Raw genomic sequence first — 71,610 nt, 5'->3', positions numbered from 1 at the left:
CTTAATGGCTCTGGCATGTGCTTTTACGAAAGCGTCTGCAAGCATGTCGAATGAGTCTATGGAATTATGAGCCAAGTTTTGATACCACATCATGGCCCCCTTCGAGAGTGTTTCCCCGAATTGTTTCAGCAATACAGACTCGATCTCATCATTCTTTATATCATTGCCTTTTACCGCGCATGTGTAGGCAGTAATGTGTTCATTAGGTTCGGTGGTCTCATTGTACTTAGGGAGTTCCGACATTCTGAACTTCTTCGGAATAGGCTTCGGGGCCGCTTCCTCGGGGAAGCCTTTGTATGAAATTCTTCGAATCTACGCCCTTGAGGACCGGGGGCGCACCCAGGATCTGGTCACCCTAGAGTTGTAGGTCTCGACCTTCTTATCGTTGGCTGCTACCATTTTCTCACTCGATTCAATCCTTTTGGTGAGGTCCTCAAGCATCTTTACTATGGCAGGGTCGGCTACCGATCTGTTATTGCTTGATCTCTCGGGTACTTGTTCGGGGGGGAGCTGTTTCCGGTGTTGTTGTGCTGGAGCCTTCGGATGGCTTGGTAATTGAGCAATGGCCAACTCTTGTGCCTACAACATTTCAAAAATAACATGAAGACTAACTTCATGTTCTTCCCGGACTGGAGTTCTTTGGGATTCCTATCGGTCATTATGTTGTATGCTCATATTGGTGTGTGAGGTTTCGTCGACCTGTTGTGCGTCCCGTGAATCCACGTCTACTAGAATCAGTTCGGGCGCGTTATCGGGATTCTGTGGTGGCGCGCCGACAACCGGAATAGCCATGCCATTTTCTCCGTGGTTTTCGAGGTTGTCACTCTCGACTCTGTTTACCGAGCCAAACATTTTGACCTAAAATCAAAGATCTTTAACAAGAAAAGACGTGAAAGATAACTTGTGTTTGTGTAATAAAACTAGCAAGAAAATAATCACTATTATTTTTAGCCCCACGGTAGGCGCCAAAAGGTTTACCGTGAAAATGGTAACAACAGATAAATTTGTAAATAGGATTCTAAAAATACGTGATCTATTTTTATGCTAGTTGTTAGAGCAGTTGATGCTAAGAGTGTGAAGTTTAACAAAGAGATACAAGCTAAAACGTGGTAGTAATCAAACTGAGGGGCTTGTTACCCGGGCTTCGGTCTGGTCGATGAAGGGCCTCAGGGTTGACATCCAACTCGAGCTCGAGCTATCGAGGAAAGTCAGGAATGGAATAATAGTTTGAATATAATTAAAGAGAGCTCTTTATGACCAATACCAAGCAATAAATGAAGAACACGTATGAAGGCGATAAATGCTAAGAGGGGCCTCGAGCAAGTAAGAGCGTGTAAGTTAGAGAGAGGAAAGAGAGAGATATTATTGATCTTGTGTAGAATAGTTGGAGCCCCCCTTTACAGAGTGTTAACGACTCCCCTTTTATAAGAGGGGGGAGTCCAAACTTAATACAAGATATGTTGAGTAATAAAGGAAATGGGATGGGACAGATAACTAGCTTCATGACGTATGCGTAGGCCAATGTTAGGCTGCCCAAGTAGACTTAATCAACTCCAGATGCATTCTTCGGAGGCTTCCCCTATCGTCGGGGTTTCGGCTGATGTTATCCTTGGCTGGGTATCGACAAATCTTGAGGGAAATAACCGGCTTGAGGTCCCTATCCTCCGAGGCGACCTACTGAAGCAACTTGTCAACGAGAAATTGGTCCTCCGATTTCACCGTGCACAAGATTCTTCAGATAGGGGTGGCATACAAGCTCTCATTGCCACCTAGTTTATCAGCAATCCATCCGGTGTTCCATATGTCCATGCTCTGGAAGTATCACGGTGATCCATCTCATGTGTTAGATTTCAGCTCAATCCAATTGGACAAGGATTTGACTTATGAGGACGAGCCAGTGGCTATTCTTGCTCGGCAAGTCCGACAGTTGAGGTCAAATAGTTATCTTTCAGTTTGAGTGCAGTGGAGAGATCAACTAATCGAGGTAGCTACTTGGAAGTCCGAGTCGGACATGCAAAGTAGATATCCACACCTTTTTACCAGTCTAGGTACTTTTCTATATCAGTTCGAGGACGAACGTTTGTTTTAAAGGTGGAGAACGTGATGACCTGATAGGTCATCTAGAGTTTTAACCCTTAATTCTGTGTTTTGAAACCTCAAATAGCTCCTTTTAGCCTTTCGCAATTTGTGTGCGCATTCCGTGTCTTTTTGCGGAAGGTTTTTGTCACACCCCGAGCTTGGGGGCGAGACCGGCACCCAGTGCCTCTTTTGTCATGCCCCGAGCATGGGGGCGAGACTGGTACCCGGTGCCATACCTATCCTTGTGTACCACTTGCGACTAAGAGACCCTGAACATGTAATGTCATGCCTTGGCCATGGGACACATTAAAAGATAACATGCAAAGCAAAATATAAAATTGAATAGAGACTAACGCTGACTAAATGTCAACATACAGCTGGGCCGGCAAGGCCGTCATAACTACTACAACTGACAAGCCAACAAAATACATATACAGGGCCTACAAGCCCAACATACTGCACTAACTAACATGATATATCTACAAGCCTCTACTAATGGATGTACTATAACCGGAACAGGGCCTTGACATACCCATAACCTATCTACATATATGCACAAGATGTACACAAAACTTCTAGACCCGGTAACTCCGAAGGATGGGGAGCTTACCTATAACGCTAAACTCGAGCAACACTTACTGAGGAGGTCTACCTGTCTATCTTTCTGAACCTGCACGCATAAAATACAGCGCCCCCAGAAAGGGACGTCAGTACGAAATAATGTATCGAGTATGTAAGGTAATATACTAAAAGCTGAAACTGAATCGATAATATAATAATTGAAAGCAACTTGGGGTCAAAGACAATCTGAAGATATGCTCATCTACTGATACTGACTTTGTTCTATCAATATAGTAAGTAAAATAGATGTCCGGCCTTATAAGGCTCGGTATATATATATATATATATATATATATATATATATATATATATATATATATATATATATATAGAATTGCTCTGCCGTAGTAGGCTCTCTCATAGGTGTTTGGCCATACTAGGCTCAGTATCTCGACCAAATGGGCTCGCTTATAGGTGCTCAGCCACAGTAGGCTCGGTATATAACTTACCATCTGACCAGAGGTTGACCAATAGGGGCCTGATCATCGATTATAGCTCGGTGGTAATGAAAATACTGTGATATTGTATATATATAGACTCTCTGCTCTCTTGACTGGAAGAAGAAAATATTCAAATGAATATGAAGTCCCGATAAAGAAAATATTGTAACTTGCGAGACTAGCAAAATATACGTAAATTTCGGCATATGAATTTTCTTTATGCCTCATTATCAAACTTGTGTAATGATGAGATCATGCCAAAATGAAGGAAAGTTTTAGCCTTAACATACCTGGAGTAGGATATTGGGCGTATACAATCTGATTTGGAGTGTTTTGAGAATGGAAGGTTGAAAACTTACAAAGATGACCAACGTTCCCCACTTCTATTTGAAATATTTTTGATATGGGAAGTCTTGGAAATGTAATGAATGTGTAACTATATGCCACCTAATAAGAAATGACTCTTAGTCATTTATTTAGGGTGTGGCTTCCTGCCACGTGGGGATGGGGGCGGAATGTAATCTTTATCCACTTATTGGGTAATTAGGTTATGTCTCATTACCCGGTAATTAACCAATTATTCGCATAATTAAGAATTATCTTAAATTACTTAAGATTCTACTTATTTGTGATACACTTTATACATCATACTAACATGGTCATATGGTACCTTGTATGGTACTGTCCATAAATATCGGGTATTATCGCTCGGCCAGTATTTTATCCCAAATTAACAACCTTCAACGAAACTCATTTTCTTTAATTCGTGTACCCTTTTATCCTTCATGGCACTTACTTATTGCTTGTTATAAATAGCATAAATATGCTAACCTTAAGATAATCTCATCCCCGAGTCTACATTAATTAACTAAAGACGAAACTTTAACATACGAAAAACGCGAGATGTAACATCCTTTCCCCCTTTGAAACATTCGTCCTCGAATGTCTACTCTTAGATACTTTGGGAAAATTTTTGCAGGAGTTTCTTCCGTACACTAGACTAAAACAAAATTTTACGCAGCCAGAAAACATACTATACATGCCACACATGGCCACTGTCTATAAATAGCAACACTTGGCTTCACACAACTGTCCATAATAAATTCTGAGAGTCAAAATGAGAGCTTACTTGATGACTTACTGGCCTGAATAACGGAGGCTACCTCCTTATTCCGTAGCTTGCGGATTTGTTGGTCTAGGATGGAAATCGAAATTTCCTCGTATGACAAGTCCTCTGTGATCTGTACATCATACGTGGGCACCATTCGGGTAGGATTGTCAATGCACTTCCGTAACATAGATGCGTGAAAAAATGGATGGAGAGACTCCAATTTCGAGGGCAATTCTAACTCATAAGCTATTTGGCCCATTCTACGAATGATCCTATAAGGCCCAATATACCGTGGGCTAAGTTTGTCTTTCTTGCCAAACCTCATAACACCTTTCATAGGTGACACTTTAAGAATACCCAGTCACTAACCCCGAACTCTAAAGCTCGTCGCCGCACGTCAGAATATGACTTATGACGACTCTTAACTGTCAGTAGACGCTCCTAGATAAGCTTTAATTTTTCTATGTCTTGTTGAACCAGGTCCGGCCCATGGAACCGAGATTCTCCAACATCAAACCACTCTATAGGAGATGTGTACTTACGCCCATACAAAGCCTCGTACGTGGCCATCTGAATATTGGAGTGGTAACTGTTATTATATGCAAACTCGATAAGAGGTAGATATTCATCACAACTTCTTTTAAAATCTAATAAACATGCTCGTAACATATCCTCGAGCATCTGAATTGTGCGCTCGGCTTTTCCATCAGTTTGTGGATGAAAAGTTGTGCTGAGATTCACCTGAGTCCCTAGACCTTTCTGAAATAACCTCCAAAAATGTGTTGTAAACTGGGCCCCACGGTCAGATATAATAGATATTAGCACTCCGTGTAATCGCACTATCTCATTAATATATAACTTTGCATAATCTTCTGTTGTATATGTAGATTTGACCGGTAGGAAATGAGCTGATTTCGTGAGCCTATCGACTGTTACCCATATAGAATCGAGCTTATGATGAGAACGAGGTAAACCCATGATAAAGTACATGTTTATCGCCTCCCATTTCCATGTCGGGATCTCTATACTCTATATTAGCCCTCCGGGCTTCTGGTGTTCTATCTTCACCTACTGGCAACTAGGACACTGAGCGACAAACTCAACAATGTTCTTCTTCATATCGTTCCACCAGTACACATCCTTAATGTCATGATACATCTTCGTTGATCCAGGGTGAATGGAGTACCACGAATAATGTGTGTCTGACATAATCCTGTCTCTAGCCTTGCTACATCTGGAACACACAAACGACCCCTGTATCTGAGAACCCCATCTCCCTTGAGTTCTAACAATGACTTCTTCTACTGCGAAACTCACTCTCTCAACTTGACCAACTTTGGGTCCTCATACTGCCTCTCCTTTACTTTAGCTATGAGAGATGATTTTGCAGTATTTTGGAGTACAACTCCACCATTGCTAGAGTCTACTAACCGACCACCCCAAACAAGCCAATTGATGAATCTCTCTAGTTAATTGTCTTTTTTCGGCCTCTACATGTGCTAAAATACCCATAAATTGGCGACTTAAGGCATCTGCTACAACATTAGCTTTCCCTGGATGGTAGAGAATGTTAACATCGTAATCTTTCAATAACTCAAGCCATCGCCTCTGTCGCAAATTCAACTCTTTTTGCTTGAAATATACTGCAAGCTTTTATGATATGTGAATACATCAACATGAACACCATATAAATAATGTCGTTATATCTTAAGTGCATGGACAACCGCAACTAACTCGAGGTTGTGGGTTGGATAATTCTGTTCGTGCTTACTTAACTACCTTGAAGCATACGCAATTACCTTCCCATGTTGCATTAGGACACATCCAAACCCGACACTTGAGGCATCACAATACATGGCATAACCATCTGTACCCTCTAGAAGTGCTAGAACTGGCGCTGAGGTCAACCTGTTCTTAAGCTCTTGGAAACACTGCTCACAGGCCTTTGTACACTGAAACTTAGTTGCTTTCTGCGTCAACTTCGTTAATGGTGCTGAAAAAGAAGAAAAACCCTCTACGAACCTCCGGTAGCATCCTGCTAAGCCTAGAAAGCTACGAACCTCTGTCGGGGTGGTAGATCTAGGCCAGGATTTCACAACCTCAATCTTCTGATTGTCTACCTTTATACCTCTATCGGATACAATGTGCCCCAAGAACGCTACAGACCTCAACCAGAACTCACATTTAGAAAACTTAGCATATAATTTACTATCACAGAAGGTTTGGAGTACCGCTCGCAGGTGGTCCGCATGCTCATCCTCTGAACGTGAATAAACTAGAATATCATCAATAAATACTATCATGAACAGATCTAAATATGGTCAGAATAGGCTATTCATCAAGTCCATAAATATGGCAGGTGCATTCGTCAACCCGAAGGACATGACAAGGAACTCGAAGTGGCCTTATCAGGTCTTGAAGGCTGTCTTGAGAATATTTTTCTCCTGAACTCTGACCTGGTGGTACCTCGACCTCAAATCTATTTTTGAAAAAGCATCTAGCTCCCTACAAATGATCAAACAAGTCATTTATCCTTGGAAGTGGATACTTATTCTTAATAGTTACCTTGTTTAGTTGCCTATAATCGATACACATCCTCAACGAGCCGTCTTTCTTCCGTACAAATAGTATTGGTGCACTCCAAGGTAAGGTATTGGGTCTGATGAAACCTTTCTCCAACAAATATTTTAACTGCTCCTTCAACTCCTTCAATTCGGTAGGTGCCATTCTATACGAAAGGATGGCTATTGGTTGCGTTCCCAGAAGCAAATCGATGCCAAAATTGATCTCTCGCTCTGGAGGAATACCTGGAAGTTCATCTGGAAATAAATCTGTGTACTCATTTACTACTGGAATAGACTGGAGTGTAGGTATCTCAGCATCTACATCTCTAACTCACACAATATGATAGATGCACCCTTTTGTGATCATTTTCCTCACCTTCAGATAGAAAATAAACCTACCTCTGGGTGTCGCTGTATTACCTACCCATTCAAGGACTGGCTCACCCGGAAAATGAAATCTGGTTGTCTTTGCTCGACAATCAACTATGGCATAACAAGCTGTCAACTAGTCCATGCCCATGATAGCATCAAAATCCAACATCTCTAGCTCAACTAGGTCGGCTGAGGTCTGACGACCACAAACGGTCATCATACAACCTCGGTAAACCCATCTAGCGATAATTGATTCTTTGACTGGTGTAGATATTGCAAAAGTATCACTTAGTATTTCAGGCACTATACCAAATTTCCTCGCGACAAATGGGGTAATACATGATAAAGTAGATCTTGGGTCAATCAAGGCATAAACATCATGAGAACAAATGGTCAACATACCTGTCACAACGTTTGGTGAGGACTCTTGGTCCTGTCGACCCGCTAGCGCATAGCTATGATTCTGGTTACCACCTGAACTGGAACCTCTACCAGCTGAAGACTGAGACTCGCACCCTGAAGGATGCACGAACATAGATGATCCTGCTGCTGAATTCGCTGGTTGCGCCATACCCCCATAATCTCTATTTGGGCAATCTCGCATCATATGCCCCGGATGTCCACATATATAACAAGCATCGAAACTGGCTCGACATTAGCCCAAGTATCATCTACCGTAGATGACACACCGCGATAGAAATGGCTATGTCTGCCCTGAACCTCCGATGCATGGGAGCTCTCACCTAGTCCTAACTAAGTGTAGCGGTCATACCTGTAACCCTGTAGATGAGGTGGAGGGTCTGTAACTACCCTGAGACTACTCTTGAGACCTGGAAAATTTCATCCTCTTACGTTGCCCTGAGTCAGTCCTCTCCATACCCTGCTATCGACGCCTACCCCTTTCTATATTCTGGGAAAATGCCTGAATTCGGGAGATATCCATACTATCCTGTAATGTAGCGGTGGCACATGCCTCGGTCAACTCTGGGGCCAACCCTGCTATAAACCTGTGGATACTATCCCGCATAGTAGCAACTACGGATGGTGCATATCTGGCCAATGAGTCAGAACAGATACTATACTCTCGAACACTCATGTTGTCCTTCTTAAGGGCTAGAAACTAATCGACTCGGGCCTATAGGATCTCCCGCGGTAAGTACTGGTGAAGAAAGGCATCTGAAAAATTCTCCCAAATAGCTGGAGGTGCATCACGTCTCCTGGACCTTTCCCATCCCTCGTACCAAAGGATGGCTATATCTCGAAGTCGAAAAGATGCTAGCTCAACTACCTCTTTCTCCACGGCATGCATAACCCGAAAGATCCTGTGAAGCTGATCTATGAAATCCTGCGGGTCCTCCCTATGATTTGTCCCCGTGAACTCTGGGGGACTCAAAGCAATAAACTCTCGGACCCTTGAATTCCCAGACCCCTCAGAAGGTCCTACACTAGCGGATGCCCAAGTCTGTTGCTGGGTAGCTACCAACTGTGCCAACAAATACATCGCACTTCTCAAGGCCTGATCTGATAGAAGCAGAGGGGAACTCGATATATAGTCTCCCTAGGAATCTCCTCAGGTGGTGGAGGAGCCGGTAATGGCTGAGTAGGGGTCTCTCCTTAGGCCTCAGATTGGGCCCCATCTACTAAGGGTACCCTGCTAGTCCCCTCACATGTTTCTCTCCTCTGGCTAGCCGTAGTCTTCCTAGTTACCATCATCTGCGCATGCAAATGCCAACACGTAAGTTTAACTCAAATTTCCTATAACTCAGTGCTACAACACAATTTAGATTTGAAAGAAGGGTAATCAACTCCTAAATGCCATGTAGTCCCCTACTTATATAATATGGTGCACCACACATCTATAAACAAGACCCTACTAGACACAGCTTGTAGACTCCCTAGGACAAAACTGCTCTGATACCACTTATGTCACACCCCGAGCCTGGGGGCGTGACAGGGCGAGACCGACATCCAATGCCTTTTTTGTCATGCCCCGAGCATGGGGGCGAGACCGACACCCGGTGCCTTACCTATCCTTGCATACCACTTGCGACTAAGAGACCCTAAACATGTAATATCATACTTTGGCCATGGGCCACATTACAAGATAATGTGCGAAGCAAAATATAAAACTGAATAGAGACTAACGCTGACTAAATGTCAACATACAGCTGGGCCGACAAGGCCGTCATAACTACTACAACTGACAAGCCAACAAAACATACATACAGGGCCTACAAGCCCAACATACTGCACTAACTGACAGGATATGTCTACAATCCTCTACTGATGAATGTACTGTGATCGGAATAGGCCCCGACCTACCCATAACCTATCTACATATATACATAAGATGTACACAAAACTTCTAGACCCGACAACTCCGAAGGATGGGGAGCTTACCGATAATGCTGAACTCGAGCAACACATACTGAGGAGGTCTACCTGTCTGTCTATTTAAACCTGCACGCATGAAATGCAGCGCTCCCAGAAAGGGACGTCAGTACGAAATAATGTACCGAGTATGTAAGGCAATATACTGAAAGCTGAAATTGAACTGATAATATAATAACTGAAAGTAACTAGGGGTCAAAGATAATCTGAAGATATGTTCATCTGCTGATACTGACTCTGTTCTCTCAATATAGTAAGTAAAATAGATGTTTGGCCTTAAAAGGCTCGTATATATATAACTGTTCTATCGTATTAGGTTCGCTCATAGGTGCTCGGCCATACTAGACTCTGTATCTCGACCAACTGGGCTCGCTCATAGGCGCTCGGCCACAGTAGGCTCGGTATATAACTTACTATCTGATCAGAGGTTGCCCAATAGAAGTTGCCCAATAGGGGTCTGCCCATCGATTATAGATCGATGGTAATGAAAATACTGTGATACTGTATATATATATAGACTCTCTGCTCTTTTTACTAGAAGAAGAAAATACTCAAATGAATATGAAGTCCCGATAAAGAAAATATTGTAACTTGCGAGACTAGCAAAATATACGTAAATTTCAATATATGAATTTTTCTTTATGCCTCGTTATCAAACTTGTGTAATGATGAGATCATGCCAAAATAAAGGAAAGACTTAGCCTTAACATACCTGGAGTAGGAAAAATCTGTATGATATTCTTGAAAAAAGTTGCACCGTACTTCTTTAGAATCGCAAAATTTCTCCGTTGCTAAGACTCTAAAAATTTCTAGCTGGAATTGTTGAAACTTGTAAAAAAATCACATTGCTTAAGGTATACAATCTAATTTGGAGTGTTTTTGAGAATGGAAGGTTGAAAACTTACAAAGATGACCAACGTTCCCCACTTCTATTTGAAATATTTTTGATATGGAAAATCTTGGAAATGTAATGAATGTGTAACTATATGCCACCTAATAAGAAATGACTCTTAGTCATTTCTTTAGGTGTGGCTTGCTGCCATATGGGAAAGGGGGGGATATAATCTTTATCCATTTATTAGGTAATTAGGTAATGTCCCGTTATCCGGTAATTAACCAATTACTAGCATAATTAAGAATTGTCTTAAATTACATAAGATTCTACTTATTTGTTATATACTTTATACATCATACTAACATTGTCATATGGTACCTTGTATGGTACTAGTCCATAAATATCGGGTATTGTTGCTCGGCCCGTAGTTTATCCCAAATTGACAACCTTCAACGAAACTCATTTTCTTTAATTCGTGTACCCTTTTATTCTTCATGACACTTATTTATTGCTTGTTATAAATAGTATAAATATGCTAACCTCAAGAGAATCTCATCCCTGAGTCTACGTCAATTAACTAAAGACGAAACTTTAACGTACGAAAAACGCGAGATGTAACAGTTTTTATGTGAAAAATTGGTCAAAATGTGAAATCGAGCCTTAAAACTTATTTGAATTGATTTCGATCAACATTTTAAGCAAATGAATCTGGATCCGTATTTTGATAGTCCTGATGGATCCGTATCATTATTTGGGACTTGGGCGTATGCCCAAAATCTAATTCGGAGGTCCCTAGCTTGATTTTTCACAATTTGTTGAAAATTAGAAGTTTAAAGGTTTAAAGAAATTTCAAGTTTGACCAAAGTTTGACTTTGTTTCTACCGGGTCCAGATTTTGCTTCCGAAACTTAGTATACGTTCATTACTGTATTTATTACTTGTCTGCAAAATTTGGTGCAAAATGGAGATGATTTGACGTGATTCGGATGTCTGGTTGTTAAAATGAAAGTTCCTAAGTTTTATTGAAAATATCATTCATTTTTGATGTCCGATTCGTAGTTCTAGGTGTTATTTTGGTATTTTGATCATGCGAGCGAGTTTGTATAATACTTTTGAACTTGTGTGCATGTCTGGTTTGGAGCCCCGAGGGCTCGGGTGAGTTTTGGATAGACTATGGACCATTTCGGACTTAGAATTTCTGGTTTTTGAACTTCAGTTGTCACCTGGTGCATTGTGCTTTGTGATCGCGAAGGGGAAGCTGGGCTGGGGATGGATTTACTCTTCGCAAACGCGAAGGGCTGGATATGAACGCGAAGTGTAAGCGGGCGTTTCCCTTCACGAACGCGGACAACACCTCGTGAACGCGTAGTGATGAGGACCTGGGTCTGTGTTACTCTACGTGAACGCGAGCATTAGCTCACGAACGCGAAGGCCTAGGAGGAGCAGCCTTCGTGAACACGTGAGTAAACTCGCGAACATGTAGGCCTTATGGGTTGTTGTGCTTCGCGAATGCGGCAGGCCCTTCGTGAACGCAAAGAAGGCTTGATGCCCAGACCTTAAATATTTCCAAATACGGGATTTCATCCATTTTTCACCATATTTTCATTAGAGCTTGGCCTAGAGGCGATTTTGTAAGAGAAAATTCATCATCCTTTCATAAGTTAGCATACTTTCACTCATTTTCTTCCATTTCTAACATCATCCATTAATTTTTAGCCTTAATCTTTGTTCTTCCATGGTAGATAACTAGGGATTTGGGAAGAATTGAGAGGTTTTTTGCAAATTTGGGATTTAGAACTTAATTTGGGGTCGGATTTCGAAATTAATTACATATCGGGCTCGGGGGTGAATAAGTATATGAGTTTTGGTCCGAATCTCGAGTTATGACCAAGCGAGCCCGGGGTTGACTTTTTTTGTCTTTTTTGAAAAAAGTGTAAAAATCCTAACTTTATGTGTTATAATTAATTTTCCTAGCATTATTTGATGTTATAGAGTCAATTTTTGTTAGATACAATTGGTTTGGAGGCGGATTCTAGAGGAAAGGCCCCGGTAGAGCTCTAAGTTAATTGCGGAGTGAGGTAAGTGTTGGGTTTAACCTTGATTTGAGGGAATTAGGAACCCTTGAATGATGTGCTATATGAAATTCATGTGTTACGGTGTATATGCAAGGCGACGAGTGTATATATGCCGCCAAAATACTTATTTTCCCTGTTTTCCGTATTTCATTAATTATTTCATTACATGCCTTAACTGTTACATGTTTTAAATGCTTCCCATGCCTTTAATTGCTACTTGTCACTTGTTATTATTATGTTAAAAATGTTAGATTCTCCCATGCTTCCATGATTTACTGATACTTGCCTTAAGTGATTTACTTGTACCCTTAGTTGTCATTTATTTGAATTGTCTTGTTGTTTAGTATTCATTATAGTGGATTATTAATCTGAGACGATATTTCCTTTTTGCTTCTGCTTCATATCCATTAATCGTATAGGACTTTTGTGATTCAAGTTGTTAAATTAATTGCACTTATTGATTTATTCATGTTGTATGGTGGGATCTGGTTGCATGCCGTAACAGGTGAAATAAGGGTGGATTGATATGGCGAAATAAGAATGAATTTATATTGATATAGTAGGATTGGGTTGTGCGCCGCAATAAGTAAAATAAGGGTGAATTATGATATTGATTCTAATTATATGGTGGGATCGGGTTGCGCACCGCAACATATATTTATTTATTATTGTTGATATGATTATAGTGGAATAAGGGAGAATTGTGTTATACGATGGGATCGGGTTGCGTGTCGGAATAGTATTTTCTATTCCTTATTGCGTTGTGTTGGTTTTCGGTATTCTCATACGAGACTCTAAGGATTGGTATTTCTGGCAGTTACTGGTTTTCCTTTGGAGATTGAATTACTTTCATGTGTTAATTGTTTTAATTCGTTTCCGTATCTTTCTTTCATGTCTTTATTTTATACTACGTACATGTTATTGTAAGTGACTGCCTTAGCCTCTTCACTACTTCATCGAGCTTAGGCTCGGCACTAACATAGTACATAGGGTCGGTTGTACTCATACTACACTCTGCACTTCTTGTGAAGATTTTGGTGCTGATCCCAGCTGTAAGTGAGGTGCATCAGCTCGGATTATCACATTTGGAGACTCGAGGTAGATCTGTTGGCATATGCAGACCTTGAAGTCCCCTTCCTTCTTCCTCATTTATTGTTCATTTCATTCGAAACAGTTGTATTTATTTCATATCTATTTGTAGAACTTCTAGTAGCTCGTGCACTTGTGACTCCAGATCCGTTGTTGTACTTAGATATTTTGGTTATTATATCTTTTCGCACATTATTCCAGATTTATTTCAGTTTAATTAAGTTTAATTATTTGAATTGTTTAAAATGGCATACAATTTACTCTAACGTTGGCTTGCCTAGTGAGTGAAATGTTAGGCGCCATCATGGTCCCGAAGGTAGAAATTTCGGATCATGACACCACCTCGGCATCTGTCTGCTGAGGAACTGACTTGGAGGTTTTTGCCATTGTAATATGGGAAATATAAAGGTTTGAAGAAAAATATGAAGGTTTGAAGAAAAATATGAAGATTTGAAGATGATATGAAGGTATGAAGGTCTGGGTTGAAGATCCAAAAAGAATGTATGAGGGTTAAAGATAGAGATATGAAGGTCTAAGGAGCAATGAATGAAGATTTGGAGGAGTTAAAAGCAATTAGAGAGTTCAAGAGTAAATTCTGAAATCAGAAAGTGGAAGAAGTGAAAAGGGTCGGAGCCTTTTATAGAGGAAGAACAATCAATGCGCGACGTTTCGCATTCGAGGGTAGTCAACCGGCGGCTGACACATGTATGAGGTCAGAATGACATGACTAATGGGACTTTTTCGGTTGACCCATCATCTCGGTTGTAACGTATGAAGGAAGGAATAGGGGTTCATCTATCGCTTCCCATCATTTCGGTAAACCTACTCTCCGGAAAACGAGGGGACTATCTGTGTACGGGTAAAATCGGGGGCAACGTCTATCCCGATTTCCTGTCGAGAAAACGGAGGAAAGGCACGGACGCACGAGATTGTAATCGAGGTTAAAGACCTTTCGTATCGAGATCCACAGAGCATGAATGATGTGATTGACATCGGGTATGGTAAAACGACACACCCGAGCCAGGAATGAGTTCTAAAACTTCGAAAAATACGGTGAACGGTTACACATGACGGATAGAGGACCGTGATATTCGCACTCAATCGGATATCACGATACGGATATCGCTCGATGTCGGTTATGGACCAGTAGTTACTGGGAAGAGAAGATTTTTACCTTTTTTAGACTTATACTAGGAATGAAACTCTCATACTATACAAAAGGAGAGTTTTTCTTTTGCAAGACATATTGTAATATATGAATCAAAACAATACAAGTTTAGTTTCTGCCTTTTAGATATTATTAAAGTTTTGCTTATTTGTTCTGTTCTTCATTCACGACCGGGCTTGAACCGAGGGTCTAACCGAGGACGAGGTCATAAATCAGCCTAAGTTCAGGCTTAATCATAGTGTTGCAACTGGTTTGAACATTTATTTCACTCCTGACTCATTTATTTGATATTCTTAATTGTTCGAGTTAGATTAAATTATATATCCTTAAAACCACATACAAATTCAATTGTTACCAAATTTTAGGGTAAACATACATCAAATTAATAAATAAATGACATGTGTTTAGACTTCTTTTACTAAGCCATAGTTAATGATATCGCTTAATCGTAATACATTGATGTGGTTTAATATAAACACTTGATGCGAATTAATTTTTCATTTGGGTGTGGTTAGGAGCTACGAGTAACATTAGAGTTATTATAACCAGAGGCAAATCCGGGATCTTGACCATTATAGGTTCGAGGTTGGATTATACTATAATGATTTATTTACTAGCATGTTTGAAATGTATTATACTTGTATGCATTTAGAAATTTTTACTACATATAAAATATTTTAGTCAAAGTTACTGAATTTGGATGAATCCTAAATTATAACAAGGAGTAAATTTCACTGGTTCTATTCTTATTTTGGTTTTGTCATATAAAAATTACTTTTCTATTTTTTTGTCACATAAAGTCATCCAGTTTAAAATTTATCATACAAAAGTCACTTTTTTTTGTCACATAAAAATTATCCATTATAACTAGGGGTATTGGTCGATCAGTACGGTATGGTATTTAGATATTTTGGTTCGGTATTTTCAGTATTCGATTTCTTAAAATGCTATATCAATACCGTACCTAACTAAATTCGGTATGGTTCGACTTTTCTCCTTTCGATTTTGGTTTTTTTCGGTACGATAACTTTGGTTTGTTCGGCTTCAATATTAACTAGTGCATAGAGCCATAGACTATAATATTTTTAATTAAAATACTCACAAATACAAAAATAAAAATGTTCTAAGCTAATATGATAAAATTTGTCCAGAACCAGTAAGTATCAACCTATAGAGAGAAAAGGTACGTAAAGGAATAAATTTAATCATTGAAAATGTCTTGTTACTTGCTTAGAGCTAATTGCTAAACTTATATAATACAATAAGGACTAATCCAACAGATGCAATTCAATACACGAGAAAAAATATCCTAAAACTGTAAAAGTATTATGTTAAACAATTTGGGATCTGATCACGCCCAACTCTAGTCCTAAAAAGGATACGCGATCGCTGCAAATATAATCCGGTCTAAAAGTTCGGAGTCGAATCCCACAAATAACTAAGGCTTAGCTATATCTATTTGATATCACTAAAAAGACAAGTTTGAACAATTTTCTAAATTATAAAAATTGAGATTTATATTTCTAACTAATTAACTAGCAAATACTAGAAAACGGTAAAATTATCAACTAACGAGACAAAGGATTGAAGACTAAATTAAGGAGGTATAGAGTTATGATTTTCCCAATTGTCGGAATCCTTCTAGTTATGTTCCCTACAATTTTTGTCAATGTATTCTCTACTGATCGTGAGAACTTTAGGTGCCGTAATTCTCTATCGAGCAATTACAACAATTTACTAGACATACTCTCTCGAACTATGCTAGTTGGCTTTACCTAACCGCTTATTATGACAACGTCAAGGCTTTGTTATTTCTAAACCTGCCTTTAAACCCGTTGTATTGATTTCTCACATACGTTAGGAGTGACGTTGTTCAACCACTACCTAAATATGTATCCTTTCTCAAGCAACACATAATAAATAAGCACAATCAATCGATGACCATTCAATCAACAACAATAAACACATAGTTGAACAAGTAGAGATACCCAACGGTCAATTATATAAAAATATAACAAGAATTTATCCTACAAAAGGTTCTATCAAAACCATAGATAACAAATTAGCTATTCATAATAGTATGTAAAACTACAATACTAAAAGTCATAACCAACAATGAAAAATAGGAAGAGGAAGAAAAAACTTGTAGAAGAATTCCCCGCCTTGCTCCTATTGTGTCTCTGCCTCCTTAGATAGAATCTGTGTCAAAAATTGGTCTCCTCCTCTCAAAATACCATTTTTCCATGTATATATACCAAGTAGGGTCGGGCCCAAACTGTTATACCTTCTCCTACACGAAAAAGGATAAATTTCCAGGCCTGGACGTCCGTTGCCGCGGCCCGGGCGCGATACTTTCCTAGTGTACTGCCTCAGGTCCGCAGTCGCAGTTTCGACCACGTTTTTCACCTTGTTCCGTTTGGAATTTGAAAAAACATAAAACATGAAAGTTGTAGCCCTTTGAGTTAGCTTTCCAACCATATATTGTGGACCCAAATAGAGTTCTTAGCAAAAAGTTATATGTATTTTACTAGACAGCGCGCAATATGCCTACTCGATTATTCGTTTTGTTGCTCTATCATCCGTTGATCCCCGAATACGATCCCGGCTTAATTCCTTGGGCTTTTACTCTGACTTCAAAGCTCCAAAACACTTGAATTCATTCCATAACATCTACATAGCTCGGAATCACTCCTACAAGGCATAAAACACACAATTAGTGCAAGACACTAGCGATTAAAGCTCAAACTCAATTAAAGTGCAGTAAATTTGAGCGTAATAAGCGACTAAAATACGTAATTATAGCCTATCATCAGCATCCTAGAGAATAAGAGTCAAAATTTGCAGCCTACCTTATTTCTCTATTTTCCTAAAGAAGTACACGAGCTTTATTGCCGGCCTTAACATGCATACCAAAGAAAACTATTATGTAAATTAGTATGTTATAACTAATAATATGTGTATTGTGTAACTTATTATATATTTTGATACTGTATCGGTATTTTGGTATTATTTTTATAAATATCAAATACCATACTTAATACTAAATTTTAAAAAACTTAAATCAAATACTATTCCAAATACCAAAATACCAAAATTTTTAATTTCGATATTTACCAAATTATGCACGACCCTAATTATAACTCTCATCCTGCCCCTCACTGATCACATTCCCTGAATTGAAAGGAGAAGCCCACTACTTTATCAGCTTTTCAAGCAAGAAACGTTTTATGCTCTTTATGCTAATTTTAGTCGGTTTTCACTTTACAACTCCAAATTTAGGAGATTACAACAGGACAAAGCATAAAAAGGAAAAGAATAGTCGACATATTTAGAGCTATCTCCTATTATCGTCTATTTAATTTCCAGTATTTCGGCTGAGGATATCCATGATGCTCTTAACTTTTCATGTGTGGCAATAACACAATGGAAAATGATAGTCAAACCAACGTGGTGGACCTTACACATTGTTTAGAATAAATAAAAATGGAACATGACATTGGAACAAATATATATTGTTCCCATTTTTTTTTTTACTATATTATAAATTTGCTAAACTTTGATCATGTTTTGGCCTGCACCTCATTTTATTGGTAGGTAGATTCTCTTTAATGGATCTTGCGCAAACCCGATTAATCAGGTTTTATAGTGTCGTATGGAATATTGGATGAAGAATTAAAAAAAAAAAATTACTTATAAGGTGGTAGTGAGATGATGTGTTATAAGAAAAATATAAAATATAATAATTTAAGTATTACAATTACTTAGTGGGCGTTTGGACATAAGAATTGTAAAATTTCAAATTAAGGGAGAATTTTTTTTCAAGTGAAAATGGTGTTTGAAATTTAGAGTTGTGTTTGGACATAAATATAATTTGGGTTATTTTTGAAGTTTTGTGAGTGATTTGAGTGAAAATTTGAAAAACAGCTTTTTGGAGTTTTTCAAATTTCCGAAAATTTGAAAAATGCATCTTCAAGTGAAAAATGAAAATTTTATGAACAAACGTTGGTTTCAGAAAAAAGTGAAAACTTTTTGGAAGAAAGGGAATTTTTTATGTCCAAACGGACTCTTAATCGTTGATAAAAAATGATGAATTCACAATGGACGGTGCATTCAAGTTTGAATGTTTATTTGAATTGATGCTTTTCGTTCCAAACACGTAGGGGCATTCAAGAAAACAGAAAAATCAAATCAAATTGATGAAAAAATTGATATATCTTTTGATTTGATGTTCATTTTAAAAAAATTAATAATGCTAGGATACCTCAAACACATCCCCTCAAATTCGGCTTTGTAACACTAATTTTTCTCGTGGTTTTCAATATACACTCATCTCTGTTGTTTTTATTTTACTATAGTAATTTTCTTAATCTATTTATTATTAATGTAAGAAGATGGTGATTTGAAAAAGTTGTCCTTTTTGAAAAAGATGATTTCAAAATTAATTAAACAAAAAAAATATTAGAAAGGGAAAATTTAACAAATTACAATTTATTTATATTAATAATAAATAGTATATGAAAAGAATTATTTTATAAAATAAATACAAGGAAAATAATTTTAATATCATAAACCACAAGGGATATTAATGTGAGGAGACCAAAGCTGAGGAGAGTCTTTAAAATTAAAATACTAACTAAATAATTATATGATGTATGAAAGTGCCTACTAGGTGTATTTTAAGTTGCCAGGTCACTAACGATTTGTTTGGATGTCGGTACAATATTCCATTTTTCCCAATCGGCGCGAAAACTCAAAAGTCCCCGCAAGTTTTTCCCACCAATAGGCGGGAAATAAAATACATCTCAATTTTTCACACAATTTTAAATTCTACAAAAACAAAAAACTCAACACGCGGCACTCTTGTCTATCCCCCCAACACAAAGCGCACTCTCTTCTCATTTTTCATTTCCCTCCCACTATTCCTTGTCTCCTCAATTCTCATTCTTAGGGTTTCGATTGAATCTTCCTCTAGAATCTTCGCGTTTTTCACTTGAATCGGAGCAATGTCGGAGCCGATGGTAATGGACGGTGTGGATGAAGTAAAAATGAACGGTTCAGATCATAGCAATGGACTCGTGAAGAAGAATCTGAAGAGAAAGAGGTCTAGTTTGGTAATGAACAGTCCTGAAGAGAAAGTCGCTAAAATCGAGGCATTAAAAGAGGAAATGAAAGGTTTGTTAAAGTATTATAATGAAGTACTGGAGAAGAAAGTAGTGGAAGTTGAAAATGTTACGAAAGGATTAACGTTGAACTCTATGATTGCTTGCATGTTAGAGGAAAGTAAACTCTCGCTATCGAAATTAGTGGATTTGATTTTTGAGAAAATTAGGGATGTTGAGGGTAATAGCAGTAGTAAGGTTACTGTGAAAAGTGCTGTGATTTTGATTGGGCAGAGGATGTTTTACGGAATGCCGAATGCGGATACTGATGTTTTGGAGGATGAATCTGAGTCTGCACTTTGGTGTTGGGAGGTGAGCATTTTCAAAATTATTGTTTTCAATGTTATCTACAATTGATTTTAGGTCTTTATGAGTATCCTTTTTGGAGTTTAAGTTTTGTGCATTTACAGTGTAAAATGTATTTACACAATCAAGTGCCTTACTGTAGATAATTTTGTTTCACAGTTATTGATTGGTAATTCATAATAAATGGTAAGTAACTTGTTATAGCAAGTTAAATTAGGCTGATTGTGCAAAAGATTCATTAGATTGTTAGTGCGTATAACTTAAATCCATATTGAAATTGGCAATTGATTCTTCTGCCAATATTATAATTTCACTTAAATTACTTCTTTTACCAGAGAAGCTTCATTTTCCTAGTTTATTGCTTTTAAAAGAATGTGATGCTATATTTTTTTGGGCATGTGAGCGTTTGATCGTCGTAATTATTAGGATTATTAAATAAATGGTGCAAATGATTGTTTTACATTATTATTTTGTGGATTATTAATGTTGATCGGTGTATCTAAAATGTTTGATTTACATTATTAAATTGCGGATTATTAATGTTGATATCATTATTAAATTGCGGATTATTAATGTTGATCGGGGTATCTAATGTTTAGATTGCATCCGAATTGTTCTTGATGTGTTAAATTGAGTGACTTGTTTCAATAGTATATCTGCTCGGCTCTTATGAGCTATTCCTCGATTTGATTTAATGTTGATTTGGAATTTTTTTAGTAATCTTGCATAGTTATGCTGGTTACTCAATATTTTACATGCTTCAACTTTTCAATTGGGTGGTTGACTTTTTGCATGCAACTTTAAAGAATGCATTTGATTCCAGAAAGCGGAAACCCATATACAACAACTCTGCCCATAATTTGTTTCTTTTTACGTGTTCATGATACAGTTTGTTTTCTTTTGTCCATTTCAATCTACAAGGTAGTCTAAATATCATGCTAACGCCAACGCAATTCTTCCTTTATTTTATAGACAAGAGACCTTAAATTGTTGCCAAAATCAATACGGGCTACTTTGAAGATTCGCCGGACTTGTCGGAAAAAAATCCATGAGAGGATTACTGCTGTCTCAGGTGAGTTAAATGCTAATAACTGTGCATGTCAATTTGTCTTTGGTGAAGAAGGCATTCTATTGAAGAACATTAGTATCTGGAAAAATCTAAAAAGATGGTACTCTTCATCGCTGGAAGTTGAGCACTCTGAAAAACTTGCATTTTCTTGGTGGTTCAAGAGTTTCGTGTTAAGAGTTTTCTTGTTACAAGAAAACAATATATCTAAAAATGACTGCTTTTGCCCACAATGTCCTCATAATTCTATCAGCCCCTAAACCTAAGAGAGGGAGGGAGTTTCAGTACTAATGTGATGCTTTGGTTTGGGTTAATCTGCTACCTGCAGTCTCAAAATATTCATTTATGGCATAATTTGTGGTACTGCGTTGATTTGCTTGTATTCTGGATATACTCTGTCAGGTTTTCACTGAGGCTGACTGTTTCCATTTGTGTAGCCACAAAATACATATACCGAATGTGGATGATTTAGAAACCTGATCAGATATTTGGTTTTCTATTGGGAGACTCCATGATTCTTACCCTTGATATCACGTGAATCAGAACACATATCGTTAATCCTTTAATTCATTCAAGGAAATTCCTTTAAGATCTTTTTGTCTAATGATTTCCGTTCATTTTGCTTCCTCTATGGAAAAATTTGGTGGTTGGTTTGCTTTGTAATTCTTGAAAAAGCATGAACAAGTTGACAATCTGTTCGGTTCATCTCTCAATGAGCTGAGAGTCTTGATATGCTGAAGTATTTGTGTTTGTCATTTATTACAGCATTGTTGACTGCACTAGAAAAGTTGGAAGCTGATCAAAACTGCACCCAAGAACAGATAAAGGCTTCTGAAAAACTTGGCAAATTACTAAATGAAGCAGATATCCGCTTGTTAGTGGCAAGCATGGAACAGAAAAATGGTGCTGAAACGTATGTGATATCTGTCTCTTCTCTAGTATCATTTTTCTATCTCTCCTCTTTCCAATTGTTTACTCAATTCTCTTGATTGATAAAGGGCTGAGAAGTCGGTGAAACGTGAGGAGAAGCTTTTGATCAAGCAGTTAGAGAGAAACAAACGAGAAACTGAAAAAGAGAAGAAAAGGACGGAGCGCGAAGCTCAGAAGGAAAAGTTGAAGAGTGTGAGTCATTTTCTTCAACCTGTTGATTATACTCATTGCTGCAGGCATATCTTCAACAGTGTGCTGTTATTGGTTTGATACAATGCACAAAACTATTAGTGCAGTATTGTTGAATAAAACAAGCATATCAAGTCTTACGGGCTATGTTTGCTATACTGCATATGCCTTTAGAATAAGTTCCCCATTGATCCTTTTTATGACGAAATCTCTCTGTGCAGGAAAAAGAACTAAAACGACTACAAAGTGAAGCAGAAAAAGAGGAAAAGAAGTTTGAGAAAGAAGAATCTAAACTGAAAAAGCAGATGATGAGAGAACAAGAAGAAGCTGAAAAAGATCGACGTCGCAAGGAAAAGGAAGAAGCTGAAGTTAAAAAGCAACTTACTTTACAAAAGCAAGCTTCAATGATGGAGCGCTTTCTTAAAAGAAGCAAAACTAATTCTTCTTCCCAGAATGGCCAGTCCTTAGATGAGCCAGCTTCAGATGTTGCCCCTAGCAAGTGTGAAAAGATGCCAGAATCTGTTACCCTGTCAATGGACTCCGTCATTTCACAAAATAATGACTTTAATGCTGATGATTTGTGGAAGTTAGTTCTTTTTCCTTTTATCCTTTCAGTTTAATGCAGTGCTGTCTTGTTTTTTGGTATATATAAATTGTTGCTTGGATTTACTTTGCAGGTCACACTTAACTGCATGGAATTGCTTAGGTCGTTCAATTCATTCAAAAAGAAGAGTTCATTGGGGAATCCGTCAAAAGCCCAAGAGTGATATAGTCAAGGAACTAAAGCTAACAGCCAGTAGAGGACTCACTTGTGATGATGAAGATAATACAGAGAAACTAGCTGATGGATGGGTTGACTCTACCAGTAATAACACATCATATAGTGCTGGTGAGATCAATACTGTTCCTTGTCGCCAGAAGGGCTTATCGAGGAAACAATTATTGCAGTTTGATAAGTGTCATAGGCCTGCATTTTATGGTGTTTGGCCGAAGAAAAGGTGAGCTATGTTGTGATTCATGTGTTACATGCTCTAAATTTTATTATAGGCTGGAGGTTAAGTACCATTTTTACTTCAGAAACAAGTTTCTGTTTAAAACTCAAATATTTGTCTTGTTTATAATGTGTTGGGGCATTTTCTGAACTATTATCATTTACAGTACCTTGGACCACGACTTAGTTGATTGTTTTGACTTCCTTACAAACACATAAAGGTTTTGGTGCATGAGAAGTTAACCTGCAGCAATTCCCTCTATGTATTTCTGGCAGAAATTAGAGTATTCTAGGGGCTTCTTTTGAATGTTGAAACTACTATTAGAAGTTTGTCTTTCTGAACTTGCTCTCATTGCTAATTATTTTCTGGCAATTGTAATGAAACATTTTTGGATGAACTTTCTAGTTCTGATATAGTGATACGCAATTGTGGTATCACAACTTTCCCTATATGAAAGTTTCTTGTGTAGTATTGAAATGAGTATTTTGTTTTTGGAGATGGCATTGGTTTCAGATATTTTGATGCGATCTAAATAAATTCAAGTTCCATAGTAAGTTGTGACATGTGTACTGTTCTTTTATCTATATTCTGAGAGTTACTATGATTTTATGAATGACAGTAGGTGTTTTTTCTTTTCCTTTTTCTCCTTACTGATATTATGACTTTCCTCATCAGCCAAGTTGTTGGAGCACGTCATCCCTTTGCAGTGGATCCAGACTTAGATTATGAGGTTGATAGTGATGAGGAATGGGAAGAGGTATTTGTCTGATTATTTTTGCTAAGTTTAATGTCTGTAAAGTATGGTGCGATGACTGACAATTGATTAAATAGGAGGAACCTGGTGAAAGTCTGTCAGATTGTGACAAAGATGATAATGAATGTTTGGAGGAAGAATGTTCAAGAGGTGAAGAGGAAGATGAAAGTGAAGATGGGTTTTTTGTGCCAGATGGTTATCTCTCAGATGAAGAGGTACGGCAGTCTTCAATACCCACTTTTTTCATATGGAAAATACTGCATACAAAGTGCCCAAGCATTATGTTAATACATTGTGCAACACAGACCATTTTATTTCCTTGGTTAACGAGCTTGCGCTTTGCATGATTTGCCAAGATTGTGTTGTAGAGCATGCAATAGCTGAATGTAGAAATCTTAGCCCTGGTGATAATGTGATGAATCTCATGAAAGCCTAATGTTTCTTTTATGAGAGTCCTTTTGAACTTGTTCACCTTTTGTTATGCAGGGTGTACACGTTGACAAAGTGGAATCTCATGATGAAGAAGGGCCTAAAATTCTGTCCAGTTCTGCACAGGAAGTGCAGGCTGAAGAGTTTGTTATGCTGCTTCGGCAGCAGAAATATCTTCACAATTTGACTGAACAGGCTCTAAGGAAAAACAAGCCATTGATTATATTGAATCTTATGCGTGAGAAAGCTCCATTGTTATTGGCTGAAGAGCTGACTGGTAATGAGAAAGTTGAACAAATGTGTCTGGGGGCATTGGCCATCTGTTCCTTTCCTGGTCATTCATCTATACCAATATCCACTTGTAACGATGTTGTTGAGGGTGGTCTTGAGGCTTCCCCGTCAGGTACCAAGGCAACTACCTCACAAATAGCATCTTCAGCTGTTCTAGCAGACTCAGATTTACATCAAGTTGTAAGTTTGATCTCTCTTTTATCAATATTTTCCTTTCTTTTTGGGAATTGGTTTCTGTTGCCAACCCAAAGCAGATTTCTTGCTCACAGAAGTTTTTAATTTTTCTCTTCCAGGTATCTGTTATTCAGTCATGCTCACATGGTATAAATAAAGTGGTGGAGTCTCTACAACTTAAATTCCCAAGTATTGGGAAGTCCCAACTGAAAAACAAGGTGCGGGAGATATCAGAATTCATTGATGGTCGATGGCAGGTATTTCTGACATATCTCTTTTCTCTGTCTGGGTTACTGTCAATAAGTTTTGAGAATAAAGTTTTCTTTACATTAAAACGACCTCTGCAATCTGAAGGTGGTAAGAGTTGGCAAAAGATGTCCAATGTTTAGGATAATCCATAAAGAATCAAATCCAATATCATGTGCCAGATGATAGTATTTCTTGCTGTTGAAGATAGACTGGAGAAGCAGTATGATCCATGAGTTTATGTTAAAGCTAATACAACATTCTAGTCGCATAGCTAAATCAAAATTCTCTTTCATGCTATTCTAGTTTTATTTGTGTTGTGCCTCGTCAATATTAGTCAGTTTGCTTTTTTAAAGCAGTGGAATAATTTGCTAATACCAACTTAATAGTCTTATCTGATTTATTAGTCTGAATTGTCTATTCAACATATTCATGTTACTTTCTCTTGACATCAATTTTTCTTGTTGGTTGTGGGTTATTGCTCCGATCCACTGAGGTTTTGATCCTTGCAAATATGAAATCTGGTTTGCTCTTTGTCAGTTTTCTATCCTAGTTTGCTGAAAATATACTGCAGTTAACTGATGCTGCATTCCTCCGGGTTTTGCAGGTTAAGAAGGATGTTCTTGTGAAGCTTGGGCTATCAATATCACCAGGTATGAGCCTTTCATGTGCTATTGCGCACTAAACCTTTTCTCTTTTCCTTTTGGACTAAACATTTAAAGTTTTAGGCCTAAAATTGAAGACATAAAAATTCTGCTTCTACTTTCTACATTCACTGTTAAGAGTGTAAGGTAGCATCTCTGTTTAGCTTTTTCTTCCTTATTGTAAAGTTGTTAGTTTTGATGATTGACAGAAAAGAGCAGCAGGACAAAGAGCATTGCTACATTCTTTTCCAAGAGATGTTTGCCACCTTCTGGAAAGACCATCAATCTGCACGAGACATCCCCGCAAGCATGCCAGAAAACTTCAGTTTCTATCCAGCCACAGCAAGACTGCACATACAAACATGAATGAAAATATACTCTGTTAAATCCTTTTGGGCGCTTCGGGTCCTTATTTTTTGGTACCCTCTTCAAATATAATAGATGCCAGCTTAGAGGTTGTTACTTTTAGAATCTGATCTTGTAAGAGCTGTGCATGAATTAGTCGTCAGTATTGCCCTTAATAACTTAGATCCCTTGTGCTTCTCACGTAGAGATAGTGCAAAATTTTCAAACTTCAAGCCCAAATCTGAAAAAATTAAATCAAATAGCAGAGTAAAATGATGTCTATTTGCATCTGCATGTTCTTTATGTGTTCTTGAATTTATGGTATGTATATAACATCTAGTATTCCTATGTTACATTTTCCTTTATTTGTATCCTGTTTTGATTGTGATTTCTGTTTATCAATTTAATAATCTGAATTGATATATACAGCTCTTTATGTTTTAAGTTTTGATGCTTTATTTTAACAATTTCGTACTTTCCCCTCGTACTAATTTTGTATTTGGGTTGAGAAATGATATATGCTCCTACGTGCCTTAAGTTGTGTAAACAGTTTGAGCACCATAACTAAAGTCCCCTTTGTTACTTTTAACCTTTAGTTTCTCAATTTGTCATATTTCATCTGTCAAAGGGTCAATTCGAATGGCTTTTGAAACTAAATTATAGTAGAACAATAACAATTTGGTTTCAGTTCCAGAGAAAATTAGGCATTAGCGTAATTATATGAATTATTAATACAAAATTATTGGACAATTTAAAATTATGCTAATCTAGAGGACTACTTCCATTTACCTCTTTGGATTGGCAAACGTTTGAGGAAAAAGCGGCGTAGCCTTCGATATTCCTTTTTGTTTGAGATTAAGATGTAATAGTTTTCTTTGTTTGAGATTAAGGTGTTATAGTTGTTGCACAAACTTGTAAACGGATATATTTTAGTTACTAAAAAACATAAACCGTTTCCTAACTTGAGATTGAAGCGTAATGGTTATTGCACAATAACGGCGGCAACAACAACATACATAGTATTATCCTACATCAAGGGGTCAGGGGAGGATAGTGTGTATGCGGACCTTACCCCTACCTTGTTCATAAAAATATAGGCAAGAATGGACAATATCAAAAAGTCATAGGATAGTGTGTATGCGGACCTTACCCCTACCTTGTTCATAAAAATATAGGCAAGAATGGACAATATCAAAAAGTCATATAAAAGTAGAATAAAATAACAAGACAATAAAGTGATTAATCATAAAAATCTACTACCAACAGAAAACTAAGACGGTGAAACTTATAACGACAAATGAAAGAAAATTTCTCTACCAATACCACCTAAAATCTAATGTAATACAGAATCTAACACGCCCATGGTTATTAGTTAAAACTCATACGCCCATAGTTATTAAAGACTCCCAGTTTGTAGAAAAAGAAAAAAAACATTAAATTAAAATTTCATCATTTCCACTTGGCATTTTCTTAACTTACAAAGCCTTATATATATGATATGATCCGTTTGTCTCTCTCCACCTTTCACTTCTTTCTCCTACATACAAAGTGTATAGAACTGATCACGGACGTAAAAAAACAGGCGAAATAAACGAGGTGAATTTCTTGAAATGGCACTGAAACTCAATGCAGCAGCTTTTCAATCCCAAATGCAACCTTTTCATAATGCTTCTTCACTCAGATCTCATCATAGAGTTTTCATGGCTTCAACACTTCATCATCATCAACCTTCTGTGTGAGTTTTATTTTTATTTTTATTTTTATTTTTTTTAATTTTTAAGCAAATGGGTGTCTCAAAATATGGTTTTTGGGAAGTGGGGTCATTTTTTTTTTATTTATGTTTTTTTTTGTTTGTTTCAAGAATTAGTGTTTATGACTTGATTTTTAGCTACATTGGGTGCATTTCATATGAAGGAAATTGAAATATCTTTATCATGGAAATATTTTGGTTATCAATTATTGAAAATGATTAAATAATGAAAATCACATCGCATATTTTTTTGTGTGTTTATGATTGTAATTTTTTTTTCTCGTGACCGGTGTTGTGTTCGGGCCAGTTTGCATACACCTCGGTTATTTCATCAGGTATGGTGATGGATGTTAAGGAAGGTCTTTTTAAGAAAAAGTTTAATTAAAAATTCACCTTTTCAGAATTGGAAAATCGTGACCTGTTTTACTTTTTTATGCGTAATTGCTTTGTTTGTTGCATGGCATTCATGGCCTGGTTGATTTCTTGAAATTTATTAATCAACTCAAAGATTTCATTTTGTTGCCTTTAATATGTATTTTTAATAGGCAGTGCATGTTGTGATAACAATGAAATCTAATGTGGTTTTGATTTTTGTATATATGTATGTGTGAATTTTTCTATATCCTATGTTTGTTTTAAATAACTCCAATAATTATTTTTTGTAATTTTTTGGTTCCTTAAGCTTAGTCATGCTTTAGATTTTGTTGATTTTAACTGAGTCAATACACGCGCGTGCACACACACAGGAAAATCTTTCTTGGTAGTAGTTTTTTTTTGTGTGTGTGTGTGGGTGGGGGGGGGGGGGGTGTTCCTTCCCTTTTTCAAGAATTGTAAATTTCACCAAGTGTAGTTGAAAATTGGGTCTGACCATGGTGCTTTGTGTTTTAGTTGTTATGGAATTGACTGTCACTTATATCTCATGTACTATTTCAGTTGTTAAAAGCTAACTTGAGCATTGCTTTAGTAGTATGCCACTATCTCTGTGAAATTATCCTTTTAGTTATAACTTATGAGGTAAGGGGAGCCTTGGCGTAACCGGTAAAGTTGCCTCCATATGACAAGGAGGTCACGGGTTCGAGCTGTGGAAACAACCTCTTGCAGAAATGCAGGGCAAGGCTGCGTACAATAGACCCTTGTGGTCCGGTCTTTCCCAGACTCCGCGCATAGCGGTAACTTAGTGAACCGGGCAGCCCTTTTTTTTAAATAGCTTATGAGGTCTTGAAATTGATTTGTTTTTAACCCTAAGTCTGCTTCTACTAATTGTAGGGAAGTTCGAAATGTGAAGAAACCGTTCACTCCTCCGCGAGAGGTGCATGTTCAAGTAACCCATTCCATGCCACCAGAAAAGCGCGAAATCTTTGACTCTCTGAACGATTGGGCTGAAAAGAATATCTTGGTTCACCTAAAGCCTGTTGAGAAATGTTGGCAGCCAAGTGATTTTCTTCCTGATCCCGCCTCTGAGGGATTCGACGAGCAGGTCAAGGAGTTAAGGGAAAGGTGTAAGGAAATTCCCGATGACTATTTTGTTGTATTAGTCGGGGATATGATCACAGAGGAGGCGCTTCCAACTTATCAGACCATGATAAACACGTTGGATGGCGTTCGTGATGAAACTGGCGCGAGCCTAACTTCGTGGGCTATTTGGACTCGGGCGTGGACAGCCGAGGAAAATAGACACGGTGATCTTCTCAACAAATATCTTTATCTTTCTGGAAGAGTTGATATGAAGCAAATTGAAACGACTGTTCAGTACCTGATTGGTTCAGGAATGGTAAGATTGTTACCTGAACTTACGCTATCATATAAACAACAATTTAAGTTTCAAAATGAGGATGAAAATATGTTAGTAAAAGTTTACAGGATTAAATACCAAAGTTTTCATGTGGTGTTTAATCATAAACATCATTTAAAAAACAGGTTTCTTGAGGTACATGTTTCTAACTTTCACTCTCTATGAATAGAAATGTTGATATTGAATTTGTGGAAGGGGAGTCTTGGCGTAACTGGTAAAGTTGTTGCACCATGTGATCAGGAGGTTACGAGTTCGATCCGTGGAAACAGTGTCTTACAGAAATGTAGGGTAAGGCTGCATACAATAGACTCTTCTGGTCCGACCCTTCCATAGACCTGGATCCCGCTAGAGGTCTATCGGAAACCGCCTCTCTACCTTCGCATCGCAAGGTAGGGGTAAGGCTGCGTACACGCTACCCTACTAGACTCTACTTGTGAGATTACACTGGGTTATTATTGTTGTTATTGTTAATTCGGTTCGTACTTCATGCACTTTACTACACTCTTATATTTCCAGGATCCTCGCACGGAAAACAACCCATATCTGGGTTTTATCTACACTTCTTTTCAAGAAAGGGCTACCTTTGTTTCACATGGAAACACAGCTCGGCTCGCCAAGGAGCATGGCGATACGAAGCTAGCGCAAATATGTGGTACAATTGCTGCAGACGAGAAGCGCCATGAAACTGCATATACCAAAATCGTTGAGAAGCTACTTGAGGTTGATCCAGATGGCGCCATATTGGCTATTGGCGACATGATGAAGAAGAAAATCTCAATGCCAGCTCATCTAATGTATGATGGTTGGGACGAGAACCTCTTCGAACACTTCTCTGCTGTAGCTCAACGGATTGGCGTATACACAGCCAAGGACTATGCTGATATTCTGGAATTTCTGGTGGCGAGATGGGAAGTGGAAAAGCTGACCGGTCTTTCTAGTGAAGGACGCAAAGCACAAGATTACGTATGTGGATTGGCTCCGCGAATTAGGAAGTTGGAGGAGAGAGCACAAGCAAGGGCGAAGCAGTGGAGTCCTGTTCCTTTCAGCTGGATTTTTGACAAAGAGATTAAGATATGAATGCATTGTGTTGGAAGGTAACATAGAAATGTTAAGTAATTTGAGGGTATGTTATAAAATCTGTAATCTGTCATCCTTTGTTTAGGAAATGCAATGGAGTCAAAGCTACTCAAGTAGAGTCTTGGTTTTTCTTTTGCTTTTTATTTACTTTCCCCTTTTCAATTTTCAGCATAAGATACCCCTTTATTATGTATTGGTTATGACTTGATAGATTGATAAATCAAATGTTATGTGGGCATATATAAGAATATTTGATGATAAATTTTGCTCGGAGCATGAAACTCGGTGGATAATGTGTTGCCTTTCTATCATTCTACACTTAAATATTAATTATGCGGCAGAGTTCATATACGTGATGCGCCTAACTCACATATCATATTCTAGTGTTGTGAGCCTAACTCTCACACATCCGCTAGATCTATCCTTCTCTACTTGAATATCAAGCTTGCGATAGAGTTCATTGTAACGTGTGCCTAACTCACACATCATGTATTCGTGACTCTTAGCGACATTCATGGGCTCACAATAGGTATTTTTGAAGCATATTAATTTATTGGCACAAGAGTCCAACTTCAGCTAAAAGCAATTCATGTGGTGTATAGAGTTTGCCTAGGAAAATTCTACTTGCCATCCTAGTGGCACAAGTCTAATTATAGGAGGTCCAAACTAATTTGACAAAAAATTAAAAAATAGAGCAAGGGTCATTTCTAGATAGATTTCAAGCTTGCGATAGAGTTCATTGTAACGAGTAGCTATTTTTGAAGCATATTAATTTATTGGCACAAGAGTCCAACTTCAGCTAAAAGCAATTCATGTGGTGTATAGAGTTTGCCTAGGAAAATTCTACTTGCCATCCTAGTGGCACAAGTCTAATTATAGGAGGTCCAAACTAATTTGACAAAAAATTAGAAAATAGAGCAAGGGTCATTTCTAGACAGATTTCAAGCTTGCGATAGAGTTCATTGTAACGTGTGCCTAACTCACACATCTTGTGGTGTATAGAGTTTGCCTAGGAAAATTCTACTTGCCATCCTAGTGGCACAAGTCTAATTATAGGAGGTCCAAACTAATTTGACAAAAAATTAGAAAATAGAGCAAGGGTCATTTCTAGACAGATTTCAAGCTTGCGATAGAGTTTATTGTAACGTGTGCCTAACTCACACATCATGTATTCGTGACTCTTAGCGACATCCATGGGCTCACAAGCATATTAATTTATTGGCACAAGAGTCCAACTTCAGCTAAAAGCAATTCATGTGGTGTATAGAGTTTGCCTAGGAAAATTCTACTTGCCATCCTAGTGGCACAAGTCTAATTATAGGAGGTCCAAACTAATTTGACAAAAAATTAGAAAATAGAGCAAAGGTCATTTCTAGACAGATTTCAAGCTTGCGATAGAGTTTATTGTAACGTGTGCCTAACTCACACATCATGTATTCGTGACTCTTAGCGACATCCATGGGCTCACAGTAGCTATTTTTGAAGCATATTAATTTATTGGCACAAGAGTCCAACTTCAGCTAAAAGCAATTCATGTGGTGTATAGAGTTTGCCTAGGAAAATTCTACTTGCCATCCTAGTGGCACAAGTCTAATTATAGGAGGTCCAAACTAATTTGACAAAAAATTAGAAAATAGAGCAAGGGTCATTTCTAGACAGATTTCAAGCTTGCGATAGAGTTCATTGTAACGTGTGCCTAACTTACACATCATGTATTCGTGACTCTTAGCGACATCCATGGGCTCACAGTAGCTATTTTTGAAGCATATTAATTTATTGGCACAAGAGTCCAACTTCAGCTAAAAGCAATTCATGTGGTGTATAGAGTTTGCCTAGGAAAATTCTACTTGCCATCCTAGTGGCACAAGTCTAATTATAGGAGGTCCAAACTAATTTGACAAAAAATTAGAAAATAGAGCAAGGGTCATTTCTAGACAGATTTCAAGCTTGCGATAGAGTTTATTGTAACGTGTGCCTAACTCACACATCATGTATTCGTGACTCTTAGCGACATCCATGGGCTCACAAGCATATTAATTTATTGGCACAAGAGTCCAACTTCAGCTAAAAGCAATTCATATGATGTATAGAGTTTTCCTAGGAAAATTCTACTTGCCATCCTAGTGGCACAAGTCTTAATTATAGGAGGTCCAAACTAATTTGACAAAAAATTAGAAAATAGAGCAAGGGTCATTTTTAGACAAATTTCAAGCTTGCGATAGAGTTTATTGTAACGTGTGCCTAACTCACACATCATGTATTCGTGACTCTTAGCGACATCCATGGGCTCACAGTAGCTATTTTTGAAGCATATTTAATTTATTGGCACAAGAGTCCAACTTCAGCTAAAAGCAATTCATATGGTGTATAGAGTTTGCCTAGGAAAATTCTACTTGCCATCCTAGTGGCACAAGTCTAATTATAGGAGGGTTCCAAACTAATTTGACAAAAAATTAGAAAATAGAGCAAGGGTCATTTCTAGACAGATTTGTCAGAGAATTTCTTTTTACACGAGTCAAAATTTTTGTTGCTGGTTGGGATTACTAAGTAACAATTAACAATTCAATATTACTACAACATTTTTTTGTGTGATTTTTATCTTTTCACCTGTGAAAATATTGACTCCCAAATCAACCATAAAGTAAAATAGTATAGAAGATAATAGCAAAAAAACAATTGCATTTCCAATTTCCTCATTACAAAATAACATACTCATATGTATATGATGAACCATCAAAGAACACAACTCAAACAAACAAAACAAAAGAAGAAAACCCAAATAAACAAATAATTTAAGCTATGATATAATAGCTTTAACCCCCCCCCCTCCCCCCACAAAAGAAAAGACCAATTTATATTACTACTTAGACTTGAAAAGGCCATGGCCAATTCTTGATATCTTCTTCATCTTGAACCTTAGCACTTCTTTTCATAGCAATTGATCCACCAACAACATTACCATCACCTTCCACATAAGAATAATATTTCAAGAAAAATGCAAGTGTAAGCACAACCCACTCAAAGCAAAATATCAAAGCACACAATCCACCACCCAATCTCAAAATCATCTCACCATCTTCTTCCCTAACATAAGACTTCAACTTTCCAAGAAAATCACCCGTTCTTGTAAAAATCAGCACAAAAACAGACCCCTGTAAAATGGCAGTTAAAACAGTTGAAACCATGTGGGGTCCATACCATTTTCCAGTTCCCGAGGAAGTGGAAACGGCTGCGCAGCCAAAGACTGCGCCCCCAATTGTGAAAATGTGGAGAAGAATGAGAAAAAATCCGCAGAGCGAAGGGATAAGACGAAGAGAAAGGGTCAAGAAGATGCAGCTGGAAGCTGCTCCAAGAAGAATGTAGTTGCATATAAGGAAGAATTTGCGAGTACGATAAAGGGATTCAGATATTTCTGCATAACTAGTGAAGCCCATTTTCCTTTTTCGATTATAGAGATGACGTTCAAGAAAGGATTATTTTTTGTAGATGAAGTTTTTGTAAGTGAACTGAGGACTGAGATTAAGGGAGTTTTGGTATATAAGGTGAGGAGAAGGGAGGTTTTTGTTTGGGTAGGGGGGGGGGGGGAGGTGTAACGGTCATATTTGTGACTTTGATGGGAATATGACCGTTGTGTGGGAAAGAGAATACAAAAACAGAAAATGTTTGAGGTGTTACAGGCTTACAGCTAAGCTGATGAGGAGCAACGGGAAATCATTTTCAAAGTCAAAATATCCTATATTCATTACTTTTGGAGTTTGATTAAAAAGGATAAAATACAATATAAGATGAAAAAAGAGAGGGTACTTTCCAATTTTCAGTAGTCAGTATGAAAATTATGTTATCACTTGGCTAAAAACACTTTACCTTAAAGTAGAAACGTCAAGTTCGAACCACGAGAATGAATAAACTCTTTGTAGGTAACATTTTCACTAAAAATGAATTTACACGGCACAAATTCGAATTAGTCAAGCAAACTAATTTCGAATGCCGGATACATATAGCCAAACCAAGAAAGTGATCCACAAGATCCTCCTGCCCATACACAGGTTGTGCTGTGGAAGTTGTTTGGTACGCGAACTAAATTATCCAGAGATTATAATCCTTGGACTAATTTATCCCACCTTGGAGGTGAGATAAAATAATCCCAAGTTGGATGGGATAAGGTGGGATATGTCTGGGATTAAATTTATATCATGTTTGGTTGATGGTATAATCCTTACCTTATGACACCTTATCTCGCGTACCAAACGAGCCCTAAATAAGCATGTAACTTCAAGTACCCTGCCAGAATTCCACAATTTAAACATAACAGTAGTACATTTCTTTGCAAAAGTATACCAGACAAATCCAGTTTTGATACTGGTGAGAGGAATGGGAGAGAACAAAGAGAATCGACAATTACAAGGAGTTTCAGCGACAAAAACAGAGAAGAGCGATCGGCGAACAAATTTTTGCAGCTACAATAATTACAGAGCAAGTCACATTCTGAAAACAAAAGTCAAGCACTAGAGAAATTTCTACTCTCATTTCAATTGATCATGTCACATGTACTCCAGAGAAAACTAGGAGATAACCCATTACTTGCAATTACAAATATAGTTGGCATGCGGCGACCTCAACTCCTATCACATCCATGAAAATCTTTTTGCAAGATCTCAGAGACCCGCCAAAATACAATAGCCAGGATCCTTCAGAACGAATTCCTATTCAAAGAGTGCATAGAGGCATGGATTGTACAGCAAGCAAAAATAAGTGTTGCTACTATTTCCACATGGAGAAGCACATCTATGAATCAGCTTCGAGTTCAGCTCCAAACTTCTCTAATCTATCAGTTTCTTCATCTATATCTCGGACTAAAGCATGGTTAACAGATCCATCATCCTCACTAGCATGGATTTGCCGACCAGCAAACCTGTTACAATAAACGAATACAAATCAGATGAGGGAAACAAAAACAAGGACAATAATGGAACAAAGTTCAAGCTCTCAGAGATGCTGATTAGTCTGCTGTCTATACAGAAAAGCAACTTCACGAGATAAGCAATATTACATGCTTGTTTATACTCCATCTTACATTTTATATGGTTGTGTATTTGGCGGAGAGTTTAAGAAAGAAAGACTCTCTACACACCAAAAGTGCAATTGGAACTTGTGGTGTTAAAACATTTTTGTGGCTGCAAGAGCATATATCACACTAAGCGCAAAAAACTTAAAATTAAAGAGTTCCAAAATATAGAAAGGTTGGGAATAAACTAAAAAGGGAAGTGTGTCATATAAATAGAATAGAAGGAATAATAAGACTCGGGTAAAGAACTACAATACAGTCTGCATGAGATAACAAAAGTTTCAGATGCAATCACTTACCAGCGTCCATTCATCGCCTCAGTGCACCTATGTGCATCCCTCCTATCCTTAAATTTGACCAAAACAACCCCTTGTGGATGATTTTCGCACACCTGCAAAAGCAAGCCAATGAATGAGATAAAACCACCGGAATCCTACTGCAATATCTTTTTCAATCCATTAGTTAGACATATTTCATTTTCTGTCCTGATTTTTTTGACTCCTTTCCCTAAATCGCAAACTTTGCGAGGATACTAACCAAATTTTTACTAGTTTTTATGATCTTAATCTTTATGTGGTAAACTAACCATGATTTTCTCATATTTCAAATGACTACTCAAATATTTGTTTGTCTAACTCTGGTAAATAATCTATTTGAACTTTCCACTCCTACTCTTAGGATAGGAGTATGAAAACAGGAAAACCACTCCACATAAAATCCCTCAACTCCTTGAGTTCCACATGCCACAAAGGGGAAGGAAGTCACGGTCACCGGCAGACTGGCAGGTAAAAAGAACTACATGCGGAAATAAACAACCACAATTTGTACCCACTCGAAATGGGAGTGTCGAAGCAGGAGTAACCGCTCAAAAAATCTCCAGTATAAATAGCGCAATACGACCATAGAAGAAGTCCCAGACATCAGCAGAAAAAGAACAGATGCACAACGAGACAATTTCTACGTTGAATAGCTGCTTAGAATAATCAGTTGTGCTTATTTATGTGCTATTCGGAGAACTGAAGCTTAGGCTGGATTTAAAACGCATATATCCATTGACAAAGATTCCAATTTAACATTTAACAAGCAGGCAATGCACTGTAACTATTCCTTCGGAGCATAGTAGTTGCTTATGTAGAGGGTACTAGATGCAAGGAAGCATCAAGGCCCACCTTCAATCAACTGCACAAATGTAGAAGTGCAACAAGAAGCAAGCAACCAATCCTGGCAAATTTATGGAACAGATGAGCATTTCGACTCTGATCTTTACTGCAAATTGTTGTTCTAAGATTATAAAAGGTACTTATAATCTTGAAGGCCCAGAATTCCTACTTTACCGACAGGTGAAAAGAGCAAAACAGCTTCGCACAGAACCACATAATTTAGAAATTCAACAAACTCAGAAGGCGCACATATCACCCTATATTGGTCGACAAACTCACATCAATAACTCATCTCCTAGTAGAGCATATAGCTTATATATCACAACATAAATAAGCAATATTATAAAATCCAGAAACCGCAGAACAGGCAATACCTTTACTAAGTCCACTGGGCCAAACTTTGAACACTCTTCTTGGACGTCCTGCTGTAGTTCGGAGCATAAATTCTCATCCTCCTATTGACAAGATTTCAAGTGCATTAGCTGAACGGCGGCTCAGAAACAATAACTAATAGGTAAATCTCACACTCAAGGATTCAACTAGTAGCAAAACTAGAGTAAACTACATGTTGGTAAAAACAGTAGCAAGACAGCTTCCTGAACAAAATAACTGGAACTTCAGAGTAAATGCCTCCACTTCATAGTGATTAATATATGCTGCAACTGCTTATTACTATGTTATGTTTACCAGTATCAGCATTGATATGCCAACAGTTTACAAAGGTATGGCAATTTGGCAACTGCAATTCATCTGTTAACACTTTGAGTACAATTTACTGTTCCAGTCAGACCGAAATTGAAAGGTTACAGAAAATGAGTATCCACATAGAAACATTACCCGCAATTCAGCTGGTGTGAACATGTAGCGAAGCAAAACAGTAGCTGGGACCAATATCTTTGCGTCATCCCGACCACCTGATACCACCAGTAATAAAGAAAATTAAGAGGGGACAAGGAAAAAAGGAAAATATATGCTGTAGCCATTCATTGATTTAACTGATAATATCTTAGCATAAACCGAGTTTCAAATTAGAGATAGAAGAAGAATCAATAATAATTGAGAAGCAACAAAGAAGATCAATAAATGTTAAGAGTCCACATTGGTGGAGGAAATGTGTTGTTGTCTCCTTGTACAGTCTTAGGCAATCCTCACCTCTTGAGCTAGCTTTTGGGATTTAGGCCCAAGGTCCATTTCTTCACATGGTATCAGAGCCAAACTCATTCCTATTCTTGGTTTACCCACCATGTTATGTTGTCCACACTCCATATGTCCAGTTTTTTGTGTGAGGGGAGGTGTTAACTGTCCCACATTGGTGGAGGATACAAGTTATGGTCTCCTTATATGGTCTTGGACAATCTTCACCTTTTGACCTAGCTTTCGGGGTTGAGTACCAAAGTCCATTTCTTCACAGTAAAATTTCTTTCAAAATTCACTATGCCTTTTATCAGCTTCATTCTGCCTACACTTTAATATCTCTCAAGAGTCAACTTATAATTTTCCATACTCAGAAAAAATTCTAGGTACAAATAAGAAGCTGACTTGAAAGCTCAATGATCTTTAACTCCAAAGCCAGTGTCTAATTATTCGCATAAACCCCATTGGCACCCCCACGGCGCCACCCACACAGCAAAGAAGATTACTATGTATAAGCTGATAGAAGATGCTCTATACCACTCTTTTGATATACAAATACAGATGTAAAGGCAAGAACTGATCCTTCTCTCTTTACGTTTTTGTTCTTTTACCTTTAAGCTTGAATTAGCTCAAAAACATAAGATCATGAATTCATGACTATTCAGTCTTCTGAATGGAGCGAGGTCCGACAAATAGTGCACCTCGCAAGGATGAAGGAGAGAAGCTGAATTTGAAGACAAATGAAATAAATAAGGGGGTTGCTTGAGGTGCAGATTTACTGTCTCTGCATGTAAGGACAAACATGAAGAGTAGGAAAGGCATTTATCTGGGAAGGAGTTTGTCAGGGTGCATGTGCGATAAAACTCGGTCGCTGGAAATTTCAGGCTAGGGGTGTAGCGATAGGAGGAGACAATGACCTAGAATGAGAAGACAAGGATGCTGATTATGTAAGATTAATCCGGGAAGGAGTTTGTCAGGGTGCATGTGTGATAGAACTCGGTGGCTGGAAATTTCAGGCTAAGGGTGTAGAGATAGGAGGAATCAATGACCTATAATGAGAAGACATGGGTGCTGATTATGTAAGTCTATCATGCACTTTCCAGAGGCTAATTGAGCAACCAGTGGCAAGTTAGGATGCAACAGAGAAATAGAACAGGATGCTACTGCAGCAAACTGTTAGTAACATGTTCGCTATCCAAGAAGAGCCACAACATAATGCAAATTAAAAAACTTCCGGACTGATTGAGGACTATAACCAAACAGGTTATGATGGACGTTTTGGATAACAATATGTGTAACCAATTAAGAAATAAGAAATGATTGTCAGTTCAGCTGCTGCAAAACTGAAATGCTGGTTTCAGTCGCTAACTTATTCCAAACTTATCAAAACCAAAACTCACACAGAGCAAACTGGAATGGAAAGAAGATTCATTTACACAGATATGAAAACTGCAGCAACAGTAATGCAAACATATGAATAAAAGAGCATTTCAGGATCTCGATAACCAAACCGTTTCTTTGAATCAAAAGTAACCTGGAAAGGTAATATTGTGGCATAAGACCAGCTTATAAATAAAAGACAGGTAAAAGACATACCCCAGCCAAGCATCTTATGCTCAACTTTTTGGAGTTTCTTCTTCTTCTTCTTGTCCACATTCTTGGGTATGAACCTTTCCCCTGCGAAGTCAATAAAGGTTTATTCAAAGGAAACAATAAGGCATTCAAGTGACTATAAATACAAAGATGACCGATGCTTTATTTGGTTAATGTAATAGCAAGACTAATCACCAAGTACAATTTGCAATGCACCAAAAGAACATCTGACTATTTACCTTTTTGCTCAAACTTTGCTTGTGTAACTGTCATAGGGATTTTGTCACCTGGGCGTAAAGGTGCGCCATCCAAAATTTTAATGGCTAGATCAACTGAAGGTTCCTAATGCACAAAGGTTACCCAATAAAGATAAAAAACATGGATAACAATTACAATAAAGAACTCCAAAAGTCATGGTTTGTACTTTAGAAAGGAACCATTACCTTAAGGTATGTAACAAGTGCATCGCCCTTCTTCCTTCCAGTTTCTTTGTCAAAATAAATCTTCACTCGAGGCTTTTGTGTTTCTGGATCCTATAATTTTTATAATAGATCATCATAAATTGTATACTGTTATGTAGCGACCAAACTTTGAATACCTTATAACCAATGTCAAAAGATCACAATTTGACAACCAAAAAGCTCCAAATAAACTTATTGAAGAAGATTGCCTTTTCCTTTAAGTCGTGCAGTGCAACAATCACCATAATGGTGCATATAAGACGGATTCAGATCCATTTAAAACATATAATATGTCAATAACTAAAATAGTCTATGGAGAAAAACAGCAGTCAAGTGAGCCAAGCAAAACAAACTAACCAAGGAAGAGAAATAAGTTTAAAAGTAATTCAGCATCTAAATATCAGGGTTATCAGTTGGGGACGTATTAAATTACTCTGTGGTGTCTTTAGGCCTTGAGAGCTTGCCCATAAGTTAGTTAATGAGAATTGTTTGATCACCAATCATGAGACAATCTTCATTTGCATATTCATAATGAGTCTCTGGGCTAGTGAAAGTGAAGCCAAAGTAACAAAAGAAAACAACCTGCAATGCATCTTTTGCCAAAATACAGGTAATATCCTAAGCAGAAAATAAATTAAAATGACCTTGATAGACTAGATGTGGCCACAACAATCTTCAGAATCAAATTTTCATGAATATATAAGGTAAAAACAGAAGTTTCGCACCTCCTTTATGATCCCGCACTTTGAAAAGACTTCAACCACCTGCAATGATCTCAACATTAGTGTAGCATAATAAAGAAGCCAAGGATGCTGCGCTGCTCAGAGATATACAGGAACAAACAAAAGGATTCCTTCAGTTAGGTCAGTAACAAAATTGCTAACTACCTCGTCAACAGTGACATCTTCTGGCAATCCTGTAATATAGACATGAGTATTGACTTTTAATTCGAACCAGCTATCTGGAGGTTTATTCGCTTCCTGCACAGGCAGTAGAAAAGAAAGGTGTGAATGATATGTATTTAAAAAAAAAAGAGATTGCACATGGAATAATGCCTGCTCATCTAAGAGGAAAAAGCAATCAATTATAGTTTACAATCTTTTTATCCCAAAAGAAGAAGACAGCAAATGAGACCTGAATCCAGACAACCAAGAAACAAAAAGCCAGAGTAGCCTTTGACCTGGAGAAAAATAAAAGTTACAGAGTGAGTAACCTTCTTTTCAGAATCATCTGTTTCAGGCAGTTTTCTCTTGCCATTTTCTGTCGCCGCTGTGGTTTCAGCTGAATCTCTAGCAGTCTTATCAGCTTCAATGTTATCCATGTTCTTGTTCTCATTTCCAGAAGAATCGTCAGCGGGCAAAGTTGGAAAAAGTTCCTCTTCTTCAGCGTAAGTCATATCTTCTAGACCATACTCATTTTTCTCGGTTGGATCTTCCTATAGAACCTCATTTTATCAAGACAGCTTTCAAAGCACAACAGAGAAAAGGTACAGAAGTACAAGTCACAAGATGTTCTCTTTCTTCCTTTTTTTTTTGGAAAGAATGATAAAGAATAATAATAGCAATGCAGCATCAAGCAATAATTATCAGATTAACAAAAAAAAGCTTATGTTTTAGATGTGATCACAAACTTGTTTTATGTTACAAAGCTAAATTTCTGAGGAGCGAAGGAACAAAGAAGACAGCTAGAAGTAATATACTACCTGAGGTACCCAAACTTTAAGAGCTTTATCCCACTTGTACCTAGTTCCATCATCATCAGTGAACTCCTCTTCACCATCTGGAGGAGTTGAAGGTCTTTGTTCCTCATCAACTGCTTGCTCATCCTCCGCCTCTTTCACTTCCTTTTGAAACTTTTCATACTCATCCAATGGATCATTAGAGGTCAAAGGAACTGCAGAAAACAAGTAACAGGTGTTTCAGCCAAATGCGACATAGTATTAAGTTATTACATTTCTGCATGTTCATTTCTTAAGCGACCAAATCCTTCACCTGAATTTGTACCATCAATGCTCTGCTCAGGTACATCAGTTAGCAATCCAGGAATCGAGCAAAGTGGTTGCCAATCACTCCTTCCTTCTGACCATACAAGTGTATTCTCCAGTAGGTATCCAGCAGAGTAGTGCTCTGTCGACGTCAAGTAAACAAGCTTTAAAATCTCCTAAGACCATCTACAGATGAATACAATTGTTCAAGATAAAGGCTGATAGTTTACACCTGAAACTTTTAAAACTAAAAGCAACAAAGACAGCAAAAAAGGAGAGGCATAAAGCATTCAGAACTCAATGAACACCTATACAAAAGAAGAAAGCTATCAAAGATGAATTCCTCCAATTTAAACAAAGAAAACTACAGTCCATCTCCATCAAAAGTCATTCAAGGAGAGCAATGTAAAATGTATCTACTCACTGAACAGCGGAATTTTAGAAACTCACCACGCAATTCAGGTATCGTATATGGGCCTAACTGCTGTTGGTCTTGTGCAAGCACATACCAACCCAATCCAGAAGTCGTATATAAACTACTGTTGCCTTCACCTACAACAGAAATCCAAAAATCAAACTTCACCTTTTTTTTTTAAGGAAACAATCAAACTTCTCCTTCTTTACCCTATGAAGTACCTAGTATGCATATTTCCAGAATCCAAACATAATGCATCCTCACCACCAAGAACCCCCCCCCCCACCCCCCACCCCACCCCCCACCCCCCGCACCCCCAAAAAAACAGGAGAGGCAGCATGAAACCAGCATATCATGAAAACTCAAAAACTAGTTTCTAAATTTTCGAAAGATTCGAAAAACTGTGTTTGGAAGTCTTAATAAAGTAAAGTAACTTTTGTTGCAACATCAGCCAAAAAAACAGACATCTTGAAAAAAATTAACAACTGCTTTGCAAACTCAGAACTTGAAAATATTGAAACACAAGTCACATGAGATTGTAAAACCTAAGGAAAGCTCCCAAGCGGGACAGTGGTAAGAGCCAGCTTGAGATGTGTGAGTTAGGCGCACGTAACGTGTTCAAACCATGTAGCAGACAAAAAACTGATATTTAACTGCAGAAAGGCAGAGGGACAAGCCCATTATCCACCAGGTTTTAGACGTAGCCTCGGGAATTTCCCGGTTATAAAAAGTTAAAGATTGTAAAATCTAAAAGGAAATAAGAAATTGTGATGTGTGAATTAGGCGCAAGTCACAGGTTCAAATCCTGTTACAGATAGAAGTCTCGTATTACAAGGATGCCACAGTATGGAAACATAAAATGTACAACCTAATAGAAATTACTACTAGTTGGATCCCCCCCAAAAAAGAATCTTTCAAGCGATTGTGTGACAACCTTTTCTTCTTCTCAATCATTCAAGATATTATGTGAATTAATATATTACCCAATTTAATGAGAGAAACCTAAATTAAAGTAAAAGGAAGCTTTCAACCTGGCATAAGCTAAGTTACCCCTCATTAGTCACTTCCCTGCGTGGTCAACTATTGTCGAGTCAATGTATTTGAGTTAATCATATACTCATTCTTACTCGTAGAGATACCTATTTATAGTGGTTTTCTTCCTGCATCAATAGTAGTGGAAAAAGATAGAGGGCTCTGGGGCTACGGGTTTGACGGAACCCAGTAGCTTTTGTTCAATGAGTGTATTTATGTAAAGAAATTTATAAAATAGGTACAAATATTAACTTTAGAACCCTGCTATTAGCACTTGAGGTCGTTCTAAAATCCTGGTTCCGCCTCTAAGAAGCGCCGGCGCTTCGTGTCACTGGCCCTCGGGGATTTCACAATTACAGAATTTTTTTCCAGTACAGTTACAGAATTAAAAAAAAAAGTAAAACCTAAAAGGAATATCTATACTTGATCCTCCTGTTCTATGACGAGATAGTAATATTAAACATAATCTTCACCAATATTTCCACCTACGTTCTTGCTTCCAATATTTGTAGCTTTTATTTAATAACCTTTCTTTTAAAAAAAAAAAAAGCAATAATTTTCGAAAATATTGATGAATTTGAAGAGGACAACAAAGTTCTCCTAACTATTAATGAACAGAAGAGCAATATCTGCAACTGCAATTTAAAATTCAAAATTATAACTAACCAATGTTATACTGTTGAGAAGGATGATTTTCAGAGGCATCAATTGATGCCATTGAATTTGTTTGTTTCAGTTTCTAGAAGTTTCTTCTTTGTGCTGCTGAGGCCCTCTTCGTCGTCTATACAGAGAAGCAATTGCAGAAAAAGGTTACGGGCAAATTCGGTTCGGATCTTTTAAACCGGTGCGAATTGTCCAGAATAGGTTTTATGGGCCAATAGCAATATGGATTTGGAGTTGGGAATTCATTCAAATTAAATACACTCATTTTCATTTCATTTTAAAAATAAAAGAATGAAGGAATTTCACAAAAATAAATTATATAGTTGAATATTATATTACTGAAAAAATCTAAAACTATTTTAAAAATCATAATAAATGAAACTTTTTTTGGTATAAACATTTGGCATCCAGGATCATTAGTTCGAATAATTTGAATTTACATCGTGTAAGGTCCATTAAAAGAGAAAGCTTTCTATATTAGAATTGTTTTTTGCATTATTCGGGATCCCACCGAAACCTCTAGTTTAAGTACGAAAGAAATCATATTTATCACACCAGATTCTTGGTGGTACAATGAAAACATTGTTAACTTAAACTCAAACGGTGATGAAAACGTATAAAATGAAGTAAAAATGGAGTATGTAGTAAGATTGTTGGTTGAGGGAATAACAAGGGCATTTGAAGGAAATTTCACCTTTGGACGTTATTTGGGACTTCTGTGAGTAATAAAGGGTCATCTATTGCTTTTAGACATACTACCATGAAGTGTTAATTGTTACACTAATCCACCACGATTGTTTTATTATAATGTTACAAAAGAATATATGATACACAAATTACCGTCAATAACAACAATAAATGTGATTTCATAAGTGAAGTTTGAGAAGGGTAATGTGTATGTAGTGTTACCCCTACCTTGTGAAGATAGAGATATTGTTTTCGATAGACCCTCTGCTTGGGAAAAGCATAGTCACATCATTATTAAACGAAATATAGTAGTAAAAAAGTCATGGAAAAGACGAAACACAAGGTAGTGCCAACATCAGCAAAATAAAAGTAAAAGAAATAACTGACATTAGTAAAGATCTAATTATAAGAAAGTAAGAGAATACAATTGATACTACATGTAAGAAAAGGATAAGCGTTCGACTACCTACTAGCTTTTTACCCTAGTTTTCGACTTCCGCACCTTCTTATCAAGATCCACGTCCTCGGCAAGCTGCAGATGTACCATGGCATGCCTTATTAACTTTACCTAATACTTTTTTGGCCTTCCTTTACCTCTCCTCAAATCCACCAAGGCAAACATCGCACACATTCTCACTAGGGCATCTGAACCTCTCCTCTTTACATGCTCAAACTGTCCACCACGGGGTCCGCTTCCGCCTTGTCCTGTTATCTCTCCTAGTATGTCCACACATTTATCTCAGCATCCTCATTTTCGCTACTTTCGACTTATAGACATGCAAACTCTTGACTGAACACTCTACCTCATCTAATATAGTCGGCCTAACAACCACTCTATAGAACTTACTTTTAAGCATCTGTGATACATTTTTATCACACAAGATATCAAATGCGAGCCTCCATTTCATCCATCGCGTCCCAATACGATAGATGATATCATCGTCAATCTCCCATAACCTTGGATTATTGTCCCGAAACTTGAAACTTCCTCTCTTCATATTAACTTGTATATTAAGCCTTACTTCCACGTCCGCTTCATGAGCTACATCCCACAAATTACTATCGCTAGTAAATTTTGTCCACCAACTGCATCATCTAGTTGATCTATGCGTTTAAGACATCTACCGACTATCTATATACACAATTATCGGACATCTTCTAATTAGTATTTCTTCACCCTATACTCTATGTCGTAAAAGCTTTTCATGATCATTCTCTATGCAACATAGTCTCTTGGTGATGGACGTTGGTATTATGTTAAAGAGGAAGAAAAGGTCTGTCCGAGGACGATCGAGAATTAGGTGGGGAACCTTGACTAAGGATAAAGCTCAGGAGTTGGAGGGGCGGTTGTCGGCTATAGGAGCTTGGAAGAGCAGGTGCATCAAAGGAGACTGGTGGTGGAATGAAGTGGTCCAAGGTAAAGTAGAAGTGAAGAAGGTGGCGTACCTAAAGTTAGTAGGAAGCATAGGTGAGGAGGAGAGGTGAGTGTACATGGAGAGGTATAAGGTATCTAGGAAGGAGGCTAAGCTGGCGATCACGGAGGCTAAAACTGCGGCTTTTGGTCGTATGTACGAAGAACTAGGGAAAAGGTGGGTAGAAGAAGTTATTCCAGCTGGCCAAGACGAGAGAGATGAAGGCTTAGGATTTGGACCAAGTGAGGTGCATCAAAGACTAGGATGGTAGAGTATTGAAGGGAGATGCCCAGATTAAGAGGAGATGACAGACTTACTTTCATAAACTTCTGAATAAAGAAGGAGATCAGCATATTGTGCTAGGTGAACTGGAGCATTCCGAGAGTCACCATGACTTGGGTACTGCAAGCGCATCGAGGTTGAGGAGGTGGTAGGAGTTATACGTAAGATGAGTAGGGGCAGAGCGACCGGGCCAGACGAAATTCCGATTAAATTTTGGAAGTGTGTGGGTAGAGCAGGCTTGGAGTGGCTGACTAGGTTGTTTAATGTTATTGTTAGGATGAAGAGGATGCCGGATGAATGAAGGTAGAGTATGGTGGTTCTGTTGTACAAGAACAAAGGTGATATCCAGAGTTGTAACAATTATAAGGGTATCAAATTACTGAGTCATACCGTGAGAGTTTGGGAAAGGATGGTTGAAGTGAGGGTGAGGAGGACAGTATCTATATCCGACAACAAGTTTGGGTTCATGTCAAGTCGTTCTACTACTGAAGCTATACACTTTATTAAAAGGTTGGTAATACAGTACAGGGAGAGCAAGAAGGATCTGCACATGGTGTTTATTGATATGGAGAAAGCGTATGACAAAGTTCCTAGAGAGGTTCTTTGGAGATGCTTGGAGGCAAAAGGTGTGTCGGTTGCCTACATTAGGGCGATTAAGGACATGTATGATGGGGCTAAGACTCGAGTTAGGACAGTAAGAGGCGACTCAGAGCATTTTCCAGTTATTATGGGGTTACACCAAGTTCGGCGCTCAGCCTGTTCTTATATGCCCTAGTGATGGACGAGCTAACTCACCATATTTAAGGTGAGGTGCCATAGTGTATGTTGTTCACTGACGACATAGTTCTGATTGATGCGACATGAGCCGATGTTAACGAGAGGTTGGAGGTTTGGAGACAGGCCCTTAAGTCTAAGGGTTTCAAGCTGAGCAGGACAAAGACGGAATACCTGGAGTGCAAGTTCAGCGTTGAGCCGAGGGAAGCGGGCATGGATGTGAGGCTTGAATCACAGGTCATCCCAAGTAGAGGCAGTTTCAAGTACCTTGGGTCGGTTATCCAAGGGGGAGAGGAGTTCGACGAGAATGTCATACACCGTATTGGGTGGAGTGGATGAAGTGGAGGTTAGCATCTGGAATTCTGTGTGGCAAGAGTGTGCCACATATACTCAAAGGTAAGTTTTATAGAGCGGCGGTTAGACCGACCATGATATATGGGGCTGAGTGTTGGCCTGTTAAGAACTCACATATCGAGAAGATGAAAGTAGAAGAAATGAGGATGTTGAGGTGGATGTGCGGACACACTAGGATAGATAAGATCAGGAATGATGATGTTCGGGAGAAGGTAGGTGTGGCTCCCATTGATGACAAGATGCAGGAAGCGAGGCTCAGATGATTCGGGCACGTAAAGAGGAGAAGCCCAGATGCTCCGGTAAGGAAATGTGAGCGACTGGCTTTGGAAGGCACGAGAAGAGGTAGAGGGCGGTCTAAGAAGTATTGGGGAGAGGTGATCAGGCAAGACATGGCGAGGCAAAATTTCCGAGGACATGACCCTTGATAAGGTTGTAGGTTAGGAGGTAGTTGTATCTTTTTCTACTTCCTACGTTTGTGAGGTTAGTCTGATAGGATTTTTGTCTTAGACTGCTAGTGGTTAATGTTGTGTCTTACTACTCTTTCGTTTTTCATAATGCCCGGTTTATTTAATGGCTATCGCTTTTGCTTTTTATCTATTTTCTGATCTTTATGATGTTGTTATTCCTACGGTATATGTTAGTGGTACTGATATTGTCTCTTTTTATCTTCTTGAGTCGAGAGTTTTTTGGAAACAGTTTCTCTACTCCCTCGGGGTAGGGGTAAGGTCTGCGTACACACTACCCTCCCCCCACTAGTAGAATTTTACTGGGTCATTATTGTTGTTGTCGTTGTCTTCTCTGTACTTGACACTTAAAACAGTTAAACATGCAAAAATATGATCATATCTAGGGGTGTGCATTCGATTTATCGATTCGATTTTGACCCTTATCGATAATTACTTATCGATTATCGATTTGTACATATGTTTATCGTTATCGTTTCAATAAGGTTTCGATTTTTTCGATTTCGATTTATCGATTTTTGGGGCTTATCGATTCGGTTATCGATTACACCAATAAGAAAATTTGCGGGATTCCACGGAAAGTATATCGCTATAAACACGCCTAACTAATATGGACAAAAGAAGCTAAAATAAGACGAACACCGTTTATAACATAAAAATTATGTCAACAAGCACATGCAACGAAACTAAAGTAAGGGATCAAATGTATGCCACCAACACTTCCATTAATTTAAACTTCATTCCCTTGAGCTTTAAATATGATCATTCCTTAAATGTGGTAGATGAAATAATAGGGTTAAGGACTTAGGGTAAAGGAAAGGGTATTATAGAATAAGGGTAAAATAAATAAAAAAAATTTAGTATATCTTATCGGTTTATCGATAAACCGATAACCGAAGAGGACAAAATCGAAATCGATAACTCGATAAGGAAAATTTCGAAATCGAAATCGATAAATAGATAAACCGATAACAAATAATCGATGCGATTTATCGATAAACCGATTTGAATGCACAACCCTAATTATTCATATCTCATAAAGTAAAAACAGAAAAGCATTAATTAGACTCTTTGGCTTGTATGCTCGTTAAAATGAAATTGAAATACTCCTTTTCACCATGTAAATTGCTTCCTTGCTCGGATCAAGAAGACAACAATTTTCTAGGGTTCTTTCTTTGCGTACATCAGTTCATAACCATTCTTCAACTCACTCATTCATATATTTGCCTACTTTTTTCACCTGTGCGAGTTCACACTAATCTTTATGATGGAAAGTTTGTAATTGTTTTAATAACGTGAGAACGAAAACTTAATTCCTCTACGCTTTTTAATAACAAAATCCCAGAGTATTGAGGGAAATTTGACAGCTCGACTGAAAGAGTATCGTTTTTAATAATCGTGGTATCTCGGCTACCTTGTGCGCACATCGACTAATTGCACGAGGCACTTATGATATCCCACCGGTCCAGATACCGATAACTCTATCCACAAGGCTTGGACAACTTTACAAAGCATATTCAGTCAATTGAAAAGCTCAAATAGCTCTATCTTCATAGTTCAGTTCAACTAATGCTGCTCTAGGATTCAAGACAACATTCGCTACTTCAGACACGGTAGAGGCAGTGTCCACGTCGTCTTGCGGGTCCATCTCAGCAGAGGGGTCAGCCATCGGCTTCAGCGTCAGTTACTTCATCACCACCCACCCACCCAGCAAAGGATGGAGGTCAGTCAGCTAGGGGTCGCCCTAGAGGGGGAGGTCGATCAGGGGGCGGTCAAGCCCGTTTCTATGCACTTCCAGCTAGACCCGATGCTATTGCTTTCGATGCTGCTATTACAAGTATTGTTTCAGTCTGCCACAGAGATGCCTCTGTATTATTTGATCCCGGTTCCACCTTTTTTTTATGTGTCCTCATACTTTGCTCATTATTTGGGTACGCCTCGTGAGTCTCTTGTTTCACTTGTTCATGTATCTACCCCGGTAGGCGATACTGTTGTTGTAGAGCCGATCGTATGTGGTGACACCCCGATGTCGGGTTGTATTGGTTTTAATTCTGCAAATTGTACTGTTCACTACTTATTTAAAGATTTTATCATGTTAAAGACTTAAATTCTTATTATTTTAATTGCTTAAAAGGAAGTGGGAATGTATCGGCTGGCCTTGTCTTCGTGAGAAGCGCCATCACGACCGGATCCAGATTTAGGGCCGTAACAGAAATCCCACCGGCACAGGTACCGATAACTCGGTCCACAAGGCTTGGACAGCTTTACAAAGCATATTCAGCCAATTGAAAAGCTCAAATAGCTCTATTTTCAGAGTTCAGTTCAGCTAATGCTGCTCTGGGATTCAAGACAACATTCGCTACTTCAGACACGGTAGAAAAAGAACCACTTTTTCGACACCATCCTCCATATAGTCAACAAAACCCTTTTATCTATTTTAGTTTTACAAATCATATCAAGAAAAATAAACAGAATAAATAACACTATCACTGTGAAAGTACAGAAAAGTATGCTTCTTCTTCATTCTTTTTGAGTATGTGCTACACTTCAAAAATTCTTCGAGAGCTCTGACATCTAAACTAGCTTTTCCTGCTTTTCAACAGAACATCATGGATGAGGCCGCTCCTCGAAAGCTTATTTGCGCCTCTTCATACTGAAACCATCTGTACCACCCTTTCTCTATGGTCAAAATTCATGAAGAGAATTGGACATCTTCTCTCAAGCCATCTTATTTTGAATTTGCCGATGGATATGCACTAGAAATTCGACGTATGAAAGTCCACTTTGTGTCTTGTCTTCTACCATGTGTGAGAAAAATAACATGCCTGACAAAGAGAAATTCAAACGTTAAGAACATGCTAGTGGCAAGACCAAGAATGAACATCACATGAAGAAAATAATTTTTCTCATTCCAAATCAATCTGACATGAGCATGCTTCTTGCATGTAGAAATCCTTTGGGAAATGTTTGTATAATCATCCTTTTTGCCTCATTGGTATTTGGCTTAAAACAAGAGTAAAAGACAACCTGCTACGATACAATAGTTCTAACCTCACATAAACCTAGGAATAACTAGTGATATTGTTTTAAAACTTGCAAATCTGGAATGGCTAAAGGTGAGTTAATAAACAAAGTGAGGATGATTAGTCATTGCAAGATCTCATATGAAGTATTTACACCAGGCAGCTATAAATGCAGGGTAAATATTTAATTGATTAAAAGATTAAACTATTTAGATCAGTTTGATGATTAGTTATTCCGTCCCTTCTCCTTTAATTCACTTCATGAATTTACAATTTTGTGGGGTGGGTGGGGGGTGGGTGTTAAAAGACTGAGGGTAGAAGTGAGAAAAGATGGTGTGGATACAAACCTGATGGATCCCCCTTTTTGCATAATTTTAAGCTGCGAAGATCAGAATGAGAACATATCAGAAATTAGAAATATTAAGTGTTATAGTTAAGACTTCACATTTACATCCCTTTTGATTTATAAGTAATGAAATGTAATAGAGGAACCATCTCCTAAAAGGTAGAAATAAAGAGAGGAGCAAATACACATAAAAAGAAGAATCATACCGGAGATAGTTACACCTTTGGCGTCTAATATCATTAATGATATCGTTGAGCTTCTTAGAAAGTGGATTGTCATACTGCTGCAGAACAAACTGAGGAGAAAAAGGGAAAATTCAGAATTTAAGCAGAGAAGAGCTAAATTACAATAGGTAATTGCTTTGCTTCACCAAGGGAAAAAAAACATTTGATTGCTCTGTCCATCAAGAACTTAACAAACCCAAGAGACTAATAAGTTGGAGAACAAAATATAAACAAACAGCATACAGGAGACCCCACCCCCACCCCCCAAAAAAACAAACCCAAGTTTACTTTTAAGACGGACACATCTGACCACCGCGGATTCATACAGTTTAACCGAAGCAATCAAGAATAATATATACAAATTAAATGCACTTGTTTCAGCAGAAGGATCAAATCTCTATATGGGGAATCCTAGGAAAACAGGTGCTGAGAATGTTTTCCCCACTTTTACCTCCTCGTACATATAGAATAATATTACCAATCAACAGGGAAAGACATGCCAATTTACCTGAGCAGGAATTTCTTCAACAGATGAAATGCCTAGCAGCTGACGGATAGCACTAGGATCTGCAGAGTTCCCAACATATATCAAACAGTCCTCGCCATTCTCGAGAAGATAGATCCCGTTGTCACTGATCTGTTCACTGGAAAGTGGAATAGAAGGAGGAATAAGAGAATCGTCATTCTCCTGCAAGTTCAGATACAGAATGAGATGTAAGAAATGTAATCCTAAAATAATGTTCAAAATGAATCGAGAAAATGAATAAAACTACCAAGTTGACTTAAAAAGGCAAAAGAAAAAAGGGAAGTAAATCCATAAATACATGTCCATACCTCTGTATCGAGTTCGTGAATGGCTATCAATCTAGGGTAGACCAGAGGGATTGCCAATGGAGTAGAGAGTGGGGAAACATAATTAATCCAGAAGGACCTACTATCAATCTGTCCATCAGTTCTAAGTCCAGTGCTTTTAAGCAAAGCTGAAAAATTAAGAAAACTTATATTAACATAGCTATTACATTATGTTTTTCAAACAAGTTACAGGAAATAGTTTTGTAGCGACAAAGAGATTAGAGGCAGGCAGGTAGACATTCAATATACTCTATACATACGAAGCATTCGGAAGCTAAATGCATATAACGTTTAGATGAAAAGAGTGGGTGATCAATGATTCATTTAGCTTTTCTCGGCACTATTTTCCTTCATATGATTAACATTAGCTCAACTAATATAATACACTGAATAAACAATCGTAAAGAATAACAACCAAAGGGAACCAAGGTGGAACATAGAGGAGAGGGGTATACGCATTTTGACCAATATGTCAACTTAAATATAAAAAGGAAAAGAAAAGAAAATTATGGAAGAGAGTTAATTGTACACTATACTGCATGTATAAACCAACTCTGTTAAATCTTTGGAAAATGAAAGGCTTGGGTAAAAGGAATGCAAGATATACCCAGTGTGTAAAGAGGAAGAAGTTTAAGTGCCTCTGGAAGGATAAGTTGTCCCGAGGATGACACTGTGGCGCAGTATTTACGATAAGAGTGCAGAATGTTGATGCAAAGGGTTGTCACTTGCTCTCTGATCTTTGAGAGAGGAGCAGTTGGCACTTCACTGGCCGCTGCATGCAGAAAAATGACATAAGTACGATTACTCTTTTAAAATAATAAACAAGGTGAAAATAAGGAACAATATGATGAAATAGCAACAGGGCATGAGATAACATTAAACATCAGAAGCAAGTAGTGTAGGCCACTTGACGACTCATGCTAGTTATTATGCGGACCACAAAGCTGCAATTATAAGCTGTAAAGAGCTATCTTCTAATAAAGAAGACCGGAGCAGTTCATAGGCACTTCTATTCCATTTATTTGGAAGCTTTGATTTTCTAGCTTCAATTTTTTCATTTATCAAAAATAAACAATTAAATACACCGTGGACTCTTGAAAAGGACGAAAATAATTATTTGCTTCGGGCCAGGGGATTTCCTTGGGGGGGGGGGGGGGATTTAACATATTAAAAAAACAAAAGTATTAGCCTCTGGCAGAGAGGGAGAGGAGTAAGATGTTAAGCTCTTGTGCGGTAATTTGTTCAGTTAACTTCTAGGAGATTTGGGAGATACAATATAGATTCTTCTTTGACGAAAAATCACATGAAAAAGGGAATAAAAATGGAAGCTAAGTACAGTAGCACAAATTTGCTGCTGACTTAGATTCCACATACCAATTCATTAAATGCTAAGAGTGGTGACAAGTTCACCGAGGCATTACTAGTCAGAAGAAATGTGAAACAAAAAAAAAGGAGTTAATTAATTATGCATTTCTACGGCAAAATATACGATATATTAATTTTCTCCTACACATCCGAACGAATTGATCCCTGAGGGAAAACAAGGAAAATATCATTTAGCCATTCTGCCAAAAGATATAAAAGAGGTGACATCCTACAAACACCAGTTCCCTCTACTTATTCCAGCAGTGGCAAAATTTCTTAAATTCTTTTTTGATAAGACACTTATTTTTCTTTGTCCCTCAATTTGTTCATTCGTGGTTTCGCTTTCGCATAGCATCCAAAATCACATATCTAGACACAAAAGTTACAACCCCGTCTAGCAAATATTCGTTCCAAATCTGCAGAACAATGGTTATGGGGATTATAGAAAAGGGGGAGTACCATTACAGAAATAATCAGATTCAATATGGTGCCCATGGACACGTCTGCCTGGTCGGTTGGAGGACGTATCCCCGCACAATTTTAGATATATTTCGGCTATGCACATTTGAGAAAGGACCAAAACCGGTGCAGCTATTTCGGAATTAAATAAATGCATACATTGTAAGAAAAAATGAAGTGTCAAAGATCTTGGTACAAAGGGGGGAAACCAAAGATCCTTACTGAGGCAGAAAGCACATTATAGACATAAAATTTTCCCAACTTCAAAATTTGGGGATTGACTGAGAAGAAAAAAAGAAGATGCCCCCCAACCATTGGGAAGGCGGATGAGGAGGCTGAACTGTGAAATAAATATTGTACTTAAGAATGTGGCAGTGAATTAAGACATAGTATACTCTACCTTGCTTTAAGATGCAAGCAAATTGTGTGTCCAAGTCAGCTGATCGAAACATGTTATTCAACAAAGTTGTGCAAGGCAGAGCCAAAGTTGACACTCGGATTCTTCTTTGGCCATCGATAGTAGTGTAAAGAACGGCAGACTAGAAACACAGAAACAAGCTCTAGTAAATGGCCATCAAATTGCACCACGAAAGAAAAAGGAATAAATGAGGGAGCAGGGGTAGGGAAAAATAGACATACAGAAACAATGCAAACAGCATTGACCAAAAACTCATTGCTGAAGATGCAAACAAATTTGTACCTGAAAAGAACATTCTGAACCATCCTGCAATTTGTCATCATGTTTCAATGTCACCATAATTGTTTTGTCACAGTCAATCTGCACAATGGAAAGCTCCTTTAGAAATGAATACACTCAATTCAGGAGTCAGTCACACTAGCACATTCAACAGGAAATCAACAGTGTAGATATGCACACAAAAAAGGGGAATTGACAGGCAAGCTTAATTATTCAGAGCAAATAAGCAGCAGAAGTGACCGTAGAAGTTTGTATTTATCAACTAAAACCTAATAAAGATAATCTGAAAAAGATGGTGTTACAGCTTCGTCGGTTGTGTCATCTCCACCCCCAGACTCGACAAAAGAACAGGACAAAACTCTGTATGGTGGAGAAGTAAACATCGTTCGAAATCCACTGAGAAAATCCGGCAGGGAATCGATAGAGAATCAGACAAAATAAAAATATTGACGCTGCACCTTTGCCTCATAGTAAACTATCAACTATAGCCAAACATAATATGGGGATGCTTGGTATTCCCCAAGAAATCTGCTACAGATGCTTTGAACTTAATACAGAAGCGCACAGTTAATCTATTAAATTTTAAGTTGTTGTGCTTGTGCTTTTTGCTTGGGAAGTGCATAATCTTCTTTTAAGGGGGGAGGGAGTAGAGAGATAGAGAGACAAACCGCAGGTAGATCAACATCTGTTGGAATTCTTTTACAGTAATTTCCAGAGTACTCCTGAACTTGAATTCCCTGCAAATGAAACACGGTCGACGTGAATTTTACACTTAAGTTCCATAAATGCGGTATGTTGCTGCTAGTTCTATGAAAGAAGCACAGGAAGACACAAAAACTGGGAAGCATACCTGACTACATCTTACACGCATTACTGCCTCAAACCCTTGGGGCCTAGTGATATTCCATCGAAGATCATTGTATAGCTTGGCAGAATCAGCAAGAGCAGAAAAAGGGAAATAGTAGTACACCTGACACAAGTGAAATAGCCTTAAAGCTCAAACCTAGATATAAAAGATATCAAAAGGAACATGAAGTGAAGTGGCTATCATATATCATAAGTTGCATAATAAGAATGTTAATAAATTCCATTAACAGTAAGTGCATCATAACCAAGGGCCTCGGGGAGAAGACGAGCTAAAATAGTAACAGCTTCACAGTTACCTGCCCACCGGTAGTTTTAGGGATGACCGAGATAGAGGCAATATCTACATATGATTGAGTTGTGAGAAACACGTCAACACAGACCTGAAGAAGTTGATATGTAATTAATTGATGTGAACGGTCATAATATGAAAAGACTTCTTAACATTCTAGTTGTGCTTAATGAATCATTCTTCCACAGGCTTTTTATGTAACTCACCTGATACTCGGCAAACTCAATAGCCATTGTCTTCAAAGTTTTATCAGCCGGCTGAAGCAACTTGTGAGCCTCCTGCAATAGGAAAATATTCAACTCTTCTGAATAAGCAACACCATGGTTTCTTTTTTGGGGGGATAAGCTAGAAAAGTTTTGTTCATTGCCACATTGGTGCTGGATATGTACATTACAAAAACTCGGATCCACGTTACTCCTGGAGACATGTGATGAAATTTATCGCTTGTCCAAGTCATATAAATGTACCATTTTTTTTTTTTGATTTGCACCGGGTGTCCGAGTCTCTAAGAGCCCCGACTAATCCCGGCGGTGCACAGGCCCTCGGCAAGGAGTTTCCCGCAAGTGCACCACGGTTAATTCAGGTTTTACCCAGTTTGATGGCCCTCAGAAATTGTTTGCACCCAGTGGGTTTCGAACTTGAGACCTTGAAAGGGAGCAAACCCCAGGGCTCAAGTCAATTGCCACCATGCCAACCCCTGAGGGTTAAAATTGACCTGAAGAAGGAGTTAGAGCCCACAGAAGAGCAAGCGCAGGTGGTGGTATGCTATCCCAGCATGCATATGGCGGACTGAATGGACTAAAAGAAATAGAAGATGTTTTGAAGACTCTGCTAACTCTATCATGAATAAAATTTAATTGTATCATTTTGTTCTGCTCATGGTGTAGATTGGACATGTAGACGAGGTTGATCAGTGTTACAAATTTTAGAAGCCCAACAGGATTAGAAAGGACATATTTTGGTTGTTTTGCTTCTGAAAATATTGTACAGTTGTAACAACACACCCTTTGTGCTAGTTTATCCATTAAATTACTTTACCTTCTCACAATAAAAAGGCATCAAGTGCTGGAAAGCACTTCTCAAGTGTCTGGGCTGAATTTATGAATACGTAGTTCGTATTTGGATAGAAGTGCTGAAACCAAAAATAGATAGTTGATGTGATTGGTAAAAAGGTGCTCACTTTTTCTGTTAAAAAAAATTGAAATACCTTTTTTTATCAAAGTAATAAATTATATTAATATCTATTGGAAACAACCTCTCTACCTTCACTAGGTAGCGGTAAGGCCTGCGTACACACTACCCTCCCTAGGCCCAACCTGTGGGAATATACTGGGTTTATTGTTGTTGTAATAAATTATACTCCTATTAATGCTTGGGCAAAAAAGCAGGCCCGTATAGGAGAAGTAAATCAAAAAGTAGAAAACCTAAAAAAAATAGATGATTTTCTATGAACGACAACCAATCTTCTACACAAAAGGGAACCTTATGGGTGCACCAAAAAGAAAGAAGGGATAAAATACTACTCCCCAACTGAATTAAGTTTAATTTATACACCCTCAAAAGCTCTCCTATTTCTTTCCCTCTAAAAGACCCACACAAGTGCTAGTGACACAAGCTTTCACGCCCTGTGTCTTCTCCTTCTACCATAACTCTGACTGAACATTTCCTCTTTCACAGTGTCTGGCATCACCTCAAGTAGACATTTTTCATGTCAATATAGTGAAATGCCTATTTAATTTTCCTATTGTCCCTTTTATAAAAGTTGACAATTAAAACACAACAGCTCTCACACTTATGCATGTTAAGACTGGAAGTTTCTATGTATTCAACACTGGATATGGACAATTTTATGGCAGAGCCAACATGACAAATATGTACAATGTTTTGGGACATTCAACTATGATATAAAGGCAAAAACTAGGGGATAGTGGATACACAACAATCTAAAAGAGAGACACCAGTGGTGGAGTAGCAAGAAGCCTTTAGCAATCAAGAAAAGGCAGAACAAGAAAACAAGTGAAAAAAGCTCCTGCTAAAGGACAGATATATGCTGAACTAAAAACTGGTTCAACAAATTTACCTTTTCTGCAGCTGATACATTGGTTCTTCCTTCAGCTTCTCTAGCAGAAAGGGCTCCAATACCAGTAGATGGCAGGACTATAAAAATAGCAAGTACATCCAACACTTAGAAATGTATAACAATTTGTGTGGTCAAAGGTGCCCACTCATGCAACAGATCATTTCCATGAAATATAACATCATAGGACTAATGAACTAGTGGATGCACCAGGTGAAGGAGAAAAAAGGAATTATAAGGCAATTGCCTAAAGCATGCTTCTATTTTACAAAGTATTCAGTCCAAATTTGATGAGAGTTTCAAAACCATGAATTTACTGAAAATACAATCCAAACATAGCTATCCTAGTAGTACTTCAATACTAAAAGCACCAGACAGTGCCACAGAAAGCAATCCTTCTATGGATCATCCTATTTAAGCAGATTGCATTGGACACCGAAGTTAAGCATAAATTAATAAAAGCAAAACAGTCAATCAGCAATGCACTGCAAACAAAAGAGGGGGAAATCAGAGCTAAAACATTTTTAACACAAGCACGCGGAGAAAAAAAAATATAGTTTTGATTTTAGACACAGAAGGTTGTACATGATACTTATAGTTCACTGCACTTAACACCTTACCTGATTGAAACACAAGAAGTTTGCCTCCAGTGCTTTTCATTGCCAAGAAAGCAGCCTGAAGTAACAAAACGCAAAGTAAGAATCAATTGACCATCAGATTGATGGTTATACTTGCAATCATTCATCGGCATGCAGCAACACAATAATAAAATTTTTCCAATCTCTTTCTCAGAATGGAAAAGTCTCACGTAACCGTGGTGAGCTAACTAGTCACATTTTAGAAGGAATGCAGAAAATACTTTTTCCATCTATGGATCAATGAGGCAATATAAAACAAGTGGATTTGTGATCAAATACAACTAGGGTAACTAACTTCATGTAAAGCATTGGTACCTTGACTGCAGCCCCAAAAGCTGAATCAGCAGTCCTGTTATTCTGGAACATTGTTGGGATGCTTTCTAGGAGAAGCTCTAGGTGCTGACGGCACTGAAAACACAACCAAGCAACCACATTCACATGATGCACTGAAATTCTTAGTCGTTTCGCTTTAAATAAGAGGAAAATGAACAGAAAGTTGGTCATCATCATGCAGAACTAACCTCTGAGAGCTGCACAATAACATCGGTTTGAAGGGGGGTGTAAACATCTTGGACATCAGGGACTATAAGCATCAATGGCTGCAAAGGTAGATCCAGAATCAACTTATCAGAAAACAGGCACTTCACCAACATAAACCATTTTCCACAACCCAAATTCCATTTTAGACAAAAGAACAACGAACAAATCATATTGGAGAGCAATGGCACAAGTGAAATAGAATCCAAATATACCAGGAAGAATAAAGAGAGAACTGCATAATCAAGCGCAATAGAGCAATTAGGCAGTAAAGGAGACGAGCAGCTAATTAAGGCAGAGAAGTCTAGATGGGCAATAAAGTAACTCTTTTGTGAAGGCTAATATTTTTTCCTACCACCCTATGAATTAATCGCAGACAAGACAAGAAAAATGAATAAGGACAAGTTTACTTTGTTTTAGTAAGTGCTGCTAACTCCCTCTCCCCAGATGCCTTGGTTAAAGGTTTGTTTATTTTTATTCACTTATAGAAATTCTGTTAGATGATATGAAAACACACAGTTTTTTATAGAAATTCTTTCAGAAATGCATTACGTTAATCATCTGGGCAACACCTTCCTGAAATCCAACAAGAACCATTTTACTAGTTTTGCACTCTTCCCCTTAAAAGTAATTGTCAATTCATCATTACCACACAAAGAGAAAAAGGCAAGGATAACTGATTAAGATTCAACACTGATTTCAAAGCTCCTTTTAATTTCAGATGTTAAAGCTTAATTTAGCATAATCAAACTCATTTGAATGCGTCAAACCTGCTGTAATGCACGCTTGAGATTGTAAAAGTGGATAGTTGAGTCAAATGTAGCAACTCCAACCAATGTTCGAGGACCTTCCTGCAATAAAAGTTGTCAATGTCAAAGACAGCTCATAAACTTTCCAAGAATTAAAATCGAATCCAAAAGTGCAGCTTAGCTGGATAATATCACAAATAGTATTTATTCCTTGATCCATGCAGTGAACGTGAAATTCTAACCACTTGCTGACCCCATCTTTCCCAAGTCCCAGTAGATTAAAGGTAGCTGTCTTTACCACATCACCGCTGGTTCATTCAGCTAGTAAAAATGACACCAGATGCCGAGAAAAGAGCCCCCCAATCGAACACATTTAAGGGTTCAACTATATCCTTTCGGCCCGTCATAATTTCTTCATCTTACAGGCAATATTTTGCCTACCCCCCCCCCCCAAAAAAAACAACAACAACAACAGCCACTCAACCATAACGCTCTCTTGGATAAACCAAGGTTACCGGGCAGCATTTGCGCAACACCGCAGTATTCAGATGGAGACAAACTGGGTTCTCCATAAATCATACACATCAATAACATTTTTCGTCATCTCAAACAGACAAATTAAACGGGTACTTGCTTCAGCTAGCTTCACTACATCAGAAGTTCTAATTAACCTCACTGATTTAGTACAAAACAGTGGCAGATTTATGATGATTCCATTTGAGAAGACAAAACAAATACTTTTCTATTTCTGTAATCTAAAAGTACAAAAACTGCATGCTGCATCCCCAAAAACGACTTACAGGGAGATCAGTAATAACTTGGCTGATCGCACTGCAAGCAGCTGCAGTTGCACCGGTCTGTATGGCATTCATGGAAACGTCTATTAGGAAGAAATATACAGCCGGCATGGGATCTCGCACCTGAAATACAAGACAAAATTCCAAGTTATTACTGCAAAATTCATGAAGTTAAAATTTGAATTAAGGAACTGTCAATAAATGTCTCTGTCAAAGTATTAGTTTAATTTTCTAAATGTGAGATCCTACTCGTCCACACTACTAACACCCTCAACCTATTGACTCTGCTGTCAACAGATCACACAGTATTCTCGGAGCAATAATTTGACAAGTCTTCCAGAGTTCAACATTTCACATCTCCCATTCATTGCTTACTCCCCTTCTCCTCCTCCCCACATTCCTCTCTAGCTTTCTCTCTGTATGTAGTATTTTTATACTGCTTAAGGATTTCAATGCTGAAAAAGATTTTGTAACGAATAATATACAGCACAACTGTTTTCTCCTCAAGTCTAAGCTAGACACCAAAAGAATGCTCATCAGCAGAATATTTTCTTCTCCTTTTTCCCTTTTTTTTTTTAATAAGTTAAATCAGCAACATAATAGCAGACAGATAGCAACAACCTGGTGCTAAAGAGGTAACACAAGAGCCGACATTTGGAATAGATAGAAAAGGGTGCTGTGAACTGCAAGATTCCAGAATTACAATCCACTATGCCTCAATCTCAAATTAGTGTTTTCTTTATTATTTATTACTCCCTCAATAAGCTAAATGTGTCATCTAAATTGACACAGAGGGGTAAATTTTTTATAACAACCTCATTTTCAAATTAGTTGATATTGCAATAAGAATCCTATGTATTCATTCCACTCTATTCTGGTCCATTCTCTAGCTTCCCCGAACATTAAAACAAGTTTAAATAGTAAATTTGAAAGCTCAAAGATGCTTAAACTGAAAGTTCAGCGCCAGGAATGCCAACTTAGTATGACATTACTTCTATAAAGTCATGTAATCACACCCCAAACAAATGTTCTAAAAGGTACCAACCATATATTCCTTGGTAGCGACAAACTCAACAGTTCCTCGGCATAGTTCGGGCCTTTCATCAGCATCTCTACGCCTGCCATCTGGACCCAAGTTGCAGTGATAGTCACGTGGAGTTTCATCGGTATGCCCTGCAAAATGAAGCCAACAAACATAACTACATTACAGCACAATTTCATTCAAAATGCAGCATTAGGAAATTGAAAATGGTTCTACATTTCAAGTTGTGCATTCGATTTATTCACTGAAGCTGATGGCATAGGAGTTTAATCCATTTTCCTTTTAGGGTCAGTTGTTTTGGAAATATGCAATCTGTGAATAGCATGGACACTGGCCAATTGGTCTTCAACAAGGAGATTGAACGTTTTCTACTATATCACAATCATGCACATCCACTAGGAAGGGTGATTCAGGAAATACAAGCTATACCATAGAAAATGGCAGAGGTCTTGCTGTCAAAGCAGGACCAGATCACTAAAAATAGGATGGCCAATGTTGAAGCCAGCTTGTGCACACATTGTCTACGTGAATCCCCAACATGAAAGAGAGAGAGAGAGAGTCAGAGATTATTTCATTTTACTGTCCCACATCATAACATTAGTCCACTTATGAAGTTGTTCTATGGCCGGCTTAATGTATGGACTTAGTCAACCTATAGGATCGTCTTAATATATATCAATGTTACTTTCGAACAGCAGTTATATCTCAAGTTGGTCCAGAAAAGACTATGTTAAAAGATAACTTTTTCTTCATTGTTTCTTATCAAATGCAAGGTGTATGTTGGATTTCAATCTTGAGTCCCTAAATAATATCTAGAGCCGGGCTCTAAACTCCAAACATCACATTACAGTAAGTTAGTGGGAATAAATAAATTTCATTCTTACCACACAAGTTACAGATGAAACGTCTTCCTTGATCAATAAACTTCACGAAAGGATTTATATAGCCTTTGCAACGAGAGCACCGAACAGGACCACTTTCCCCAAAATCAACCACCTATCAAGGAAGCAACAAGAAGGTAAAAGAACTAACAAATGAATTCATTCTGCCTTCAGTAAGCTACAGAAATCAATTTACATTATTAAAGTGCTCCTACATGCTCAGAAAATGGAGTAAGCAGAGATGATAACAGATATATAGCAGGCATAAACCTAGAACTTCTGATGATTAATAGAAACAATTTCCACTCTGGGGATCACAATTCATCCCTTTTGGCCACCAATAAGAAAAAGGAAAACCACACCCGGACGCCAAGAGTCACTACAGTCAACTGTGCATCTTAGCATACATCATCAGCCACGTAGGTCCAAACCATCTCAGAATTTCCCACCACACAACAATATGCTTTCCAGCAATGTAAGAGGAGGTGATTCACATCTTCTTCTGAGTACTCTTCCTCTTCCTCCAATTCTCGGCGGTCAAGGTTACCCCTTGGCAAGTTAGCCAAGTGAAAACACACCTTCCTCAACACCCTTGGGATCCATATTGAGATATGTCGAAAAAGCTGACTACTCCCTAATCAGAAGCTTTTCATAATAGTATTTAACAGAAAGTACGATGTTGTCCCCAGCCCCCCATCACCATACATCATGTCTATCTAGTACAGTTCTTTGTTTGTGAAGCAATTCAACCAAACTTCGATATTCTGCAAACTCACAAGTTGCTCCTAAACCTCAAACCGCATTGCATAAAGCATTATGAGAGAACTAGGAAAGAAACTGCTGCTAGACGTTTAAAGCTCAAATAAGATAGTGATTTTTACAAACGAGAGAATACATTTTAGTTTAGTTACCGATCTTTGTATTTTTTTTTCTCTTTGATAACCGAGAAATTCCCGAGGGGCATGGTGCATGGTTCGAATCAGTGGATAATGGGCCTGCCCCTCTACCCTTCTCCACTAAATACTAGGCAAAAGCTTGTGGCAATGTTCAAGCATGTGACCTTTGCCTAACCCACACATCACATGTTGTACTCTTATCGCTAGAACAAAGCCCTGAGGCCAATTTTGTACTCATTTCTCTTTATGTAAAAGAAACGACAAAGTTTTAAACAGCAGTGGTTTCACTTTGTTTTTCCCCTTTTATTAAGGTATTCATTTTAATTTTTATTTATTGGATGGAGGATAACTAAAAGAATATCCCTTCATCACATAAAGTATGTTCATATACAGAACATCCTCAATATATTTGTCAACCTAGGTACACAAGCAAAAGCCAGAGAGATGCAACTAATTATCCAAAAACCAGTATCATCCCTAAGTTTTCACTACCATCTCCTAAAAGCACAGATAAGAATAACAAACATTTATTAGCTCATTCCATTTCCTGAACTACTACCTCCCCAGCACTTGATCACTGTTAGATCTCTAGATATCTCGGTTTATCTAGTGCCAGTAAAGTTTCAAGACTAGCTCATCTTTGTTTTACCTTTCTTTTTTCCGCTATCCTCTCCTTCTATGGTATGACCATTTTCCCGGCGCTCTTCATACCACTTAGATAGCAAGACTTGTAACACTTTTACTAACTAGAGTGCGAAACGCTCGTCCAGCATAAAAAGCTGCCTTCGTCACTAATACCATCTACTTCAAGTGACTTCCTACCACGCCAAAGGTTCATACAATAGGGTTGGCAACAGAGGTTACAGCTAATGCTGACATTGACAATTTTTTATGGGTAACAGCACCCAACTTTCTTCACTCAAGTAAATGTACAGTTAGCAAGAAATACTCTTGTATAAGCCTTACTGATGCAAACCATAAAATATATATGAAATATCTCGGCAGAACTAATATCTCGCACTAGACAAAGTTTATTAACTGCAGCTTTATGTGTACTTCAAATGTTGTAAATGAAGTAGACATATAGCTAGCCTTCTTAAATTCCCTTAGGGACCGTTGGATTAGTGGGATTAGGATATTAATCGCGTTATAAAATTTCAGATTAAATTTATCTGGTGTTTGGTTATGAGTATTAGCTAATACCTGAGGGAGCACAAAGTACGGCTATTAAAATTAGAACATATAGATGGCAAAGAGTGCATTACCGGGAGGGGCTCTTCAGATGGATGAGGAAGAGCCAAGGGCTGGACCAATAAAGCCCATGGCATTGCCGAGGTTGTCAAAAAGTCAACAGTGCATGGAATCTGTTACACAAACAGCAAGGACCAAAATTAATTAAAAATGTATGGTTAATAAGCTTTTCTTTCCATAGAAAGATGAAAGAGCATACATGCAGAAACCATAAAGGAAAGAATTATGTTTAGACAAAAGAACAATGCAAAGAAGTTTAGTACCTGATTAAGAGTACACCTCATGAACCGTGGGCTGCAATTTCCAGTGTCCCTAACAATATAGTCACTTGTGGCAGGCTTCAAGTGGGGCATAAAAGTAAATCAGGAAAAAGCAGTAAAACCAAAAAAAAAAATTAGATTAATTTGAACCCTTAGGAGGCAAGCATAACCAGTTGAAGAAAAGATAGTTCATACGTAAATGCAACAGTACAATACAACCAAGCAAGATATTATAGCCAAATGTTTTCTTTCTTTAAAGGAAATGATAGTTTACCGGAGGGGGATTGGCTTGGTTGCCTTGTCGGGTTTCATGCAGAACTATAGAGGCATTTGGAATTGGGCGCGGGATTTGATTGGGATCAACTTTTGATGGACTGGTATGACCAATAGAAGGTGTTATCGAAGCCACTGCCTGATTTGGAAGAGGAGGCGCCATTCCGTACATACTTGGTGGTTGCATCGAACCAGGAATAGCAGAAGGTGGAGGCCCCTGTCAATAAGTAAACTCAGAATATGTACTTCACATGAATGTGGAAATACAATAAAAGCAAACTGAAACCAATCTACTTGATCCAAAATATCCCCAGAATTTTAGAATTTCAATAGAAAACAAAGGAAAAAACACTTCTTATAAAAAAAAAAACTAAAGAAAACACTATATTGGAAAAGTGCCATGTGCTTTAGGGTGTTTTTGAATTAAATGTAAATTTTTTGTGAGGTTGCTATACCTCTTCTTCTAATTACGAAGGGATAGCTAGGTTGTTGTAGCTTCAGTTGTGAAAGACAGTTATCCTTTTCAGATGGTCCAGACAAACTTAAGCAAACTTGTATACTTAAGATTTTATTTTTATTTTTCATAAATACTTATATACTTAATATTAAAATAATGATTATGTAAAATAGTGGCACATTAGATAACAAATTCATAGAAGGATTTCATTATTTACGCTTTGAATTATTTTAGATAAATAAGCAAATGATACTCAAAAGAAATTTTTAATAATTTTCAAGAACGTCTGTATCCCAAGCAAAGTTATAAAAGCTTATAAATAAAAACAAATTCTATTTATGGAGTAAAAATAAATAAACAATAATAAAAAATATTATTTAATAACTTTGAATAATGAAAGAATTCCAAACAACATGTTAAAAGTTAAAAGATAAAGTATCTCACATAGGTAATTTTATTAATAGCAATTACTCAAAGTTTTATATGGGAAAAAAAAGATAAAAAGAAAATTTATAATGCACAAACAACAACAACAACAACAAAAAACCCAGTGTAATCCTACAAGTGGGATCTGGAGATGGTAGTGTGTACGCGGACCTCATCCCTACCTTGAGAAGATAGAGAGGTTATTTACGATTAACCCTCGGCTCAAGGAAAGATGAAAAAAGAAGCAATGGCAACATAATGCACATAATACTAAAATGAGAATTATTTAAAATAGTGGTACATTTTATTACAAATTCATAAAAAGACTTCTCTAATTATCTTTGAATGAACTAGAAATCACAAGTTCCTGGATATTATTGATTCTTTCTATCCTACAGTCATGAAGCATCTCTTTAACGCTAGATTTTGATGATTACTAAAGATCATTAAACGCATATAATTTGATTATTGACACATCTCGTGTGACTTGTTGATCCAAAAACTTCGGTCCAGATAAAGAGATATATATCCTATGACTTCCTTCTTTTGTAGTCTATCATAGGCAAGAACTAAACATATCTCACAGCTTCAAAGATCACATAAAATAAATTATACTCCGGTAATGAGTTTAGTGGAAATTCTTAACACCATGCATCTGAAGAAAACTCTATTATTTTTGTCCCTTCAATAGCATATTCACATGACTCTATCATACCTTTATTTATGGAAAAATACATAAATTTCACCTTTCAAAACAAGTACAGTAAGATACGCATATAAAATCACCTGATGGGGTGGCATTTGCCACGACTGTGTTCCATAAAGGGCACCCATGGGTGGAGGCATGCCTTGACCAGGTGCTGCAAATGGAGAGGAACCCGAAGGAGGTGGCACATTCTGCAATGATCCCGAAAATGGTGTTGGCGGTTGTGTTGTAACTGGTGCTGTGCTGATAGATGATGGACCGCCAAAGGGTGAGCGCATGCTCGGAGGCTGAGAAGGAGTGCCAGATGAAACCATAGCTGGTGGAGAAGCTCCAAATGGTGGCCTCATTGTATTGCTTGGAGGAGGAAAACGTCCTCCACCCTGCATCATTCCCGGCCCACCTGCAGGTGGCCCATTACTAACCGAACTAGAAATGCTTGATGGTGGCGGCACAGCTAAACCTGTTGTCAATGGCGAAGAAGCAAAAGGACCCGGAGGCCCTGGACGAGGACCCAATGCAGACGGCGGGGCTGTACCACCAATAGAAGGAGGCATTGCACCAGGAGGAGGTGGCCGAGATGCAAAGGGAGGAGCAGATTGAGCCACATGAGGAGGGCCAGTTGGTCTAGAAGCTACATTAGGAGGCAATCCAGTGTGTGGAGGACCGCCACTAGGACCTCTCGGAAACACACCAGGTGGTGGAGGTCCTGGACGACTAATGGCTGGTCCACCAGCAAAAGGTGGCTGCTGCTGCCCAAATGGTGTATTATTAGGCCTAGGAGCACTAGGTGGCTGCTGCCCAAATGGGTTATTAGGCCTCGGAGCACTAGGTGACTGGTTAGGTCTATTTAGTTGTAGATTTTGCATACCATCAGCAAGTGCATTAGGGTTATAGTTGGGTGGTGGTCTATTCCCTGTTCTAGGTCCCCCTGGAGCCGCCATTGATTATTCCCAAATTTCCCACCTACACAAATTGCAATTCAACTAAGTCCCACAATCACCTGATCTCATACACAGAAATGAGACAGATAATAAACATATAAATAGAGCATTAAAGAACTGGTGAAACATACAAAAATTACAAGGCTATAAATAATTAAAATAGGGATAATAGCACTTTTGGTCCCTTAATTATTGGTAAATCTAATTTTGATCCTTGTGATATATGACTAATCACATTTAACCATCAACTAATTAAAATGTGTGTTTATGTCTTTTTATATATAGGAAATATGTTACTTTTAAACTTTTTCATAACTTTATTACTCTCAAATATGAAGTAACAGTACAAATTTAACAGAACATATTGGTAATAAATGATATAATAGTTAATAATTCATTAGAATTATGTAAATTTACAGACGGGATCAGAAGTACACATTTTAATTAATTGAAGGTCAAAAGTGCTTAGCAAGAGCAAGATATCACAAGAATCAAAATCAGAATTTGTTGATATTTGAGGGACTATAAAGCGCGAATTCCCCAAAAAAAAATTATAAAAAAGAAAAAGCCTCACCAGCTGAGATGTTAATGGAATTGAAGGACGTCGACGCCGGCAGCAAGGAAACGGCGTCGTCTGTTATGAACTGAGAATGAATTCGCCGAAACCTTTACCGTTACGAGTGAACCCGGTTTTCAATGATTCGACTGATTTCGATCTGAAGCAAAAACAAACCAAGTAGATTAATAAAAATTAGATCTTTAAAAGAAAATCTAAGTCCGAAATCAAACAAATCCAATAATTGAATACATTCGCATAAACATAGCATTTTCACATCGGAAAGAAATGTTAAACCTGAAGATCTAGGGGAAGAAGATAGCATGTGACAAGCTAGAGAAAAGGACGGGGAGTGGGTGGGTTTATAGATCAGAATTTGGTGAAGATTTCACAGAGATCGGACAATTATTCAATGGGGAAGAAGGTCATTTAGATGTAGGTGTAAATATTTTAGTTTGCCTGTGAAAATAGAGATTTTCTTAATCTCCACCTTGTTTTATTATTTATTTATTTTCATTTTATTACATATTACATAGAATGTATTAGAGAAACAACACAATTTGATTGGTTGAAACACCTGGAAATGACGTCAAATCCAGACACACCGAGATTATGTAGGACTGTGATACCCCGTTTAATTTTGATAATAATTAACTTATAATTATAGAAATGCACTCCAGTTTAATTATATAGTATTAGTATCCGCGCGATGCGCGGATAATTAAAAAGAACTATTTATACAAAGTTTAATATATTAGTGTTAATACCATCTTTACAACCAAACATTAAAAACATATTAAGACTCCGGTAAAACTTTCATTTCATCTCCTAATAAATGTTCCATAAGAAATAATGATATTATACAATTTGCTTGATATGAATGTTCCACGAAAAATAATAATGTTATACAATTTGCTTGATGTGAAGCATGTGCCTAAGGGAACATTATTGTAGCAAATGCTCATGGACATAATTTTTCAGAAGTTGTGCTCTATATTGAGGTTTATCACTACAAAAAAGCATAGGTAAAAATTCAAGAATTTTTGGTCCTTGGGCGACATTTTTTTACGAAAAGGAGAGACAACATATATTGTATTACTGATGAGATAACGAAGAAGGCATGCCAGAATGATCTTTAGAAGGAAACTTAGTTAGCACTAAAAGTATTGCACACTTTCATATATTTTGATTAAGTGTAGAATAAAATATATTCAAATACATCGATGGCTTGGCTTCTAGGAAGCCAATAGATCTCATCACGCCAACATCAGAATCTAGATGAGCTTCATGCACTTGGACTACAGATAACATAGTCATATGTCACTGTTGCATGTCACTATGCATCTAACTTATACTATGCTCTCTGTAATAAATTATCTAACTTTGCATTAAAGTAAAAAGTTGCATACTACCTCAATATATAATTCTCTAGTTTTTGGTTCTTTGGCCACTGTTGTTGTCCACCTAGCAGCAGTGATTGCTAGTACAATCCATTAGTATTCTTCATTTCTCACTAATCTGCAAGCTCTAACACGTCAGTATCACTCAAATATGATAAAACTTGTGGCAGATTAATCACAACAACGGGACAATAAAATACACAAATGTAGTAACCAATAATGACAGAGAGTAAATCATATATAAAGAAAACAGAGAAATATTTAATTGGCTTCGAGATTTTAGGAGTGAGGCGCTGGAAAAAAAAATTAAAATGTCACCTTTGATGAACTGCCACATAACATAGTTATACCAAATTAAAAATATTAACTAAAGAAAATGATACATAAGACCAAAAGATCATAAGACAATAACAATACTCAATAATTAAATGATAAATCATTTAATAACAACTCTTCCAATAGTTGCATGAATTCGATCTCCCTAAAACAAGAAACTTGGAAAGAAAGTTAAGTTAGTAAGGCGCATAACTTGAAGAAAATACATCACAACTCGAAAAAATAACAACAGCTAAAAGAGTATGCACCTTTCATCTTGAATAATTAATTCAATTGAATTAGGATTTTCTGGTTTCTCGCGGTCTGGAACGTGCCATAATCTAACAACACGAACCTTCAAATTCTAACTCCTTTTGGACATTGATATTTCGCTGATATAGTTATATTTTGGAGCCATATTTTGCAATAGTTTGTGCGTAAACTAAACCCTAAGCAATGTAGAGAAGACAAACCTAAATGAAAATTGCTTAAATGAAGATTTTTAAGGAAAGACTATCATAGTAAATCAATTTTTAAGGCATCTTAAATCTTAATTTTTAAAAAAGATTTGTGTAAATCAATGTGTAAGAATGAGTGCGCTCAAGAAATGATACACATCTTCATATTTTAGCTTTGGGCTTTTTGAATTCAACCTTTGTTTATTTTTTTGTTAACCACCAAGCTTCAATTTTTCTTGTCTTTTTCATTTCTCCTCTTGTTAATAATATTATTTCCTTTAATATAATATAAATGTAAGATACAAAATATTTATTTAATTAATTCTTAAAAAAGAATACCTACAATAATTGAATTATACACAAAATTTAATTAAAGATATCTATAATAATGTATATTGTTCACAAATAAGGTCAAATACAAAGCTTGTACTAAATAAAAATTATTATTTCAACTTAAAAT

At 37.6% G+C, this 71,610-nt stretch overlaps 5 protein-coding genes across 6 annotated transcripts; 2 read left to right on the top strand and 3 right to left on the bottom strand.

The window, feature by feature from the left end:
* Window positions 1-19,595: 19,595 nt before the first annotated feature.
* LOC107762321 (chromatin assembly factor 1 subunit FAS1-like) lies at window positions 19,596-26,638 on the top strand. Its single transcript, XM_016580667.2, has 12 exons — window positions 19,596-20,215; window positions 21,182-21,281; window positions 22,041-22,188; window positions 22,274-22,397; window positions 22,616-22,980; window positions 23,072-23,392; window positions 24,062-24,143; window positions 24,218-24,355; window positions 24,627-25,040; window positions 25,154-25,291; window positions 25,888-25,933; window positions 26,134-26,638. Exons 1-12 carry the CDS (start codon window positions 19,748-19,750, stop codon window positions 26,292-26,294), a joined length of 2,505 nt encoding a protein of 834 aa, XP_016436153.1. The 5' UTR covers window positions 19,596-19,747; the 3' UTR covers window positions 26,295-26,638.
* Window positions 26,639-27,780: 1,142 nt separating this feature from the next.
* Window positions 27,781-31,019, top strand: LOC107762320 (stearoyl-[acyl-carrier-protein] 9-desaturase, chloroplastic-like). Its single transcript, XM_016580665.2, has 3 exons — window positions 27,781-28,004; window positions 29,286-29,790; window positions 30,328-31,019. Exons 1-3 carry the CDS (start codon window positions 27,880-27,882, stop codon window positions 30,886-30,888), a joined length of 1,191 nt encoding a protein of 396 aa, XP_016436151.1. The 5' UTR covers window positions 27,781-27,879; the 3' UTR covers window positions 30,889-31,019.
* A 2,528-nt stretch (window positions 31,020-33,547) lies between these two features.
* On the bottom strand, window positions 33,548-34,413 carry LOC107762322 (uncharacterized). The gene has a single exon (XM_016580668.2). It carries the CDS (start codon window positions 34,320-34,322, stop codon window positions 33,753-33,755), a length of 570 nt encoding a protein of 189 aa, XP_016436154.1. The 5' UTR covers window positions 34,323-34,413; the 3' UTR covers window positions 33,548-33,752.
* Window positions 34,414-35,186: 773 nt separating this feature from the next.
* Window positions 35,187-44,643, bottom strand: LOC107762319 (uncharacterized). Its single transcript, XM_016580664.2, has 14 exons — window positions 44,399-44,643; window positions 42,736-42,837; window positions 42,293-42,427; window positions 42,004-42,194; window positions 41,515-41,736; window positions 41,189-41,281; window positions 41,027-41,065; window positions 40,284-40,373; window positions 40,080-40,182; window positions 39,844-39,924; window positions 37,951-38,027; window positions 37,488-37,568; window positions 36,253-36,344; window positions 35,187-35,800 (listed from the first exon to the last, which is right to left on the bottom strand). Exons 1-14 carry the CDS (start codon window positions 44,448-44,450, stop codon window positions 35,674-35,676), a joined length of 1,485 nt encoding a protein of 494 aa, XP_016436150.1. The 5' UTR covers window positions 44,451-44,643; the 3' UTR covers window positions 35,187-35,673.
* Window positions 44,644-50,757: 6,114 nt separating this feature from the next.
* On the bottom strand, window positions 50,758-69,555 carry LOC107762318 (protein transport protein SEC24 C). 2 transcript variants are annotated; one of them, XM_075224790.1, is made up of 26 exons: window positions 69,275-69,555; window positions 68,996-69,137; window positions 67,561-68,443; window positions 65,893-66,108; window positions 65,622-65,696; window positions 65,373-65,471; window positions 63,215-63,326; window positions 62,334-62,461; window positions 61,292-61,411; window positions 60,513-60,593; window positions 59,727-59,804; window positions 59,521-59,613; window positions 59,188-59,242; window positions 58,571-58,647; window positions 56,697-56,768; window positions 56,498-56,581; window positions 56,185-56,304; window positions 56,003-56,071; window positions 55,338-55,415; window positions 55,038-55,176; window positions 53,421-53,585; window positions 52,796-52,941; window positions 52,470-52,649; window positions 51,944-52,032; window positions 51,739-51,770; window positions 50,758-51,193 (listed from the first exon to the last, which is right to left on the bottom strand). In XM_075224790.1, the coding sequence occupies exons 3-26, from the start codon at window positions 68,419-68,421 to the stop codon at window positions 51,087-51,089; spliced, it is 3,276 nt and encodes a 1,091-aa protein (XP_075080891.1). In that variant the 5' UTR covers window positions 68,422-68,443; window positions 68,996-69,137; window positions 69,275-69,555; the 3' UTR covers window positions 50,758-51,086. The 2 variants fall into 2 exon arrangements, with proteins under 2 accessions (XP_075080891.1, XP_075080892.1); XM_075224791.1 differs by having other exon boundaries at window positions 67,561-68,480; window positions 69,275-69,475.
* Between the last annotated feature and the right edge of the window lie 2,055 nt (window positions 69,556-71,610).

The sequence above is a fragment of the Nicotiana tabacum genome, chromosome 11 (genome assembly GCF_000715075.1).
Source record: "Nicotiana tabacum cultivar K326 chromosome 11, ASM71507v2, whole genome shotgun sequence".
Lineage (NCBI taxonomy): Eukaryota > Viridiplantae > Streptophyta > Magnoliopsida > Solanales > Solanaceae > Nicotiana > Nicotiana tabacum.
This window is presented reverse-complemented; position numbering and strand designations above follow the sequence as displayed.

Coding starts and splice junctions, on each gene's coding strand:
- LOC107762319 (XM_016580664.2), bottom strand. CDS start 44,450: ATGGCATCAATTGATGCCTCTGAAAATCATCCTTCTCAACAGTATAAC. Junction 42,195..42,292: donor CATTGATGGTACAAATTCAG/GTGAAGGATTTG, acceptor TGTTTTCTGCAG/TTCCTTTGACCTCTAATGAT. Junction 35,801..36,252: donor GAGGCGATGAATGGACGCTG/GTAAGTGATTGC, acceptor TTATTGTAACAG/GTTTGCTGGTCGGCAAATCC.
- LOC107762320 (XM_016580665.2), top strand. CDS start 27,880: ATGGCACTGAAACTCAATGCAGCAGCTTTTCAATCCCAAATGCAACCT. Junction 28,005..29,285: donor CATCATCATCAACCTTCTGT/GTGAGTTTTATT, acceptor TACTAATTGTAG/GGAAGTTCGAAATGTGAAGA. Junction 29,791..30,327: donor ACCTGATTGGTTCAGGAATG/GTAAGATTGTTA, acceptor TTATATTTCCAG/GATCCTCGCACGGAAAACAA.
- LOC107762322 (XM_016580668.2), bottom strand. CDS start 34,322: ATGGGCTTCACTAGTTATGCAGAAATATCTGAATCCCTTTATCGTACT.
- LOC107762318 (XM_075224790.1), bottom strand. CDS start 68,421: ATGGCGGCTCCAGGGGGACCTAGAACAGGGAATAGACCACCACCCAAC. Junction 59,805..60,512: donor TCAAGCGTGCATTACAGCAG/GTTTGACGCATT, acceptor CTACCTTTGCAG/CCATTGATGCTTATAGTCCC. Junction 56,072..56,184: donor TGCGTGTAAGATGTAGTCAG/GTATGCTTCCCA, acceptor TTTCATTTGCAG/GGAATTCAAGTTCAGGAGTA.
- LOC107762321 (XM_016580667.2), top strand. CDS start 19,748: ATGTCGGAGCCGATGGTAATGGACGGTGTGGATGAAGTAAAAATGAAC. Junction 21,282..22,040: donor GAGGATTACTGCTGTCTCAG/GTGAGTTAAATG, acceptor CATTTATTACAG/CATTGTTGACTGCACTAGAA. Junction 22,189..22,273: donor CAGAAAAATGGTGCTGAAAC/GTATGTGATATC, acceptor TGATTGATAAAG/GGCTGAGAAGTCGGTGAAAC.